This window comes from Schistocerca serialis, chromosome 6 (assembly GCF_023864345.2).
Source record: "Schistocerca serialis cubense isolate TAMUIC-IGC-003099 chromosome 6, iqSchSeri2.2, whole genome shotgun sequence".
Taxonomy (NCBI): domain Eukaryota; kingdom Metazoa; phylum Arthropoda; class Insecta; order Orthoptera; family Acrididae; genus Schistocerca; species Schistocerca serialis.
The window spans coordinates 232,680,023-232,752,111 of NC_064643.1; the positions used below are offsets into that span (position 1 = coordinate 232,680,023).

General features: G+C 43.6%; 1 protein-coding gene across 1 annotated transcript; it reads right to left on the reverse strand.

The window, feature by feature from the left end:
* Positions 1-2,647: 2,647 nt before the first annotated feature.
* LOC126484798 (trypsin alpha-3-like) lies at positions 2,648-15,049 on the reverse strand. The gene is made up of 2 exons (XM_050108394.1): positions 14,684-15,049; positions 2,648-3,064 (listed from the first exon to the last, which is right to left on the reverse strand). The coding sequence occupies exons 1-2, from the start codon at positions 15,047-15,049 to the stop codon at positions 2,648-2,650; spliced, it is 783 nt and encodes a 260-aa protein (XP_049964351.1).
* Positions 15,050-72,089: the final 57,040 nt, after the last annotated feature.

Consider the following 72,089-nt stretch of genomic DNA (forward strand, 5'->3'; position numbering starts at 1 on the left):
CACACATCCATCCCCGAGGCAGGATTCGAACCTGCTACCGGAGCGATGGCGTGGTTCCAGACTGAAGCGCCTAGAACCGCTCGGCCACCACGGCCGGCCTATTAGAGTCCTGATCTGGCACACATTTCCACTTGACACTATAGAATTTATTTCAATTCCGTATGGGAGTTGATAGAAATTTCTCTTTCCTCATAGAGTAGTGAAATTAGTGTTCTGCTGCTTCGTGGCTTTTCGCGTATTTGGGGGAGGGGAAACTTTGGTCAGATATCGATGTCCATTGGGGTGGAACTGCGCCTCTTGGCTGTTTGTTGTAATAAACACCACAGAGATTTAAGCATGCTAAAGCTTCATTTGCGTCGCTAGTGCACTGGTGTAACTGTTGGCTAACCTTAAACTATTTGATGAATTAATATGACGTCCGTCACTGTGTCAGTGTAGATAGCTGCAATGCAGAGAACACAGTTTCGACAACCAGTACAGCCAACAATTTTTACTTGGTGGGAGGACTGGGCTGGGATGCCCTCAGCCCCTTGATACCAACTGAGGAGCTACCAGATTAAGAGGTAGCGGCTCCAAGGTCTAAACGTTGCCGACAGCCGGGAGAGCGGTGTACTGACCCAAGAACCCTCCATGCTGCTTCGGCATTAAGAACGCATGGCAGAGTATGAAACTGCAGCCGGTAGACATTACGTCATCTTCAGGTCCTGCTTGGGGAGATTCATACTTACGTTTCTATTAACACTGAACCGGAGGTGTTTCACTGCACAAAACGTTTCTACATACACAGAGATGCGCTCGTAAATGGCCTGGTAATAGGTAGGCTTAGCAATAGTTCAAAAATGGTTCAAATGACTCTGAGTAATGTGGGACTTAACATCGGGGGCCATCAGGCACCTACAACTTAGAACTACTTAAACCTAAGCCACCTAAGGACATCACACACATCCATACCCGAGGCAAGATTTGAACCTGCGACTGTAGCGTTTGTGCGATTCCAGACTGAAGCGCCTAGAGCCGCTCGGCCACACCGGCCGGCCTTAACAGTAGTTATGGCAGCTTTGGTAGTGAAAGAAACATAACTGAACGTGTGAGACAAACTGGAAGCCGAGGCCTCCTTTTTGTTTTTTTATTTATCTGTTCGTTCATTGTGCATTTTATGTCCTTAGAAAATAAAGATAGCATATTATGAGTAATAAAAATTAGTTGATCGCTTAACTTCCTAGTCTATATGCATTTAAAGGAATTACTTTTGATGCAAGTGCAGTTTACATGCACAAATATAAAAAATATCTGTAATTATAGTTGCTGTGTTGTACTCAATAGTTGCTTATGAAAACAGTAGCATGCCTTATATAAGATCAAAGAAGAATTCAAGCAGTGATTGATATGTTTCTGCTTTGAGGTATTTTTTGCTCTACTTTTTTTTAAGAAATTGTGTTTTCTAGCGCTATGTCATAAATCTGCATTGTTATTTTATTTTTACTACAACATTTGTCTGCTTCACGTTGAAAATCTACGATTTTCGCACAAAATCCTGAATTAAACGTTCAAAATTACAGTTTGGCTATCAGTACTGTTTATTTGGAATATACAGCAGGATAACTATGTAGAACTAAAATGTTCCGATAGCTACACGGCCCTTTATATACCTTCGCCAGTTTCTATATGGTTCAACACTTGCAGTTCTTAAGGGAATTTACTAACTCACTGATCGAGTACGTAAACAAGTCTGTCGTAATGAAGTGACGGCCGATAGATACGCAACACACTTAACGCACATGTAATGCGATTACGATCTCACGTGATCAGTACTGCGAGGAACACTTTCGTAGTCTACGCTTGCTTAGGTCAGTGTACGGTAGCTTATGGCAGTTTTGCCACTCTATACACGGACACAAACAGTACACACGTAACACAGTTATTGAAAACATGCTAACTACTGCCCATATGCTAATTTGAATAAATAAATGCGACGTGTAACAGAAAATACAAATAATCAAACGGATATTAGATCGCCAAAGCAAACCGAAAATGGAAATATATTCAATTTCAGACAATTGAGGGTATTTTATGTCAAGAAAACGAAACACTTACAGTGATATAAATTTTTTTGGTAGTGGGACAGATGTTTCCAGAATGAGATTTTCACTCTGCAGCGGAGTGTGTGCTGATATGGAACTTCCTGGCAGAAGTATGGCTGTGACGACGGGGCGTGAGTCGTGCTTGGGTAGCTTAGTTGGTAAAACACTCTCCCGCGAAAGGCAAAGGTGTCGAGTTCCAGTCTCGGTCCGGCACACAGTTTTAATCTGTCAGGAAGTTTCATGGACAGATGTTATTTGAGTACCTATAATAGTAACTGAAAAGTGCCTACGGACACTATAAGCACATAAAGGAAGAAATTAATGAAGCTCTTTATCATATATACATTTTTTATAGATTCGTTGTGTTTTGTGTTGACAAGTGTTTCTTTCAGAAGCAACAGACGCTTTCATTTTTGTTTTCTGATTTCTTTAAGCTGAAGCATGTTCTTTCTCGATCGTTCAAGGCATCACTTAGCAGCATCAGAAGAACGAATCCTATGATTTCGAAAACAGAGTGAGTAACACAGCCGAGTTGTGAACGTGTTTGAGTATTTGTTATTAGGCAGCTAAACGTTGGTCTTGCTAGTAATCCAGGTCCGCAGGTTGCCGACGTTGGCGAACACTGTGCCGGAGCTCTCGCAGGCGGCGTACATGCCGAACGAGACGACGCCGACCTGCGTCCCGGCGCTCACCAGCGGACCCCCAGAGTCGCCCTGGCACGCTGCCCGCCCCGCCACGCCGGCGCACACCATGCGCTGCGTCACCTCGAGAGGCGGCAACGGCGTCGAGTCCATGTAGCTCTGGCACGCCTGCCGGTCCACGACGCTGAGGTCCACCTTCTGGAGGGTGTCCACCACGCCGCCGTTGAACTGCACCGAGCCCCAGCCGGTCAGCGTGGCAGCGAGGCCGCCAGGTGGGTCGTAATTCGCGGCGGCCAGACTCACAACCTGCACGTTAGCTCCCAGGGGGAAGGAGTCAGAGGTCTGAAACCGGATACGAAATATTCATCTCACTATCGAATTCACTCTCTCAGTCATACAAATTCCTGGGTGTAGCACGTTGTAAGGATATTAAATGGAACCATGACATTGACATAATTGTCGGTAAAATAGATCGGCAAAGTACAGTTCCTTGGTAACGAACTAGGAGAATACATCCATCTAATATGGAGGCAAAACAAGCGTACCACCCATCCTAGAATTACACTACTGGCCATTAAAATTGCTACACTATGAAGGTGATGTGCTACAGACGCGAAATTTAACCGACAGGAAGAAGATGCTGTGATATGCAAATGATTAGCTTTTCAGAGCATTCACACGAGGTTGGCTCCGGTGGCGACAACTACAACGTGCTGACATGAGGAAAGTTTCCAACCGATTTCTCATACACAAACAGCAGTTGACCGTCGTTGCCTGGTGAAACGTTGTTGTGATGCCTTGTGTATGGAGGAGAAATGCGTACCATCACATTTCCGACTTTGATAAAGGTCGGATTGTAGCCTATCGCGATTGCGGTTTATCGTATCGTGGAATTGCTGCTCGCGTTCGTCGAGTTCCAATGACTGTTAGCAGAATATGAAATAGGTGGGATCAGGAGGGTAATACGGAACGCCGTGCTGGATCCCAACGGCCTCGTATCACTAGCAGTCGAGATAACAGGCATCTTATTCGCATGGCTGTAACGGATCGTGCAGCCACGTCTCTATCCCTGAGTCAACAGATGGGGACGTTTGCAAGACAACAACCGTCTGCACGAACAGTTCGACGACGTTTGCAGCAGCATGGACTATCAGCTCGGAGACCATGGCTGTGGTTACCCTCGACGTTGCATCACAGACAGGAGCGCCTACGATGGTGTACTCAACGACGAACCTCGGTGCACGAATGGCTAAACGTCATTTTTTTCGGGTGAATCCAGGTTCTGTTTATAGCATCTCGATGTTCGCATCCGTGTTTGGCGCAATCGCGGTGAACGCACATTGGAAGCGTGTATTCGTTATCGCCATACTGGAGCATCACCCGGCGTGATGGTACGGGGTGCCATTGCTTACACACCTCAGTCACCTCTTGTTCGCATTGACGGCACTTTGAACAGTGGACGTTAAATTTCAGATGTGTTACGACCCGTGGCTCTACCCTTCGTTCGATCCCTGCGAAACCCTACATTTCCTCAGGATAATGCACGTCCGCATGTTGCAGGTCCTATACGGGCCTTTCTGGATACAGAAAATCTTCGACTGCTGCCCTGGCCAGCACATTCTCCACATTTCTCACCAATTGAAAACGTCTGGTCAATGGTGGCCGAGCAACTGGCTCGTCACAATACGCCAGTGACTACTCTTGATGAACTGTGGTATCGTATTGAAGCTGCATGGGCAGCTATACCAGTACACTCCATCCCAGCTCTGTTTGACTCAATGCCCAGGCGTATCAAGACCGTTATTTCGGCCAGAGCTGATTGTTCTGGGTATTGATTTCTCAGGATCTATGCACCCAAATTGCGTAAAAATTTAATCACATGTCAGCTCTAGTATAATATATTTGTCCAATGAATACCCTTTTATCATATGCATTTCTTCTTGGTGTAGCAATTTTAATGGCCAGTAGTGGATATGAGTGACTTCCCCAAAAGAACATACATCACTCATTTGTCTAATTGTCACACCTCGATGGGCTATGAATCCAAAACCGTCAGAGCGGCCGCACATTTACGTTCGACCTCCAGTGGGATTCTAAAATTATCGAGCATGGGCGACATGGACAGGGACTGCGGGTAAGTCGTGGTGCTAGGTGGGAAGAAGGTAGCGCCCAGGAGTGTGATTAACAGCCGTCCGCTGTGGCCGAGCGGTTCTAGGCGCTTCAGTCCGGAACCCTGCGACTACAACGGTCACAGGTTCGAATCCTGCCTCTGGCGTGGATGGGTGTGAGGTTCTAAAGTTTGTTAGGTTTAAGTATTTCTAAGCTCTAGGGGACTGACGACCTCAGATGTTAAGTCCCTTAGAGCTCAGAGCCATTTAAACTCTTTTGTGTTTAACAGTGTTCCGGCACGTGATGACGACCACCTACTTCTTGTATGGTAACAAATTTTATGAAATGATGGACGGTATGGCGATGGGCTCTCCGTTGTCTCCTTCACTGGCTAACTTTTTTAATGGAGAATTTTGAGGAACGTGCATTAAATTCGGCTCCCCTCCATCCATCCTTATTTTATCGTTATGTTGACGATGATTTGTCCACACGGCGCAGAAGCTCTGGAACAATTCATAGAACACATGAACAGCATACATTCGAACATCCAGTTCAGTGTCGAGATGGAGAAGGAAGGGAGACGGCCTTTCTTAAACGTTTTAGTACAATGACAGGCGGACGGGCGTCTTGGCCACTCTGTATACCGTAAGCCGACGCACATGGATTTATACCTGAGTGCACAGAGTTTCCATCATCCTGCTCAGAAGAGAGTCGTTTTGAACACGTTGGTATATAGAGCAAGAACTGTTTCTGACGACGACCACTTTAGGCTTGAGATTAACCATCTGAAGTACGTGTTCCGAAAGACTGGCTATGGTGCACGCGATATAAAGGCAGCATTCTCCAAAAAAAGGAAACTTGTAAATGCTGCACACCCACAGGATGAAACACCGATTGCGGTTCTTCCTTTTTGTGGCGCGATTTCCAGCAAAATAGGAAGATTCCTGAGTAGACGAGGTATAAGGCCGATTTTTCGTCCTCCTCAGAAAATTAAGGAGATGACGCACCCTGTTAAGGACAATCTCGGCCTCAGGGTCCCTGGAGTTTATAATATCGCCTGTGAGTGTGGAAGCAATTATATAGGTCAGACGATTCGTACCGTTTCCGACCGCTGTGCAGAAAACCAACGCCATATTAAAAATAGAGAACTGGAGAAATCGGCAATTGCGGAGCACAACCTCACGAACAAACACAAAATATTGTTTGATGAAACAAAAATTCCGTCCCATGCCTCCACGTACTGGTATTCTGTTATTAAGGAGGCTGTTGAAATAAGAATGAGCCAAAAGAACTTTAACCGCGATAGCGAATACCATCGGAGCTGTGCATGGAAACAAGCGCTTGATGAAGAGAGAATAAGAGACGTTCCTTCCAAGGTTTACGTTCCAACGGAAGCGGTGGCGCCACCGGCGAACACAGTGACATCGTCTGCGACAGCAGTACGCAATCGCCGACCAATCACAAGCCGACCAATCAGAAGCCGTCCACGGGCTATAAAAAAGGCAGTCAGCTCCTGACGATGACGATGGAGGTAATCGTCGAAAGTTCGAGATTTTATAAAGAACTGACGCGGCAAGAATACCGAGAATGTTTTACATATAACAGCGTATCCGGTGGCGCAGTGTTTAACAGAGTTGCCTAGTAAACAGTAAGTCCTAGGTTCAAGTCTAGGTCTGGCACACATTTTCAATCGTCGCTGCTTATTTCGCATAATGTCACCTTCAGTACTCATGCTATCTTAAAATCTTGGTCAAGGCTGTAGAACAAGTACAACAGAACTAACACGCAATAATAAATGTATACAAAGAAAAGCAGCTCGAGTGGTCACTGGTAAGTCCGATCCATGGGTGAGCGTTGCGGTGATGCTGAAAAAATGAACTGGAAGATACTTGAAGGTAGTGTCCAACTATCCCTTACAAAGATCTATATGAGGAATCTAGTACTGTACTACTGCCTCCCATTAAGGATCACGAAGGCAAGATAAGTCCAGATAGCCTCTTATTTTAAGCAATCAGTCTTCCCACTCTCCATACGTGAACGAAATTTCCAGAAGCCCCAGTGCGCTAGTAACTGACACTCTGGAAAGTACTGTGATGCACTTCACAGTGGTTTGCTGAGTATAAATGTAAACGTGGATGTAGGTACGATCGATTTCGTGGTCGTTGTAAGTTCCCCTTAAATTTTTGTACTTTAGGAACATCTCTCGTAAATATCAGGGCCGGTAATGAAAGTGGCGTTCATCAATGTGCTTAAATTTTGCTGCCACACGCACTGAGTAAGTTAATAGTACTCCGTATGAAACGTTTCTTGCTGTAACATAGCATCAACATCTAGAACTTCGCAATGTGGAACTTCTTTACTTGAACAACGGTTCGTCTAAGATCCCGCGTAGGAATTTTCTTTAAGGGGTGTACTGGAGCCACGGTATTCCTGCTCTGAGTAGCATCGAGAGTAATGTCTGCTACATGCTGTCGACTGTGAGTCATATAGTAGTAGAAATTCTAGCATTCCCAAGTGAGTCACTACTTATCTCTCGTAATACTTTACTGAATAAATTGAGTAAAGTAACGAAATGAAATAATTTCATTTAGAACAGATTTTACCGTCCACACAGATTCGCTGCATTTTTGGAAACGACCGATTTCGGTTTACCATCCTCATATATTGTTGTACCAGTGAAAAGAGACCAGCTAATCAGCACGATTTATGTGCTACGTAAGAAGATAATACCTTGTCATCCATACAATCAGATCTGAGGATGGTTTATGGGCAACAGAAATTGGTAATTCTATCAAATGAAAAATCCGTGACGAGAGAAATGTGTGGAAAAACGTGTATGTCAACAGGACACATCTAGAAGGATTCAGTGTACGAATGGAGACAGATGTGGGGAGGGGGCACGCAGTAGAAATTATAAAGAGACTTTAACATTTGATAATAGTAAGCAGGATGTAATACATTTAGGTTTGAGCATTTATACAGATTTGAAAAGACTTGCATAGGATAGACTAACTTGGAGAGTAGTTTCACCCAATCTTCGGACTGAAAACCACAGCAACAACATTGTTAAAAAAAGGATTTCTATAAACTGGTGATTATTTTTCTGGTGTCTTTCGGTGCCTTATGATACATGATTTCTATGCAACCCTTACGTATTCTTTAGTGAACATTCGGTAGCCCATGAGAATAGCTGCTTTGGCACCGAGTATCTCAAACTAAAAACTCATCTTAATTTTGTCGGGTTATATGACTACAGAACCAGAATTTGAAGATATACTTCACGTAACTATAATGAAATGTTCTCCGCGGGGCTTTGAACAACCAAAACAAATGTGGGTTATTAGTGCTCCGTTTTAGCTATTCTCCAGGTAATACTTTGACCGCAGAGTTCACGGACTTAAATTATACGTCTTTGGCTATAAATGACAATTTAAAAACCAGGGAAAAATTTCAATCTGAAACTGGATACAAGACCATGCTTCGCTGAACGCCTGAAAGCTGCAAACTACAACAGAGCAGAAACAGCGATCTACAAAAGGTATGGGGACTTTGCGGAAATTCTGCAGGGTCACGGCGGACTGTGAACAACACGGCGGACTGTGAACAACACGGTGCATCAAATATAGGGCACAATTAGAGCTACAGAGAGCCCTCCGTCTACCATTTGTAAGCCATATCCCACATTCTGCCACGCGGATATCTACTGCACTTGTTTCAGAGTACACGGTTCTTCAGAATCCACAGATACCAATAAATAAGGGAATTAGTGAAAACCTGGCAACCATTAATTTCAACCCAACAAGTGTTGGACTCTAAACAGTCCAACCGAAGATCGAAAAATGCCGTGTTAGTCAACTACACCAGTCAGTTCACGACTGCTACGTGAGACACGGTCAACTAGAAAAGCCCAACTACGGAAGATGTAAAACTTCATGGCATATTAAAACTGTCTGCATGACCGAGACTTGAACTGGAGACTTCTATTTTTTATGTGCAAGTGTTCTACCGTTTCATGAGTGGAACTGACAGTTCCCAGAAATTTTGGTTGTAATGCTGAAAGACAGACTGTCCCTCACATAAGATGATCATACATGAGAGATATCAGAATGATTTTCTGATGGTGGTACCAGATATCATTGACGATATTAGCATTTTAATATCCAGTTAAGAATTTTGTGTTATTTTCGTTATAATTATCAGTTGTTTACTACTATATGGGTTCAAACGGCTCTGAGCACTATGGGACTCAACTGCTGAGGTCATTAGTCCCCTAGAACTTAGAACTAGTTAAACCTAACTAACCTAAGGACATCACAAACATCCATGCCCGAGGCAGGATTCGAACCTGCGACCGTAGCGGTCTTGCGGTTCCAGACTGCAGCGCTTTAACCGTACGGCCACTTCGGCCGGCTTACTACTATATATTTATCTTTTGCACATTTGTTATAATGTCTTGTGTCTTTTCATTGTTCTTTATTTACATAACATAGTTTGCGAAGTATGCCTTACAAGAAATAAATATTACTGCAGTCCAACTAAAGCCCTCCAGTGCATTTTTTATTACAGAGAGGCTCTCCCATGAAGCTAAGTAAGCCTTCAGCAAGTATGCTTAAGAATTGAAGCTTCTCATCAGCACAGCGTATGCTCCGCCTAGACGAGACTCTACTATTCGCAGCTCAGTTCATCATACACACTGTAGACGAGCGAGAACAAGCACGAGACCGATGCCGTAATCCAGGCGTTCCCCGACAGCCGCTTGCTCAGCACTTACGCCACGCCAGCGGCAACTATTGCTGGTGAGATAATCGAAGCTTCGATACGATGTGGCCCATGGGAAGCCCTGCACGTGATGCCAGACCCCATCCCCAAGATCTGCCATGTCGTAAATAAAAAATGGTCATCAGGCCAGACTGGGTATGTTGGCACAGCCGGTCTTCGAAATGGCCTCCGCTATAATGGTGTCCACTTCTTCAGCTGAGTGGTCAGTAGGTCTGAATGCCATGCCCTGCCATAGATTTGTATGGCCAAGGGCCAACCAACGTTCTATCAGCGCCCAGCCACGACGTTCTGTTAGAACAAGCGGTTGCCCATCAGCCTCAAGTCCATGATTCCTCACCGAACAAGGCAGCAGCCAACCAGTGGGCTGGGCATTGGCTTATTCCCGCCACGGTTACGGGGCCTATGTTTACCGAGAGCGGGCGATCCCTGCCCTTTTGGGGTTACTGTACCTACTCCTGTCTCCTCTTCCTTCCATCAAGACCTTTCATTATAGTGACATGGTACACTGATTGAATGATTTTATGATGTTATAACCACACCAGATATGTAATAAATTTATCAGTGAGTTCTCATTTTGTATGTATGTAGTGTCACGTACTCAAGGGATGAATGTAGGGGAAGCAAACTCAGCAGTTCACTCATGGAAAGGTCTTAGTGGAGGTGGCTTGCCGTTGCTCTCCTCTGACCTGTTATGAAGTGTCCAGTATGTATGCCTGTCTTACGGGTGACCGTGATGAGTGTTTATATAGAGTAGTGTTAGGTTTACGTCATCATCAACGAAATAAATGGGGAGGGTGAATCCCAGTGCCGGCACATAGCCGAAAAACACCAAGAGGGCCGCCGAATGTAACGTCCCCATCCGACGGAAGGATCACCATCAACAGTGACACATACCATCACTTCATGAGACGCTTTGAATTTTATCCAGACGTTGGCGTTAGGAACGGCGAGGAGAATCTTTTCGCCACCACCACTCCTTCCCCGCTACTGGCCACATTATTAGCAGTCGAAATTTCGTCCGCCACCAAAATTCTAACTGGCTTACCTCGGAGTCGAAAGCCGCCCCACAGGTGTGCGTCAGTGACCTAGGCTACGGAGCCCTGTTAAGTTTTCAATTTTTTGTGTTCTCTCATTTATACTAACAAGCTTAAATACTTTAGGACAAGCTGCTTAATAGCGTGTTAGTCCACCTTTAACGCACAGTACAACAATACGGCGATTCTACGAGCCATGGGTTCAATAACATCTGATGCGATTCCGGAGATAAGTGCTATCTGATGGCCATGCACAGTCACATAAAACCCTCTGGAGATTTGTGGGCGTAGGGATAGTGCTAAGTAGTGTATCAGATGTGTTCCTTCGGGTTCAGCTGAAGAGCACTTGTTCACTAAGTCATCAATGTGAGTTAAGTGTCACGCTCCTCAAACCCCTGGAGCATTGTGACATTGACTGTCCGCCTACTTAGCTGGGTGCTAACGTGCCCACCTCCCATGCAAGTGTGCCCGGGTTCCGTTCCCGGCCGGGGACTGAGTGTTGTGTAGTCCTCATCTTCACTTCCTCCTCATCACCGGCGCACAGTTCGCCCAATGTGGCGTCGAATGAAATCAGATTTGCACTTGGCAGCCGAACGTCACCGAATAGGGGCCTTCTGACCAAAGATGCCATACGCTCATTTCCTTGTTTTGTGACATGGTCTGATATTTTGCTGAGTGATTCCTTCGCTGTTCGGGATGACAACAAACATGAAGGGATCCCGGAAGTCTGCAGTAACACTTATATAGTCAACAGCTGTCAGGTAATCTTCGACTGTTGTCACAGGAGAATACCCACAAGCATATATTGACCCCACCAACCCACAGCCGCAGACACTGTGCGATGCAGGTTTCAAGCATCTGTTCGTCAGTGGGATGGTGAATCCATACATGACAAGAAACGTGATTCGTCTGACCAGAAGATACATTTACATTCATCCATGGTCCAGTTTCGATAATCCTCGTCCCTCTGCAATCGTAACTCATCTTGTCAATGAATCAATACAAGAACATATAGGCGTCGTCAGCTCCAAGCTCTCATATTGAATGTGCGCTTAACGGTGTGCCGCGAAACATTGTACCTGCACCATCATTAAATTCTGTCGTCAGATATGCTACAGATCGCGGCTTATACTGCACTGGAGCTACAAGCCTCCAACGTCCATTTACCGTGATGAGGCACGGATGCCCCGTGCATTTCTCCTACTCGTGGGTTCATCGTCCTTCAATCATTTTTCATAGATACTCAAGACAGTAGCACAAACAGTCAATAACTTTCACTGCTAGCAGGATACGCTTTTCCAAGCAGCTGGCCACAACAACCTGCCCCTTGCCAAAGTAATTTCTATGAAGGGATTTCCCTACTTGCGGCCTATATTGTTGCTATAATGATTCCCCAATCATGTCTGTTCCACTTTTATACTCTCCGTAACGTGTGACATACCCGTAAGGCCACCATGCTGCAGTCAATCTCTCGCCGAGCGGTAGTCATAATATCTTTGCTCGTCAGTGTAGTTAACACACTCTAACACAACGAAAGATGCACACGATGGAGTTATCCGAATATGCCCGAAATCTATAGATGTGATCAACATGTACAGACAAAAAAATGCGTACAATTTCAGAAAAATTGCATGATTTATTCAAGAGAAAGAGTTTCACCATAATGCATTGGTTTCCTACGGCCCTTATGCGAGCGGTTATTCAGTTTGTGATTGATTTATATTTGTTTGATGTCCTTAGGGCTGTCGTGCCCAAGTCTATCCAATTGGTGCGCTAGATCGTGAAAATCGCGAGCTGTTTGGAGGGCCTGCTCACAGAGTTCCAAAAATTCTCAACTGGGAAGAGATTCGCCGACCTTTATGGCCAAAGCAGGGTTTGGCAACCGCGAAGACAGGCAGTAGAAACTCTCGCCGCGTATGAGCGGGCATTATTTTGAAGAAAGCAAGCATAGTGTGGCTTACCAGGTAGAGCAGCAAAACAGGGTCCAGAATATCGTCGACGTACCGTTGTGCTGAAGGGGGTTGCAGATGAAAACCAAAGGGCTTCAACAGCGAAAAGAAGTGACACCGCAGACCGTCACTCCTGGTTGTCGGACCGCATGCTAGATGACAGACAGGAGCTCAAGACATTTCCACTCCAATCAACGACATTCCAGGCCGCAGACTTATGGAGATATCCCAGGTAGCAACGGGACACCAACCTGGCTGTCGCCACTATATACCCGACCATCAGGAGTCATGGTCTCGGATGACCTTTCCATAGGAGAACTCCTTTGGTTGTCATCTGTAGCTCCCTTGCAGTGCAGCGGTATGTCGACAAAATTGTACGCCCCACCTTTCTACCCTTCATGGTAACATACTCTGCGCTTGGATTTCAGTAAAATTATGCCCGCCTACATAAGACGAGAGTTTCTACTGCTTACCTTCGTGCTTGCTGAACCCCATATTGACCAGCAAGGTAGCCGAATCTCTCCCCAAATTAGAACGTTTGCAAAGTTATCGGTAGGGCTTTTCAAACATCTCGGGGTGTTTGACGATCTCTGAAATCAGTTTGACAGATTGTGGCACGATATCTCTCAGGAGGGCACCCAAAAACTGTCATTCAGTCAGTTCCAAACCGAATAACTGTCTGCATAAGGCTCAGAGATGGACCAACATGTTATTAATTTGCTCAACTGGTGCAGCTCTTTCCCTCGAATTTTTCTGAAATTGTAATCATTTGTTTTCCTGCGCAGGTGCATCATATTTACCGATTTCCACCGCATTCAGATAATTCCCTCATGGTGCGTCGTTTTTTTGTGTCATGGCCTGGATGTACACTACTGGCCATTAAAATTGCTACACCAAGAAGAAATGCAGATGATACAGGGGTATTCATTGGACAAATATATTATACACGAACTGACATGTGATTACAGTTTCATGCAGTTTGGATGCATAGATCCTGAGAAATCAGTATCCAGAACAACCACCTGTGGCCGTAATAACGGCTTTGATACGCCTGGGCATTGATTCAAACAGAGCTTGAATGGCGTGTACAGGTACAGCTGCCCATGCAGCTTCAACACGATACCACAGTTCATCAAGAGTAATAACTGGCGAATTGTGACGAGCCAGTTGCTCGGTCACCATTGACCAGACGTTTTCAATTGGTGAGATATCTGGAGAATGTGCTGGCCAGGGCAGCAGTCGAACATTTTCTGTATCCAGAAAGGACCTGCAACATACGGTCTGCATTATCCTGCTGAAATGTAGGGATCGAATGAAGGGTAGAGCCACGGATCGTAACACATCTGAAATGTAACGTCCACTGTTCAAAGTGCCGCCATTGCGAACAAGAGGTGACGGGAACGTGTACTGTCTGTGATGCAGCGTCTAGGGTAACCGCAGCCATGGTCTCTAAGCTGATAGTCTATGCTGCTGCAAACGACGTCGAACTGTTCATGCAGGTGGTTGTTGTCTTGCAAACGTCGCCATCTGATGACTCAGGGATCGAGATGTAGCTGCACGATCCGTTACAGCCATGCGGATAAGATGCCTGTCATCTCGACTGCTAGTGATACGAGGCCGTTGAGATCCAGCACGGCGTTCCGTATTACCCTCCTGAACCCACCGATTCCATATTCTGCTAACAGTCATTGGATCTCGACCAACGGGAGCAGCAATGTCGCGATAGGATACAATCCGACCCTTATCAAAGTCGGAAACTTGATGGCACCTCCTCCCACGAGGCATCGCAACAACGTTTCATCAGGCAACGCCGTTCAGCTGATGTCTGAGTATGATAAATCGGTTGCAAAACTTTCATCAAGTCAGCACGTTGTAGGTGTCGCCACCGGCGCCAACCTTGTGTGAATGCTCTGAATAGCTAATCATTTGCATATTACAGCATCTTCTTCCTGTCGGTTAAATTTCGCGTCTGCAGCACGTCCTCTTTGTAGTGTAGCAATTTCAATGGCCTGTAGTGTATAAACCCTTTCCACCAACATATTCGTGTCGTTAGCAACAGCAAGAGAATAAACGCAACAGAAGAGACCCACCTGCACTACTGCGATGTCGTAGTCATTCGTGTAGAAATTGTAACTCTCGTGCCATGTAACAGAGGACGCGCTGTGAACACTGCCGCCGCTGTCACGCGTCGTCGTGCCTACGCGCATGCCCAGTCTGCTCGCGGACGTACCCAAGACGCAGTGGGCGGCAGTGAGAGTCCAGGTCCCGCTAATGATGGAAGCGCCGCAGAAATGGGAGCCATCTTGCAGCAGCGACGCCTGGTAAGGGTAGTCAGAGATGCTGACATCACTGCCTCCGATGACCCGACCCCGGCCAAAGAACACGGGCCGAGCCCTGGTGGGCAACGCCAAGCCCTGAGCTAACAGGCACACAGTTACAACGAGCGTACGGAGCATGGTGGACCACAAGCGTGCTACGTACACTCCTGTATTGCTCTTCTTATATTTCACGGCGGGACGGACTCATTAACGCTGATAAAAATCTCTTCCATAAATAGGTGTTCTACATTAAGAGTAGTCACGCGCCTTCCCTTAGATAATTCTGTATGATCACTGCACGACAATACTTCATGATGTTATCGTACTCGATATGAAAACTACTCAGATGTCAGTCGTCACAACTTAGATAGACAGAAAAATCATTATCAGATGGTAATGACCGCGTGTCAATAATAGACCTTTGATATTAACTTAATTAAATGAAATTAAAAACCAGGTAATCAACATTAATAGTAAATCGACAATTCTCCTCTTAAGTGCAGAGGAGATATAGGTCAAAGACCTCATTGAAGGCCTCTGTGATGGCGAGGAGTTTCTGACGACATGATTGATGAAGAAATGGCAATCGAATTGGAAGACATAGTTTAATAGGCCATTGGAAGAATTGCAATGAAACCAGGCAGAAGAAATGGATAACATTCATTCGGAATTTCCGAAATGGGGGACGAGATCAATGTCCCGTCAACAATGAGTTCCTTAGAGACGAAGCACATGCTCGGACTTAGGAAGTACGGAGAAAGAAAGTGGCGGTGTTCTTCCCAAGGACATTCGGGAGGACGACGGTTCAATCCCGCGTCCGGCCGTCCTGATTTAGGTTTTCCGTGATTTCCCTAAATCGCTCCAGGCAAATGCCGAGATGGTTCTTTCGAAAGGGCACGGCTGACTTCCTTCCCAGTCCTTCCCTAAACCGATGAGACCGATGACCTCGCAGTTTGGTCTCTTCCCCCAAACAACCCAAACCTCTTCCCAAGGAACCATCCCGACATTTGCCTTAACAGACTATGGGAAATCACGGAAAACCTAAATATGGATGGCCGAACGCGGGTTTGGACCGTCGTCTTCCGAATGCGAGTGTAGTGTGCTAACTATTGCGCTATCCGGCTCGGTAATTTCTGAAATCATTTGTGGGAAGGGGGAGGAGGGGGAAGGGGCAACCAAACGACTATTCAAGTTCGTTTCTGGCATCTAAAAGCCCGGAGAGATACCTTCAGGCTTTTGGACAAATGGCGACCACGTAATGTAGAAGACAAAAAGGTAAGTGCGACAATTACTGCATAAAAATTTCTTACAAGAATATTAAAAAGGAGAATGGAACAGAAAATTGAGTTTTCGTTAGGTAACAGTCAGTTTCACACCAGGGAGGCAGTTCTAAAGTTGTGTTGATTATGGAAGGAAATCTTAAGAAAAATGTAGAAACATTGATAGAGTTTCTCTACCAAAAATAGCGTTCCATAATGTAAAATGATGCTAGATGGTCTAAATTCTGCGGAAAATATAAGTAGACCATGGGCAAAGATGGATACTATACAATATGTACAAAAACCAAGAGATAAGAATTAGAATATAACGCCAAAAGCGTAGTGCTCGGATTAAAAAAGGCTTAAAAAGGGATACAGCCCTTCACCCATACCGTTCAACCTAAACAGGATGTGAAACAGGAAGTGGTCTCCATAGTATCCTTTTTCTAGGAGTAGATCGAATAAACGCATTGACCCTCAATTATCGGCGTCATTGTTATCGAGAACTAGCAAAAGTGATGAACTGTGATAATTCCACCATGGTGTTACATTTACAAGCAATGGAGAGGTTCAAAAATCAGGTGTGTGGGTACAGCATGCTTTAAGCTAAACACACAAAAAATCTGCAGGTGGTCACATGTGTATCTCACCTTGCTCGTCTTCTGTTGGCTAGTGCAACACTGACGATTCCTTTACTACATAGTTACTGGTGATGAGGAATTTGTCTTTATGGGTAATATAACGGAACGAAAGGAATGATTGAGTGCAAACAAATCAGCAACTCCCCGTACAAAGGCATGAGCTTATCCTCAAAAGATAGAGGTATGAAAATGTTACAACAGAGACTATGTGATTACTATGAATTCCTTCCGTGCGATGCATCCATCACTACTGACATTTACTGTCAACAATTGGGACATCTTGCAAACGAAATCCAAGAACAACGACCAGGAGATTTCATGAAGTGATGGCAAAATCACCTGGCAAGGACTGCTAGTCAGACACAGGCGTTGTGCATACAGTATCTGTGAATGTGCTGTCCATGTGTAGAATGGGGATGGAGTGCAATCCGTCTGAGTTTGAGTGAGGGCAGATAGTGATGACCTGGAGGCTCGTCACCAACATTTCGGAAACTGCACGACTTGTCGGGCGTCGGTGGAGTGCTGTCGTGAGTATCTTCAATACCCGGCGCAACCAGGATGAAACCACGTCCGGATGTCGTGGGATTGGGCGGCTATCACTCATTACAGATGTCGGACGGCGTAGGCTCGGCAGACTGGTAAAACAGGGCAGGTGGCGAACTGTGGCGGAACTAACATCAGACTTCAAAGTTGATCGCAGTACAAGTGTGTCTGAACACTCAGTGCCTCGAAACCCCCCTAACGATGGGTCTTTGCATGTGGCGATTTTAACACCACGAAATCGGCAACTACAACTGAAATGGGCACTTGACCGTCGCCACTGGACGCTGGCGCAGTGACAGAGCTTCGCATGGTCTGATGAATTCCGATACCTTCTTCATCATGCTGATAGGAGGACGCGAATCCATCTTCTTCCAGGGCAAAAGCTGCTTGACACTTTTACTGCTAGACGGAGACAAGCTGGCGACGGCTCCATTATGCTCTGGGGAACATTCACTTGGACGTTAGTGAGCCCAGTGGAGCTCGTGCAAGGCACCATGGCGGCCACGGTGTATCGTACACTGGTTTATGACGATAGTTTACAAAAAGATTGAGCAGTGTGTGGCCCGTGATCCTGCCATCATGTATTTTACACCCTGTTTTTAACGTACTTCCACCTCACTCACTGAGCTGCTGCTTTGCCTGACCGTGACCGGCGCTAGCAGCGTGTATCGATATATTCCCTCTCGTAGTATCTACAGTTCAAATGGCTCTGAGCACTATGGGACTTAACTTCTAGTATCTATGCTCGACTGCTATTACTTCCCGGTCATTGTCTGTCGTAAGGGAGTTCGGTTCGCGAGTCAGCTGGAACGTATCTGGAGCGCAGTCCGGACCTGCCAGTCGGTGAGTTGCATGCGGCATTAGGGCAGTCGGATTGGAGCAGTGAGGTCTGCGTCAACATGGCTCTCCCGACCAGTGGCGCCACGCATCACTTGAGCCTGGCCACGGTCTTGGTGGATCGTCAGTAGGTCGTCCTACCGGACGACGGGTTTTGGCTCGCCGACCGTTCATGAGTCGGCTGTGTGCATCGACTCCCTATTTGTCTTCGTACGTGCTTAGTTGCTGTTGTATCGTTCAGGTCTTCGTGCAAGTGTTTGTCAGGTTGTCGTTAGTGCCAATAACGAATATTTTAAATGTTGTCGGCCTACTGGCTCTGAGAGGTCGGTCGTCTCATCCGGCGACGTGTAACTGGTTCTCTGAGCGCTTCTGGGCCCCTTCAGTTACCATCTTGTGGAACTTGGGTCAGTCCTTTCCTGGTTCAGGGATGTCGTTTAGCCAGTGGGGGTGTTTCCTCTGCATCGTTGGGTCCGAGCCAGTATTTCCGCTGTGGTGTGTCTGGAAGTGAGTGGAAAACGCACCAGCAGCGCAGCAGTCGCGGACGGACCAGCGGGCAGTCGGTCTGTTGGTGCGGACCAGGGAGGATACCTCCGCACGGTGCAGTCGGCTGGTTCCACTGCCGGTCGCTGTGCAGTGTCGGAGCGTGTGTGGAGCTGTTCGATTGCTACGAGCTTCGTGGCTCACCGACCCAGTACGACGGAGTTGAGTGGTGTTTTAAGTACCCAAGCCACGTCCATTCATGTTGTGTGGTTCGTTTCGGTGGTTCGCTGTTGGGGAGCTTTTCCTGTGAGCAACAGTGAGTGTTTGTATTGCTGAAATTTAGCCAACATGCGGTTCAATTAACTATTTTGGTTGACTCAAATTTTCTACCTTGTGCCCGTTAGTGTTCCGGTTACCTGCCCTAGCCACTAACCGTATTTTAGGCTTCGTCCTTTCCTCACCTGTTGTCGCTGTCAACATGGTGTGTAGTTTTGACAGCTAATACATATTTCATTGTGGATAATCACGTTCGTAACCTTTGGAGTTTGAGCTTTCATGTTCTGATTGGTGGCAAGCAAGTCGTAATGTCGGTCACTCCGTGGCTGTCACCGTGTTGGGTTCCGACGGATCAAGTGTAGTTGAGCTCACCAACTGTCTCACCTAAGTGAACGATGGCAGACCGATCTCCCTGTAAGCTTCTGAGTGCCGTTTTCTTTATTGCTCTTCTCACCGGTGTTTAATTGCCTGTTTATAATGTATCATAGCCAATGATTTAAATATTCTTGTTTTTAATAGACTTTATGTATTTTGAGTTTTGAAAATCAATTGTGGCCCCTAAGCCACTTAAAACCTTATTCTTGAAATTACGCTTTAAGGAAATACATTGCGGCCTTCTTCTATGGTAACATATTCTATGGTCATATATTTTCAAACTTTCAAATTTAGTTGTGGCTCTCAAAAAAAAAAAAAGTGTTCAAATGTGTGTGAAATCTTATGGAACTTAAATGCTAAGGTCATCAGTCCTTGCCGAGCGGTGTGGCCGTGCGGTTCTGGGCGCTTCAGTCTGTAACCGTGTGACCGCTACGGTCGCAGGTGTTCGAATCCTGCCTCTGGCATGGCTGTGTGTGATGTCCTTAGGTTAGTTAGGTTTAAGTAGTTCTAAGTTCTAGGGGACTGATGACCACAGTTGTTAAGTCCCATAGTGCTCAGAGCCATTTGAACCATTTCAATCATCAGTCCTTAAGCTTACACACTACTTAACCTAAATTATCCTAAGGACAAACACACACACCCATGCCCGAGGGAGGACTCGAACCACCGCCGGGACCAGCCGCATAGTCCGTGACTGCAGCGCGCTAAACCGCTCGGCTAAATCCGCGTGGCAGTTGTGGCTGTCAGCCGCTTGTATTTCACCTTGAATATGTTTTTCTGTCTAATTTTGCCTTCAGGCTTTCCAGCCTAGCTGTGATACCGTGCGTATTGTAATTATTTTATTTGCTACTTTAACTGCATGTTTTTTTTTATTTTGTTGATTTTTAAGATTTATTGATTGGAGGCCCTCAGCCGAGGAATAATTGCCTTTTTGAAACTCATAGTTCTAAAGGTTCGGCTATGTGCCGTTTTGGTTTAAAGGTATATTAAATTACAAATTTTAGTGAATCTGACCGACACCTTATTTGGCCCTTTCCACATTCCTAATCACCTCTTCTGCCCTTCGGGTTTAGCGGACGTTTCAGATAATGCACCACGTCACAAAGGCACTAGTGAGATGGAGTGCTTTGAGAAACACAGTGTCGAATTCCAGTTGATTTGCTGGCCCCGCAACTCACCAGATCTGAACCAGATGCAGGTTCGAATCCTGCCTCGGGCATGGGTGTGTGTGATGTCCTTAGGTTAGTTAGGTTTAAGTAGTTCTAAGTTCTAGGGGACTTATGACCTAAGATGTTGAGTACCATAGTGCTCAGAGCCAACCACACCGATCAGACATGTTTAGGTGGTGTCAGCAACATTCATACGGCGTTAGGAGCATACCGCGACGTAATTGCTTTGACGGCGGCCTGCAAAATACGAGGCGCCTTTGTCGCCGTGGATTTTGACAACGCATTCGACCGCGTCGCCCACGGCTTCTTACGCGTAGTTTTGCAACACATGGGCCTCTCTCCAGAGTCTGCACATGTGGTCCTTCGACTGGTCCACGGAGTGCGCTCCCGCATGATGGTCAACGGTTATCAGTCTGGCCACATTGTTGTTGGACGGTCAGTGCGACAAGGGTGCCCCCTGTCGGGTCTATTATTTGCTGCAGCGCTTGAACCAGCTTTACATGGTCTACGGCAGCGATTAACTGGTATCTCCTTGCGGGACGTGACCTTTCGTTGTGGTGCATTCGCCGATGACGTGGTGTTCCTCGCCAGATCAGAGGATGAAATGCATATGGCGCTTCAGTGGCTACGCCAGTACGGGGCGGTCGCTGGGAGCGTCATCAACGTGAAGAAAACGATATACATGGATGTCGGAGGGGGGATTTCCCACACAACGGCAGTGCCCTTTGACAAGGTGCCCGTACTCAAGTGTTTAGGAGTGCAATTGTATAGCAATGTCCGCCGCACGGCGGCGGCTACGTACCGCCGGTTCCTACACCAGACACGTGCTCTGCTGCAGGACGACAAACTGCGTCGCTTGGATATGTTCCTCAGAACACGTTATGTCAACACCTATCTTGTCTCAAAACTGAACTATTTTGCGCATATCCTTCCCTTGACGGCTACGATGGCCGACGGATTTCAAGCAGCATATGGACATTACGTAAGCACCGGTCCGGTTTTTAAAGTCCGATACGCCACCCTTATACTGCCGCAGCGGGCGGGCGGTATCGGTTTAATTCATGTATATAACCGTGCGCGATCGCTTTATCTCAACACTATGCGTCGCACATGGACCTCTGCCCATGCCACTCTGACAGGCTCCATGATAGCGGAAGTGGCACCGCACTCTATGCATCCCCCGATTTCTGTAGGGCACATTTCACCGGCACTCACCCACATCAGAGAGTTCTTGATTGACTTCAGCTACTTACGGTCAGAACTTCCGACTACACGGAAGCCCAGCACAAAACACTATTATCGCCTCTACCAACAACAGCAACCTGTAAATACGATCGCCCACAGACATCCTGAAGTTGCCTGGAACACGGTGTGGCGAGCGGTACACACGCCTTTTCTACCTACGACGGTGCGTTCATTGTGGTACGTGGTTGTGAATGGGAAGTTCGCTACTCGTCAGAGGCTACAGTCCATACATCTGACGGACGACCCCTTGTGTCCGACATGCTCAGTCGCTGACTCGGATGCACACCGTCTGACGTGCGCCGCGACCAGCGAGTCCTGGCTACTGACGCAGCGCATGCTGGCGTTAATCTTGCAACGATTGTCTATCTCCCCTCATGATGTATTGCGCCCCGACGGCGTATACTTTCCATCAACCAGAAAGAACGCCGTTAACTGGCTAAAAGGCATGGCCGTTTACTACATATTTTGCGATGCTCCCAAAGGCACACTCGACTTTTGGTCCCTATTGATGAGGACACATGCAGCTCTCAGCCGCCACCCGAAGTACAGAACTCGTTTCGCAAATTATTTAGGCTCATTATTTGCAGATCCTCCTGCTCACTGGCGCGTTCCGGGTATGAGACGCTGAAAATGAAGAAGAATCCTGGAGCACATTGATCCTCTACGGACGGAATAGGGGGGAACCCCACCCAACAGACGAGAAGACGACTCGGACGCTCGGCTACGGCAGTTGTAGGATCTTTCTTTGTAATGAAACAAAAATAAATCTATAAATACAATACAAAAAAGTTAAAAATGTTCACAAAAATTAAAGAAATAAATAAATAGAAAAACATCGACAAACCCAGTACTTCCTCTTCCTGATCCTTCGATCCTGGAACTCAAACACGTAGCTTGGGCGTGGCGGCGGGATGGCCAGGCTTCGGGTGTCGACCCCTGCCCTACCCGTCGTCCTGCTCCTTAGCGGTTCATTTAAAAAAAATATTAAAAAAACAGGTAGTGTCTTTGATTAATAATCAAAACGTCTTCGGTCCCGGGTTCGATCCCCACCACTGCCTAAATTTTGATAAATAATCAGCATTGGCGGCCGAAGACTTCCGGCATAAGAAGTCAGCCTCATTCTGCCAATGGCCTTGTCAAAGAGGGCGGAGGAGCGGATAGAGGGTCAGGGCACTCTCTTGTCCTAGGGGTGGGAAATTGCCCCTAAAGGCGGAAGAATAAGCAATGATCAACGACATGAGGATGCAGAAGGCAATGGAAACCACTGCAGTAAAGACACGTAACGTGTACCCGCAGGACATGTGGCCTGTTATTGAAGAAGTGTCATGATGATCTCTCCATTGGCAAAAGATTCCGGAGTAGTCCCCCATTCGGATCTCCGGGAGGGACTGCCAAGGGGGAGGTTACCATGGGAAAAGGATTGAATAATCAACGAAAGGATAACGTTCTACGAGTCGGGGCGTGGAATGTCAGAAGCTTGAACGTGGTAGGGAAACTAGAAAATCTGAAAAGGGAAATGCAAAGGCTCAATCTAGATATAGTAGGGGTCAGTGAAGTGAAGCGGAAGGAAGACAAGTGTTTCTGGTCAGATGAGTATCGGGTAATATCAACAGCAGCAGAAAATGGTATAACAGGTGTAGGATTCGTTATGAATAGAAAGGTAGGGCAGAGGGTGTGTTACTGTGAACAGTTCAGTGACCGGGTTGTTCTAATCACAATCGACAGCAAACCACCACCGACAACGATAGTTCAGGTATACATGCCGACGTCGCAAGCTGAAGATGAACAGATAGAGAAAGTGTATGAGGATATTGAAAGGGTAATACAGTATGTAAAGAGGGACGAAAATCTAATAGTCATGGGCGACTGGAATGCAGTTGTAGGGGAAGGAGTAGAGGAAAAGGTTACAGGATAATATGGGCTTGGGACGAGGAATGAAAGAGGAGAAAGACTAATAGAGTTCTGTAACAAGTTTCAGCTAGTAATAGCGAATACCCTATTCAAGAATCACAAGAGGAGGAGGTATACTTGGAAAAGGCCGGGAGATACGGAGAGATTTCAGTTAGATGACATCATGGTCAGACAGAGATTCCGAAATCAGATACTGGATTGCAAGGCGTACCCAGGAGCAGATATAGACTCAGATCACAATATAGTAGTGATGAAGAGTAGGCTGAAGTTCAAGACACTAATCAGGAAGAATCAACACGCAAAGAAGTGGGATACGGAAGTACTAAGGAATGACGAGATACGTTTGAAGTTCTCTACCGCTATAGATACAGCAATAAGGAATAGTGCAGTAGGCAGTACCGTCGAAGAGGAATTGACATCTCTAAAAAGGGCCATCACAGAATTTAGGAAGGAAAACATAGGTACAAAGAAGGTAGCTGCGAAGAAACCATGGGTAACAGAAGAAATACTTCACTTGATTGATGAAAGGGAAAATCAGGCATACAGAAACACAAGTCGCTGAGGAATGAAATAAATAGGAAGTGCAGGGAAGCTAAGACGAAATGGCTGCAGCAAAAATATGAAAACATCGAAAAAGATATGATTGTCGGAAGGACAGACTCAGCATTCAGGAAAGTCAAAACAACCTTTGGTGACATTAAAAGCAACGGTGGTAACATTAAGAGTGCAACGGGAATTCACTGTTAAATGCAGAGGAAAGAGCAGATATGTGGAAAAAATACATTGAAAGCCACTATGAGGGTGAAGATTTGTCTGATGTGATAGAAGATGAAACAGGAGTCGATTTAGAAGAGATAGGGGATCCAGTATTAGAATCGGAATTTAAAAGAGCTTTGGAGGACTTACGGTCAAATAAGGCCGAAGGAATAGATAACATTCCATTAGAATTTCTAAAACCATTGGGGGAAGTGGCAACGAAACGACTATTCACGTTTGTGTGTAGAATATATGAGTCTGGCGACATACCATCTGACATTCGGAAAAGCATCATCCAGACAATTCCGAAGACGGCAAGAGCCGACACGTGCGAAAATTATCGCACAATCAGCTTAACAACTCATGAATCGAAGCTGCTTACAAGAATAATATACAGAAGAATGGAAAAGAAAATTGAGAATGCGCTAGGTGACGATCAGTTTGGCTTTAGGAAAAGTAAAGGGACGAGAGAGGCAATTCTGACGTTATGGCTAATAATGGAAGCAAGGCTAAAGAAAAATCAAGACACTTTCATACGATTTGTCGTCCTGGAAAAAGCGTTCGACAATATGAAGTGGTGCAAGCTGTTCGAGATTCTGAAAAAAGTAGGGGTAAGCTATAGGGGGAGACGGGTCATATACAATATGTACAACAACCAAGAGGGAATAATAAGAGTGGACGATCAAGAACGAAGTGCTCGTATTAAGAAGGGTGTAAGACAAGGCTGTAGACTTTCGCCCCTACTCTTCAATCTGTACATCGAGGAAGCAATAATGGAAATAAAAGAAAGGTTCAGGAGTGTAATTAAAATACAAGGTGAAAGGATATCAATGATACGATTCGCTGTGACATTGCTATCCTGAGTGAAAGTGAAGAAGAATTAAATGATCTGCTGAACGGAATGAACAGTCTAATGAGTACACAGTATGGTTTGAGAGTAAATCGGAGAAAGACGAAGGTGATGAGAAGTAGCAGAAATGAGAACAGCGAGAAACTTAACATCAGGATTGATGGTCACGAAGTCAATGAAGTTAAGGAATTCTGCTACCTAGGCAGTAAAATAACCAATGATGTACGGAGCAAGGAGGACGTCAAAAGCAGACTCGCTATGGCAAAAAAGGCATTTCTGGCCAAGAGAAGTCTACTAATATCAAATACCGGCCTTAATTTGCGGAAGAAATTTCTAAGGATATACGTCTGGAGTACAGCATTGTATGGTAGTGAAACATGGACTGTGGGAAAACCGGAACAGAAGAGAATCGAAGCATTTGAGATGTGGTGCTATAGACGAAGTTGAAAATTAGGTGGACTGATAATGTAAGGAATGACGAGGTTCTACGCAGAATCGTAGAGGAAAGGAATATGTGGAAAACACTGATACGGAAAATGGACAGGATGATAGGACATCTGCTAAGACATGAGGGAGTGACTTCCATGGTACTAGAGGGAGCTGTAGAGGGCAAAAACTGTAGAGGAAGACAGAGACTGGAATACATCAAGCAAATAATGGAGGACGTAGGTTGCAAGTGCTACTCTGAAATGAAGATGTTAGCACAGGAAAGGAATTCGTGGCGGGCCGCATCAAACCAGTCAGTAGACTGATAACCAAAAAAAAAAAAAAAAAAAATGAAGCATATAACCTTATTTAAGGTAGCTAAATTCAACCCAGCTGCCTACCATGCGCTCATTAACACTGCCGTGAACTCAAAATTTGGCTTTGACAGCTAGCATTGTGTTGATGGAAGTTTTTCTGGATGGACATTTCGATAGAGAGGAGGAAGTTATCTTGCGAACACTCTGTGATACTCTGGTTGGGATGGAGGGGGGAATCTGAATCGCTATTAGATGCTGAAGAAACCTACACTTACTTGGAAATGGAAATGAATAAGAAAACGAACACTCTGGGCAAAAAAGAATTTAAATTGTGAATGCACATTTACATTCAGAATATGAAAAACCCCAAATAAAATGAGGAATATCGTATATTTGCATTTACTGTAAATACTAAGAGAAAGTGGTCGTACATCGGTATGAAAAAGATGGAATTAGCGATGTTTACTGCAGTAGGGAATATCTGAAAGATCTGTTTATAGATCTCCATTCCTATCTGGATCTGTTCCAAAACGGCTGATATATTGTGCCACCTTGGGTTGGACATCGAATGCGGTTTGTTCTCTTGCGTCGGAGCGAATGTCCGTAAAACTGACATAATTTCAACACATACCTCGAGAACGCAGAGCAAATAATTTCTTTTACTGATAGATCAGCACAGCTCCAAAATCGTCTGAGCAAAAGAAAATGTGGTCCCATAGCTCACAACAAATTAAGTCGACAATCTGAGATATTTTCCTGTCTCTCTGTTTCAATTGGTTCAAATGGCTCTGACCTCTACGGGACTTAACATCGGAGGTCATCAGTCCCCTAGAACGTAGAACTACTTAAACCTAACTAACCTAAGGACATCACACACATCCATGCCCGATGCAGGATTCAAACCTGCGACCGTAGCAGTCACGCGGTTCCAGACTGAAGCGCCTTGAACCGCTCGGCCACCGCAGCCGGCCTCTCTTTTTCCCTCTCACTCTTTGTGTGTGTGTGTGTGTGTGTGTGTGTGTGTGTGTGTGTGTGCGGGCGGGCGTTTTATGCATCTAAAACGCTGAGCAGTGAGATTATCAGCACCCTCGGTAAAACAGTCCGAGACGGCTGTAATTAAACCAGTTAATACAATAACGGCCTAAAATATTACATCATTAAAAATTGCAATCACACTCTCCATTTTTCACTCAAATTCTTCAGGTCATACATAGACTTGGCTAATGTAAATTTGTCTTCTTCTCAGTGTTAAAGGATGCCATTAAAAACCTAACGGAACTGTAGCGTAAAGGTTTAAAGAAAGCTCAGGAAAGTGTCGCTGGCTGATGATTTCGCCCTCATGAAAAACGAGTATCTCTTGACGGTACACGTTTGTGGAAATATATGAAGAGACAGGCCAAAGAGAAATAAAGAATATACCATTGAAAGAAACACATATTGATGTCCATGTGATAAGGTAACATTTGTTAATTGCGTACCCTATTTACATTACATGTTACGAACACTGCTCAATATTCCAGAATAAAATTTTCACTCTACAGACGAGTGTCCGCTGATATATGAAACTTCCCACAAGATTAAAATTGTGTGCCGGACCGAGATTCGGTCTCGCGACCTTTGCCTTTCATGGACAAGTGCTCTTCCATCTCTTTTCTTTCTTTTCGTGAAGAGTAGAGTGATCAGTTATGAGCTGGTGGAGACAGGGCAGGCAGGGGTCGAAACCCGAGGCTTGGCCACTGTGTCCCCTGCACCACTACCGACAAGAAGCGCCCGAAAGAAGGGTAGAAGTCAAAGAGAAGGGAACAATAGAGTTGGTGGAATAACCAGTGTCCTCTGGTATAGTGCATAAAAGAAAGGAGGCCCTTATAAATGCACCTGCTCCACTGTGAGTTACGATATAGAGTCTGAGAAGTCAGCAGGGTGGGGGGGGGGGGGGGAGTGTCGTCCGCGTGTGGCACCATCCAGCTGAGCGGGGGTGATATAAAAAACATCGCGTGTAGGTAATTGCCAAAGAAGGCGCGGTAGCCCAGTCGGTGCTCGACTTCACTGTGGGCAATTTGTAAGTATTGCCAGAAGTCAATGCGTGATTTGTCGCTATCATTGTACGTGTAGGTGTTCGTCCACCTCTTGACCCATACAATCGCATGATTTTGGTGGCGGAGGAATAAGTATCCTCAGGATGGATGTAACAGGCAACGAACTGTCGTCCAAGTTTGCAGACGTCAATGATGGGAGAACAAGTCATTTGGTGGACATCGTCATTCATGAGGTGGCAAATTGAACAAAGCTGAGACTCCGTTAGTCCGATGGCGTGAAGACGATGATTTGTAGCGAATTTTCGACATGCGACGTGCTACCATATTGCCCGGACATTGGAGGGAAGAAAAAGCTGGTGGCTATGACGCCAAACCGTGGGCCACCGCGTGATGGATGTCTGAGTTCGATGACGTTGCTGGATATGCAACGAAGCAGTGGGGTATAAAAATCTTTAGGTCGAGGAGAACGCGTGTTCCCTAAGTGTGTGTGAGCATATCTGAAGTCGACGATGAAATCAGAAATGTGCGTCAATTGGCGCGTGACATGTCCGACTGGTACAGGTGGCGTTATGGTCGCGGGCATAAGAATTTGCAGCAAGCTGCACATGAGGGAGGGGCCCCCGTTCCACTGTGTGTGCATGGTGGACATGTACAGGCACGCCGCTAGGTGTCGCATATTGACAAGGCCGAGGCCTCACGCTCGCGGGGAGAGCGTGAACGTTTCGTAACGGACATTAAAGAGCATACCGGTCGTAAGAAAGTATCCGAATGCAGCCTGGAGGCTGCGTCCTATAGTTGATGGCAGCGGCTGGATCTGTGCGTTGGTGGACCATTCTGGACGCCACATGCTGATTGAGGTATTGGACACTTTGTAAAGAATCGAGTCGGCGGAGGAGATTTTGTCGCACAGCCTTGCGGATAAGTTGGAGTGCACACCGAATACTGATGGCAGCGGAGCGGCGCACGGTGGAGGTGAAAATTAAACCAAGGATCGTAGTTTCTGTACACACGGAAGAGATGCTTAGTCGTCGTGTGAGAAACCGCCTCCAATGGACATCGCCTTGGATTTATCCACATTCACGTTATTGACCGCTGCAGCTCCGTACGTTGAAATCAAATCAAGCACCGTTTGTGTTTCGTTCCGTGAGCGGATCAAGAGGAGGAGCTCGTCCGCATACGCACTACACAGAAAACTGTGCTGTCGCGAAGTGAGACCTAAAAGGTGGCTCGTCGGACTCCCGATGAGCGGCTCCAGGTTTATGGCAAGGAGTTGGGTCGAAAATGGGCATCCTCGCCTTATGGAATGTCGGATCGTCACTCGTCCCGTCACACGGCCATTTACCTGAATCAACGATTCGGCGGCGCCGTACAGGCGCCGTACGACATCGATAAAGGCGAGTGTAAAACCAGTTTGGCTCATTAATGAGAACAGAAAAAGATCCTGCACCTTGTAGAATGCGCTGTCAAAATCAATGGGAATTACCGCGGCGCGGAGTCTGCACGCCACTGCCAGTGCAGTTAAATCTCGGCATTCTCCTCTGGCAGTCTGTATATTAACTGAGCCACCCGGAGTTGTGTGTTCCGGGGGTAGAATGCTAGGCAGGATCTTGCAGCATCGCGTCGCCAGGAGTCATGTAAATTTTTCATAGTCTGCGTTAAGCTGTCAGGGAACGGTAACGTGCGGTCGTCACTGCCGGTGACAGTTTATGGATCTACATCTACATCTATATTTAACTCCGCAAGCCACCCAACGGTGTGTGGCGGAGGGCACTTTACGTGCCACTGTCATTACCTCCATTTTCTGTTCCAGTCGCGTATGGTTCGCGGGAAGAACGACTGTCTGAAAGCCTCCGTGCACGCTCGAATCTCTCTAATTTTGCATTCGTGATCTCCTCGGGAGGTATAAGTACGGGGAAGCAATATATTCGATACCTCATCCAGAAACACAGCCTCTCGAAACCTGGCGAGCAAGCTACACCGCGATGTAGAGCGCCTCTCTTGCAGAGTCTGCCACTTGAGTTTGCTAAACTTCTCCGTAACGTTATCACGGTTACCAAATAACCTTGTGACGAAACGCGCCGCTCTTCTTTGGATCTTCTCTATCTCCACCGTCAACCCGATCTGGCACGGATCCCACACTGATGAGCAATACTCAAGTATAGGTCGAACGAGTGTTCTGTAAGCCACCTCCTGTGTTGATGGACTACATTTTCTAAGGACTCTCCCAGTGAATCTCAACCTGGTATCCGCCTTACCAACAATTAATTTTATATGATCTTTCCACTTCAAATTGTTTCGCACGCATAGTCCCAGATATTTTACAGAAGTAACTGCTACCAGTGTTTGTTCCGCTATTATATAATAATACAATAAAGGATCCTTCTTTCTATGTATTCGCAATACATTACATTTGTCTATGTTAAGGGTCAGTTGCCACTCCCTGCACCAAGTGTCTATCCGCTGCAGATCTTCCTGCATTTTGCTACAATTTTCTAATGCTGCAACTTCTCTGTATACTACAGCATCATCCGCGAAAAGCCGCATGTAACTTCCGACACTATCTATTAGGTCATTTATATATATTGTGAAAAGCAATGGTCCATAACACTCCCCTGTGGCACGCCATAGGTTACTTTAACGTGTGTAGACGTCTCTCCATTGATAACAACATGCTGTGTTCTGTCTGCTAAAAACTCTTCAATCCAGTCACACAGCTGGTCTGATATTCCGTAGGCTCTTACTTTGTTTATCAGGCGACAGTGCGGAACTGTATCGAACGCCTTCCGGAAGTCAAGGAAAATAGCATCTACCTGGGAGCCTTTATCTGTTTTCTGGGTCTCATGAACAAATAAAGCGAGTTGGGTCTCACACGATCGCTGTTTCCGGAACCCATGTTGATTCCTACAGAGTAGATTCTGGGTTTTCAAAAACGACATGATACTCGAGCAAAAAACATGTTCTAAAATTCTACAACATATCGACGTCAGAGATAGGCCTATAGTTTTGCGCATCTGCTCGACGACCCTTCTTGAAGACTGGGACTACCTGTGCTCTATTCCAATCATTTGGAACCTTCCGTTCCTCTAGAGACTTGCGGTACACGGCTGTTAGATGGGGTGGAAGTTCTTTCGCGTACTCTGTGTAGAATCGAATTGGTATCCCGTCAGGTCCAGTGGACTTTCCTCTTTTGAGTGATTCCAGTTGCTTTTCTATTCCTTGGACACTTATTTCGATGTCAGCCATTTTTTCGTTTGTGCGAGGATTTAGAGAAGGAACTGAAGTGCGGTCTTCCTCTGTGAAACAGCTTTGGAAAAAGCTGTTTAGTATTTCAGCTTTACGCGTGTCATCCTCTGTCTCAATGCCATCATCATCCCGGAGTGTCTGGATATGCTGTTTCGAGCCACATACTGATTTAACGTAAGACCAGAACTTCCTAGGATTTTCTGTCAGGTCGGTTCATAGAATTTTATTTTCGAATTCACTGAACGCATCACGCATAGCCGTCCTTACGCCAACTATGACATCGTTTAGCTTCTGTTTGTCTGAGAGGTTTTGGCTGCGTTTACACTTGGAGTGAAGCTCTCTTTGCTTTCGCAGTAGTTTCCTAACTTTGTTATTGAACCACGGTGGATTTTTCCCGTCCCTCACAGTTTTACTTGGGACGTACCTGTCTAAAACGCATTTTACGATTGCCTTGAACTTTTTCCATAAACAATCAACATTGTCAGTGTCGGAACAGAAATTTTTGTTTTGATGTGTTAGGTAGTCTGATATCTGCCTTCTATTACTCTTGCCAAACAGATAAACCTTCCTCCCTTTTTTTATATTCCTATTAACTTCCATATTCAGGGATGCTGCAACGGCCTTATGATAACTGATTCCCTGTTCTGCACTTACAGAGTCGAAAAGTTCGGGTCTGTTTGTTATCAGTAGGTCCAAGATGTTATCTCCACGAGTCGGTTCTTTGTTTAATTGTTCGAGGTAATTTTCGGATAGTGCACTCAGTATAATGTCTCTCGATGGTCTGTCCCTACCACCCGTCCTAAAACTCTGAGGATCCCAGTCTATATCTGGTAAATTGAAATCTCCACCTAAGACTATAACATGCTGAGAAAATTTATGCGAAATGTATTCGAAATTTTCTCTCAGTTGTTCTGCCACTAATGCTGCTGAGTCGGGAGGTCGGTAAAAGGAGCCAACTATTAACCTAGCTCGGTTGTTGAGTGTAACCTCCAACCATAATAATTCACAGGAACTATCCACTTCTGTTTCGCTACAGGATAAACTACTACTAACAGCGAAAACACGCCACCACCGGTTGCCTGCAATCTACCCTTTCTAAACCCCGTCTGTGCCTTTGTAAAAATTTCGGCAGAATTTATCTCTGGCTTCAATCAGCTTTCTGTACCTATAACGAATGCAGCTTCGGTGCTTTCTATCAGCGCATGAAGTTCCGGTACTTTACCAATGCAGCTTCGACAGTTTACAATTACAATACCGATTGCTGCTTGGCCCCCGCATGTCCTGACTTTGCCCCGCACCCTTTGAGACTGTTGCCCTTTCTGTACTTGCCCGACGCCATCTAACCTAAAAAACCGCCCAGTCCACGCCACACAACCCCTGCTACCCGTGTAGCCGCTTGTCGCGTGTAGTGGACTCCTGACTTATCCAGCAGAACCCGAAATCGCACTACCCTATGGCGCAAGTCGAGGAATCTGCAGCCCACACGGTCGCAGAACCGTCTCAGCCTCTGATTCAGACCCTCCACTCGGCTCTGTACCAAAGGTCCGCAGTCAGTCCTGTCGACGATGCTGCAGATGGTGAACTCTGCTTTCATCCCGCTAGCGAGACTGGCAGTCTTCACCAAATCAGATAGCCGCCGAAAGCCAGAGAGGATTTACTCCGATCCATAGCGACACACATCATTGGTGCCAACATGAGCGACCACCTGCAGATGGGTGCACCCTGTATCCTTCATGGCATCTGGAAGGACCCTTTCCACATCTGGAGTTACTCCCCCCGGCATGCACACGGAGTGCACATTGGTTTTCTTCCCCTCTCTTGCTGCCATATCCCTAAGGGGCCCCATTACGCGTCTGACGTTGGAGCTCCCAACTACCAGTAAGCCATTCCTCTGCGACGCCCGGATCTTGCAGATTGAGGGGCAACCTCTGGAACAGGACAAGCAGCCATGTCCGGCCGAAGATCAGTATCAGCCTGAGACAGAGCCTGAAACCGGTTCGTCAGACGAACTGAAGAAGCCTTCCGTTCAGCCCTCCGGAATGTCTTTCGCCCCCTGCCACACCTCGAGACGACCTCCCACTCTACCACAGGTGAGGGATCAGCCTCAATGTGGGCAGTATCCCGTACAGCCACAGTCGTAGTCCGACCGGGGGATGCGTGGGACGAGCTGGCCGTCCCCGACAAACCCCCATCCGGACCCCCACAGTGATGCCCATTGGCAACAGCCTCAAGCTGTGTGACCGAAGCCAACACTGCCTGAAGCTGGGAGCGAAGGGATGCCAACTCAGCCTGCATCCGAACACAGCAGTTGCAGTCCCTATCCATGGTAAAAACTGTTGTGCAAACAACGTCTGAATTAATCTACAGAGAGCACAAACAATTCGACACAAAATTGAAACGGTTATTAAAATACAAGATTGCCTAGTAAATGCAGTAATGCTGCTACTTGCGCACTGCTGACACACTGCTCGACGGCGGAAGGAGACTACGCAATTTTACACTATTCAGGTACTAACATGCGATGCTACAACTCTCAAATACTATAATACGCTCGAAATCCATGAATTAAACAATGCAATTACCAAAAACATGCAAAGAAATTAAGAATTAAACTATGTAACAAGTAAGTGAGCTAAGAGTATACGACTTGCTGCTGCAGTTGCTTATCCATCGGCGGCAGGGGTATAATAATTCCTCTGACAAAGGACGACGGTACGGTGTTCCCCATCGTCATCACCGGTCGTTATGGCCGTGCGGTTCTAGGCGCTTTAGTCCGGAACCGCGCTGCTGCTACGGTCGCAGTTTCGAATCCTGCCTCGGGCATGGATGTGTAATGTCCTTAGGTTAGTTAGGTTTAAATAGTTCTAAGTCTAGGGGACTGACGACGTAAGATGTTAAGTCCCATAGTCCTCAAGGCCATTTGAACCCCTCGTCATCAGTTCATGAAACATCGTTGTCCACTGTCATGCCATTAGCGCAAGGAAAACGCGATGAAAGTCTATCGGCAATCCGTCGACGTGGACACTGTCTCGCGTAACTGTCTCCATCAGCTCGTCCGCTTCGTCGCTGGCGAAGGTGAGAGTTACTTGTGGTAACATAAACTCCCCAGCAAGGTTTTTGATAGTCTCCTCCTGGTACAATGTGAGGTAGTGGTCTACAAAGGCATTGACGATTTCGGCCTGGCAAGGGACTTGCTGGGCACGACAGATGTAGATCTCGGTGATAAGTCGTTTTCGTCGGTGTTTCCTATCGGAGATGATATGATGCATGACAGGATGTTCTTGTTCCGCCGAATCTCGATGTCGGGTCCGCACCATCGCCCCAGCATTCTACAGAATGTCAACGTTACAATTTGTCCCTTAATCCTTCTGCGTTCCCTCTGGGTTTAAGGGGTGGGCGGTTGGGCGTCCAGGCCGCGGAGAACGGCGTAGAAGTAGTCGGTAGTGTACCGGCGCCACGCAGCTACTTCCTTGCCATACTGAATCAAGGTACGTCGAATGGCAGGTTTGGCACATTCCAGCCACCAAGTCAGGGTTGTGCAGTACTTAGGTAGACGACGTTCACAGGTGGCCCATGTGTCGGTAACACGTTGAAGACATGTGGGATCATCAAGATGGGAAGTGTTTAGCTTCCACGGTGAACGTCTGCACCAGACCTCTTGTTGCGGAAGGAAAATGTTCTAGATATAGGCACAGTGGTCCGGAAAGGCCAAGGGCCAAAGTTCTGCACCTTGGACTGCAGGTGTGAGATCCCGAGAGACGTAAATCCTATCAAGGCGGCTCGCGGAGAGACTCGTCTGGTAAGTCTGTCCAGGCGCGTCGCCGTGCCGAACTTCCCAAGTGTTGCGGAGCAACAGATCACGGATGACGAGGCGCACTTCTTGGCAGGTGCTGTAGTGGGGCATTTGATCTATGGGGTGCAGGACACAAAATCACCCCCAAGTAAGTAATGGTCACAGCGTCCAACAAGCAAGGGGCGATTTCCTCCTAATAGAAGTGTGCCCCGTCGCGTCTGCGGGTGAAGCCGGACGGAGCGTAAATATTGACAATACGCGTCCCCATGACGGTGACGGGCGTGTGTATGGGGGATGGAAGGTATGTGATACCAGCCACCGAATGCCTTCTTGGACGTAGATGGCTACGCCACGTCCCAGTTGGTCAACAGGAGAATGACAAGTGTTATATACCACGACGTCTGGAAGTGTGTCCTAGTGTACTTCCTGTACTAGTGCGATGTCGACGTCCGACATCATCTCTCGCAGCAGTTGAATTTTTACGGGCAGCTAATGGTATTAGTGTTGAACGTCGCTACTCTGGAGTTGTACCGCGCCGTGGAGGGGATCTTCATCAGTGGAGGGTGAAGAGATGCGAGGCAACGGCGAGTCATACCGTTCGCCACCTAACGGTGTTATCGGCGGCGTAACTAGGCTTTCGTCTAACTCCGTTCCCTGCGTGTGGTCCCGGCCTTCGTCCCGTCGTGACTCTACGGCATTGAAGGCGCTGTCGTTGTGATGTTCTTACGTTCCACTTCGTTCATAGGAGCGCAGGACGCCTCGGCGGTGGTATCAACGGAGTAGTCCAATTGGTTCAGGTTCCACTGCGCGAGCCAGTAGTGTAGGGGCCAGCACAGCCATAGCCACAGCGGGCGTCATGTTGTCGTCATTCGTGTCGTCGTGCAGGTCCTTCAAGGCTTCGTCGAGCCGGACGGCCTCTGAAGCCTCAGGGGGATGTGTTGTGTCTCGTTCCGAGACGGTATGGCGCCTGCTCTTGCACCCTTTAGGTGAACGTTGTTTGCGTGTTCGTCCCTCTGCGTCGGAAGACGGTCTGGGAGGAAGGCCGTCGCGGGAACGATAAGGGGCGTCCATGTCATCAGTCGGGCAGGGATCGGAAGTGGTCGCTGCTGGTAGAGGCACCGGAGTAGCGCCAGGTTGTGAGCGAGACGCGTCCACCCCGGTGGTATCCGTAGCAGCAGGAAGGGTCACCGGTACATGGTCCGACGGACGGCAGCCTGTGGGAGGATAAGAGAGTGCCTTTGCGTAGGTGATCGGCAAAACCGTTGTCGGAGTGGGAGGCGCCACGGTATGGGCTGGCATTGGGTGATTCTTCGATGAAGACACTCAAACCTCGGGTGGCTTTCTTTACCACAACCGGAACAAGACTTGGATTGGCCGTCGTATATAATTACCGCACGGCACCCGCTGATTTGCAGATAAGATGGCACCTGGCGATGGAGGTCGATAGTAATCTGTCGTACACCATTAAGAACAGGATAAGTTTGGCAGTGTGGCCATATACAGTGCAATAAGGGCGGAAAGCCGCGGTGTCTTCGGCAGGGAACTCGAAAGGAAATTCGAAAACTCGTATGGTGCGCAATCCCAAGCCTGCGTGGTCGACAGTGACCGCACCGACATTTCCGTCGGCGTGGCAAAAGCGTACTCCGTGTTTGCTGTCACGAAGTATTCTTTCGCACACCGCGTCATTGACGGCTTTGGAGTACACCGTACTGCCCAAGGTGTCGGAAGCTGGTATCTTAGCAACGTCGCGCAGGAAGCGTTCCGCCTCCAAGGCCTTTGGTCGTGTGTAGTCGTGGCAGAAGCTGAATCGTAGTGTTTTCTAAAACGGTTGGCCATGGTTCTACCACACGTAAGCGACACGTAACTGACGGCCGCATAAAAGTAAACAACAGCGAGCGCGCGGAAACAACAGCACATCCGCACTCCAGGGCTGCGAATGCCGGACTGACCATCTGAGCTACCCAAGCACGATTCACGGCCCGTCCCCACAGCTGGTGGAATTCAAGCTGCGAGGACGGGTCATAAGTCGTGCTTGTGCAGCTCAGGTCGTAGAGCAGTTGCCCACGAACGGCAAAGGTCCCGAGTTCCAGTCTCGATTCGGCACACAATCTGCCAGGATGTTTCACTGTTCAATGTGACAACCATCTGTATTCACAACAGCTTGAAACTGCACTAGGGACACTGTTTCATGATCCTGAGATGCGTGTTTGTAATGGTGGAGCTTGGAATGTTCAGGTGTAGTGACACGCCCGGTGCGCTGCTTGAAGATCGCACGTTGTGCCCAGAATTCTCAGACAAAGCGACAGCACCTTCCTCAACAATTTGTGGCGCTATTGGCCGTCGGCGGCTCCAAGGAGCAGTTCCAAAATTGACAGTAATTCGAAGTCCAGAATCTTGTTCTCAAACCACGGCGTGGGAAGAGGACTTTTCCGCATTCCTTTAATGCATCGAGACTCATGATGAGCAGCAGCACTATTGCTGTGGTTTTGATAAAACATCTATACGAGTAAGTGCTGCTCACCTTGCTAGATCCAAGTTGACTGTCAATAAGTGCAATGCACACTGATACTTGTTTTCCAATCCTGCGTCACCGTACCAATAGCGGCTCCTAAAGATAAGTCAACGCACTAACGCTACTAACAATGCAAATCCGGCAGCTCACAGTCTGAAAAGCAATCCTGTCAAATTTGCACCTATACGATGAGTCTACACGTGAGTCTACACCGGATGAAGTGCCGATGTTTAATTACAACCACCTACTATGGTTCAAATGGCTCTGAGCACTATGGGACTTAACTACTGTGGTCATCAGTCCCCTAGAACTTAGAACTACTTAAACCTAACTAACCTAAGGACATCACACACATCTATGCCCGAGGCAGGATTCGAACCTGCGACCGTAGCAGTCGCGCGGTTCAACCACCTACTATACTGCACAGGTAATGTAGGGTGACCGTTACTAGAATGTTCAAAGGCATGGAAAGGTAAGAGTACTTCAGAAAAGAGTGAGGCAGAGTTGTAGACTATTCCTCCCGCTATCCATCTGTACTACAAACTGCAAACTAAACCAAGCAGCAACTGGGGAAAGGAACTGAAGTTCAAGGTGCATAAAAAAAATACACATGTAATGGTGTTCCATCTTTCGGACATGTCCGGAAGGACAGACGCCGTTTGTTTCATTTAGTAGCCTTATGTGAACACGAATCGAAGGAAAGGGAGACAACTTTCCACACTAATTTATTTCAGTTCCCACTACAAGTCGTTGTCTCTATCCTTCGATTCATCGTAATTCCATCAGAGACTGAAAAGTCTTTAATGATTAACTGAGCGGGATAGATAGTGTCTCCAAATGAGAGTGAAAGATAAACAGCAAAAAAATTGTTGGGGAGGGGGGGGGGGTTACTGGAGGTAGTAAATTTAATTCAGGCACTCTTCTGAGGGAATTAGATCAGGCTTTGACACACGAAGTTGTTTGGCAAACAAAATCACTTTATATGGTCGATGTAGAGAGTATGTAAAATGCTTTTGTGAAAAAGAAAACTTTTGGTTTGTTGGTTGGTTGATTTGGTGCAGGGAACCAAACACCGAGGTCATCGGTCCCACCGGATTAGGGAAGAATGTGGTAGGAAATCGGCCGTGCCCTTTCAAAGCAAGCGTCTCGGAATTTTCCTGAATTTAAGGAAATCATGGAAAACCTAAATCAGGATGGCCGGACGCGTGTTGGAATCCTAGTCGTCACGATTGCAAGTGCAGTGTGCCAACCACTACGCCACCTCGCTCCGTAGATAATTTTGAGAACCTTGGTTTTATGACGTCTTTTTTGACGTCTTTTTTGTCTGGAGTGTAACCTTGTACAGAACTGAAAGATTAACGGTGAACATTTCAAAGAAAAGAAGCTATGCATTTTAAATATGGTGCTAGAGAAGAAAGCTAAAGACTCGCTGAGTACATCGGGTTACTAATGAGGGGGTACTGAATCGAATTACCGGAAAAGAATTGTATACCACGACATAACTAAATGGAGGGATCGGTTTCTAGAGCACACTTTGTGGCTTCTAGATGTCCTCAGTGTAGCATGGACGGAAGTATGCGGTTGAAAACTGCTGAAGGAAACTGAGCCCTGACTACAGTAACCAGATTCAAATATATACAGGTCATTGTAGTTAAATAGAGATTAAAAGCTCTGTACAGGGTAGAATGGCATGGAGAGCTGATTCAGAACAGTCTTCGGACTGAAGATCACAACAATATATTTTTATACATGTTAATATATAATTTGGAGCAGTATGATGTATAAGGTTCTCATATGTTTCCTGCTACCGTAAATCATTCACATTTACTCTACTGGAACAAACACGAATGAGCGCATACATGAGAAGTGAGTAATATCCGTGACTCATGTCTGTGGTCGACTTGCTAATGTGCGCCGCTGGGTCATTCGTATTTGAAACATAGTAGTGAGCAGTTGAGTTTTTCAAAGAATGAGATCTGTTTCCTGCGAATCTGGGAGGAGCCGTCTAGAATACTTTATTATGGAGATGAAAATTCATTTAGAATACTTTTTGGGTCTTTACACTGACGGAGAAGATTTTTGAAGAATTTCTAGGCAACTGAACCGTCACGGCTGATATTCTGCGTTTCCTCCTTGTCTGTAGCGCGTTCCTTTTGAAATTCCCGCTTCGGGCTATGTTGTTTCCTTACCCTAGTCAGAGGGCGCTGTGGCGTTGCTGCGGCCGGCTGCCTGTTGTGTTTGCGAGAGAGCCTCGGTCTGGAGGAGGAACTGTAATTGCCGACGTCTGGGAGCGTACAGGAGGCCACGCCATTTTGTTGATGTTTGGCGTGACTTGTGAGGTGTGATGCAACATTAAACCAATGTTACTGTCTTGGTCGGAGATGGATCAAAGGGGATGAGACCTGGTTGTCCATTGTAACTCCTATCCTACGGATGTCGTCGGACTTAAAGTAGGACGTTTTGACCATTATTTTGCGTTATTTGGAAGCAACTGTGCATTCCTGGGTCTACAGTAATTCGGCCAAGATTATTTGCTTCGTGGGTGTGTAAATGACTGAACAAGGAGCAGTTTATTTAATGTTCACCTTATACTCGTGTTCAGCGTGTGCTGTTTGCGAGTGTAAACTTGACTCTAACCTTGTCTGTTGATTTAGAGTGCATCGTCAAATACTGGATCCAAGTAGTGATTTCCAGTTAATTAGCTGCATTCTTCCATTTCCTCGTCACGACGCGTGTTAAATAGCAAAGTAGAATTGTAGACCTTAACTTGCGACCTCATTGGCGTGGCTTTAATAGCAGAGCCTAACCTGTTAATTAATTAACGCTTGTGGTAAACAAAGGTATTTAAGTATGTTGTTTTAAAATATCATCTGGAATGTGTCAATGGTTTATGTTGCGCTAGTTGATTCTGGTGTGTGAACGGATGTGTTGGTACGTCTGCAGTGTAAGGCAATCCTGCTGGTTTTGATTACCTTCTGACCATGGTCCTTGCTCGACGCTTGTCTTTCAATACGCCCCTGACCTGGTTAGCGTATGTTGTGGCTATTTTAATCACTGCTCAATAGCCCAACATAGTTTGTCGGCTGTTAGATGCCATGTATGTGTTATTTATTCCTTTATTCTAGTCAAACTATAAGCATGCTATTCTTAATTTGAAACTCTAGGTAGCCATTAAGTTGCCGTTTTTGGGGTATTTAGATAGAGTGCGGCTGCTTTGAGTATAGATTTTTCAGTTCCCAATTTATTGCTTTTCCACCAGCCTTAATTCTGCTTATGCACATATATATATATATATATGGGTGGAATCTATTTTTTTATTACTATTGAGCTGTACTTAACGTCATATTGTGAAGAAAGGAACTTATTGGAGGTTAACTGTTGCTGTAAGGTGTTGCTGACGGTGCACTTTCCTGTTATTGATTTGAATGTTCTAGTCAATGTGTAAACTTGCTAATAATTTTCTCTTTACATGGAGAGTGCCTGTCTCGATGTTATAGGCGACTGTTTCATAACCAGTTCTTTAACGTACCTAAGTGCATATTTATATTTTTGGGAGAACTTAAAGTGTGTTCTCGTGTTGAACTTTCTCGAAAGTGCAGAAAACTGAATCAGGTGTTTATTATTGTTCTAGTGCTATTATCTGTCAAGTGTAAGACGCGACATTTTCTTGGTAAGATATCAAGTGTTACAATAAATGCAAATTGCAGTGAAGCGATGCGCTATTTTAGTTGTTCCCGTTATTTGCTATCTCCGCATTGGTTAACCTAAACTCATAATATTTAATTGTTTAAATATTGGAGAGAGGTGCGTGTGTCCTAGGTAACGTAGGAATGTGTAAGGAAGTTTATTTGTCAGAACCACTAACTAAAGGACATCTTTGTCTTCCAGATAAATATTGTGTCCCACAAGCAGAAAATTGCTTACATTATTTATCTCTAGTTACTGTATCTGCTGATTTGCAGTTGCTTTCGAGAACTCAATACTCCAGACACAAAAACTGCATGCAAGAGGTAAGTCATATTTCAGAGCGGAACTCACCATGCATTCTTGAGCAACACTCAAGGACGTAGTCGAAGGGTTCGTGGAGAAAGGGGGGGGGGGGGGGGGGGGAGGCGATCAGGGCGTCAGGACACCCCCTACGACTTTAATAAAACTACACACGACCAAGGTGCCATGTAATGAAATTGAAAGGTATTTGTAACGATAAAAAAGTTTCCGGTTGAGGGCTTTGCTGCAGTGTATACGCAACGTAGCGAGACTCCGATGACGGTAGACAGACATGTAAGGGAGGCATCAGTCTGGCATTCGTGTCTTTCCGACGTGCGTGCGGTAAATGTGGAACCGTGAAGTGTGGCGACGTCATTACCAAATGCATTCAAGCGCGGCCAACGTACTGCCTTTTCTTGTCTGCCAAAGACACGAACTGGTAGACAACCATCTGAGAACGGAGAATGTGTATGGGGCAGTGTGTCTGTCGAAAAGAACCGTTGTGGAATGTTGCGACAAGAAGTGCTGCTGCTTCACATTAACGCGCGTCACCATATGGCAGATGTAACGAAGAAGTTGCACCAATTCAAATGGAAGGCATTCGAGCACCTGCCCCAGAGTCCTGATCCCGCTTCATGCTTTTATTACACCTTCGGTGCCTCACAAAAGGCCTTAAAAGGCCGAAGAGGATGAGCAGTGTTTCACGAAACGAGTATGTTCAACCTGGTGTGTCGATGGGATGATTGCCTCAACGCCCACTGCGATTTTACATTAGTGGCGTACCGATTCTCGTCTATACGGCCACGGAACGGAAACTTCTTGTTGGCCCCTTATGTTCTGTTTTTCACCCATACGACGCAAAACGAATGCACACTATCGACAAGCCATAGGCCTAATGAAATATTTAAACTATCGATATTTCGACTGCATTAACGGGTTTTGCCTGTCCCTACTGTAGCCAGAACCAACCAGTGTACATTGTTGGCCTTGCTTGAGTTCAGTTTTTGTTCTGTCAGTCAGCTCGGTTCTTATTTAGAGTTTAATGTAATATAAGGGCTGCCGTTTGATATTTTTGTGCTGTAGGATGTTCTCATAGTTTCTAATTACGTATAAGTTTGAACAAGGAAGAAGGAAACCGATTTTTATTCGTCCTCTAGCGTTATGATAAAAAAAAATGGCTCTGAGCACTATGGGACTTAACTGCCGAGGTCATCAGTCCCCTAGAACGTAGAACTACTTAAACCTAACTAACCTAAGGACTTCACTCACATCCACGCCCGAGGCAGGATTTGAATCTATGACCGTAGCAGTCGCGCGGTTCCAGAGTGAAGCGCCTAGAACCGCTCGGCCACACCGGCCGGCCGTTATGATAAGTTAAAAGTACAGGATGTTACAAACTTCTGGGACTTTTAGAGAGAAGTGAGTACACAATATTTTGAATAGAAACCCATGCGCGGAAACGTAGCGTTTCCGTTTTATGACGGTTTCTATTCAGATGTGTAGCGTGTCCATCTCTGCTGCACTAGGAATTGAAGAGACTCCGGATAGAATGGAGAGTGTGTACTGGTACAGAGTCTGTTACAACTTTGGTGGTCGCCACATGGAGCCGTTGTTGTAACGCGCCAGTAGGGTTCAGTTCTTACAGTGTGCTGGATTCTTTTTTGTTTTACAATAATGTAAACACGTAATGTTTAAGTGTTAATATAAACAACTGCGCTTAAGTAATAAATGGATGTTTCGTTACCTTTCCTTTCGACTTGTTGCCTAATAATTGTAATGCATCGCGCCTAATTCAATTCCTCAATCAGAAATGGATGTGTTAAACATCTGAACTGAAACCGTTGTAGAACGACAACGGTACGTCACCGGACATGGGTTCCTGTTCGACGTATTATGTACTCACTCCCCTGTGCAAGTCCTAGAAGCCCGTGACGGTAATTTCCGAACTCATTGTATGTACGCACTACTACAATAGCCGAGTTACACACAGCTTTAGCAGTTTAATGCTAGCAGTGGGGTTGTAATTGGGAGACTGAGAGAACTTAGCGGTTGAAATACTTCAGTATTCACAAAGCAGCAGAGCGGTAAAAATCAACGCAGATAACAGTAAACTGAGATCAAAGCATAACACTACACGTGGATTTGACTGTGTTGTCCACAAATCCAGATGATCAACAGAAATATCACCCAAACGGCGATGGTTGCCTTTCTTTAAAAAACTTGCTCAAAGTTCTGTCATTATTAGACCAAATACGGTCATAGGACGGTACTCAATTATGAAAACCTGTTCCAATACCAGGCAATGTCGAGGGATTTGTGGAGAGCAGGAAGATGTGACAACAGCACAATGTATAGTTCGTTCGTTTCTAAAAGCGGGCTGCTTGAATTCGTCCATGCCGACTGCGACCTGCTTACTCCTCCTACCAGAGTCTATTTATGCTACTGTATGATTATAATAACTAAAGACACAATTTACTTGCACAATTATATCTTAAATTATTTGTATTCAAGCTCTATCAAATGACGAGAACTGTACAGTCAAGGAAAAAATGTGCAATTATCAGAATTCCAACTTTTGTTGTGAAGCAGTGTACTTTTTTCAAAAACAGTGTACAACAACCAGTTTTCTTCACACACTCCACCGACAGGGGTAGCTCTGCGACTTTCAGAGCTGAGCTAGGAATCATTGGAATCAGGAGGCAAGGTTGTTCGAATCCATCAGCCAGAAACCATGGATGTGGTTTTCCGTGGTTTCCCATTTTTAATTTAAGCACATAACGGGGTTGGTCCTTTACTGTAGGCCATAGCCAACTCCTTCCGAATTGGCTTCTGCCAGACAGATCTTAACTCCGTGAAATATACAACCCTTCTGCTTAAATGAAAAGAGCTGCATCAAAGACGAGCTAAACATCTCTTCGGAGACTCCTGGTACTAAAAGCCATATTTATATTCGAAGGCGGTTAGTGATCGTCATTTTATTCTATGTTTATTTACATAATGATGGGTTACTTGAGGAAGGGCGATGTATCATGCTTTTAAGTTTTAGTACAAAAATATTTTCTATTGTGAAATGTTTTATTCGTAATATCCTAGGAACAGTAAGTCCAACGGTAACAACACTAACGTAATTGTAAATAAGCATGATATGATTAACAACGTATGTTGTACGTCGTAAAGCAGCTATTTGCATTGAAGATTATGTAACGGTATTATAATGGATAGTTATAAACACATTCTTGAGGTAGCATACATTAGAAATCGAGTTGAAATTAATGTGCGTATCAATGTTAAGTTCTCAAATTGTACCTCACAGTACCTATTCATTCTGTTTTGTGTAATAAATAAATTTGGTTATTATAGTTTCAAGTTGACTGTTGAAATAATAATTTTAAAAAGTTCTTGATGATTTAAGGACATTGAAGAATTTTAATGGAATGATAGATACTTTGATATAGTTTTAGAATGAATTGAGTAACGTGGGATGCTTTGATGTGCTGAAGAAATTCTTACTTGGTTTCAGGCAAGTCGTAAATTTTACTAGTTTGTTGGAGAAAAACGTCTACTGAAAAAGAAATATGTTTCTAGTCTTTCATAGTGAAGATATTACAAGATTGAGCTGCATTTTGTTAGCTGTGAGGCAATACATTGTATTCGAATTTCAGTTCTTTTGGCAAAAGAGTGAAGTTACCATACTGCCAAATAACTGGTTTTCATACGATGTTCTGAGGTTTTACCCGTGAGTGTAGTACTTTTACGAAATAAAAACATCAGCCGTCATTGACAATCGTCATTTTTTATTTCAGTGCACGACGCATTTGGAGCTTTGGTGTCGCAATTTCAGGTGCATTAACAGTCTGCATCAGTTTACTTTCTAGTCTCAGATATAGATTAATTCTGGTCCAGTTAAGATTACAAAGGTGAATTACAACACGGTGCACTGTGAACGTAAGTTTAGAAAACTAAGTCAAATAGACAGCATATTACTCCTTCCAATAGCTGTTTTGAAGCACAACATGAGTAAACATTGTAACACCCACCCGTCACTTATCTGGTTCTGGTGTGTGTTAACCCCAGGTAATTGACTTACAGATCAACAGAGAGTGCAAAACTGCTGCAATGTCGTATAACGCAAAGAAAGTAATAAGGCCCTGTGACTCCTGATTGAACTGCGGTGGCAGTGTTGGCATTAATTGATTCAGAATTGATCCCTTTTAATTAAAAGGGGTACACATTGATGTTATATTCAGCTATTGAACACCAGATGCAAATGTTGAACATACAATTAATTAAGAAAGTGACTTGGGATTTCTACTACTTGATTGAAAACAGGTGCAGTCGATTAGTACAGATTTATTTTAACTCACGACCTTCAATCATCACATTACATGACTCTCCTATGAGGCAGTGGTAATAAATTGCATTTATGTGGACTAAAGCGCGAAAAATCAAAATTAATTCCTATCGACTGACCTAGGCATAATGCGAAGTGCGAGAAGAATTCCCCAATACACGGCCCATGAAATCCTTGTGGAAACTTTGGCAACGTGATCCAACAAATTAATGTGACCCAATTCTAGCCAGAGCGGGTGCAATATCACCGAATTCAGTGTGGCAGGGCGGGGTCGTTGTGAGGACGTCGGCCGGCCTCGTGGTGCTGCAAGGCTGCACTCGTCTATTCACTCCTAGCTATCTTGCTCAGTACATAGCTGAACCAAAACTTTCTACCTCCATGCTCAATCGTTCCATTTGCTAAGTTAAACTGCAGAGATGCTCACTCTCTCTCAGGCAAGCTGAGTAAAGAACGCCACGTTCGAACTCTAGGCAAGCTGGAAATGGAAGACCACCATGGGGACTTCTCCCAGTCCGCTCTTCGCCTCGGTTTCCCCTCCAGCAAAATCACTTACGCCAATTGCAGCGCAAGTCGCGTTAATTATGCGTCGCTTCCCAGCGCAAACGAATGCCTGCTCTGGGAAGTGAACAAATTCCCACCAAATTTCCCTTCCTCTCAACTTCTGCTCTTTGGCTCCTCCCAGGCCACCCATCAAGGTTAGGGTCTGCACAAAACACCAATTTTTCCGGAATTCTGACTCCCAGGAGAGTACCTCAAATTCCTCGGTCCTATGTTCCCATCAGAGGCTGGTGTATTTCATTCTGTCGCTCTTCACCTGATTCACTTCAGACTCTGTGGACCGTGAATTTAGCGTGAAGTTGCTATAGTCATGAACACGCATATTCTGGCCTCTGTTGACCATTCCACCGTAGCTTTGCGCGGCTTACTCACATGTTACGCAGAAAACCGGGCGCCGGACATTTATCAACAGGAGTACAAGTTCTTCGTCTGCTTCCCTGTACACCAGCATGGGGTTAACCACCCACCCACTGTCACTCATCTTAAGGCAGCTGAAGGCCGTGCCCCGTTACCACTTTCTCAGAGCTTGAGCCGCCCTAAGCTGCCTATTGTCACTTCCCTTTGCCGCTCCCCAGCCGGCCACAGTCGTCAACTCGAATAGTTCCCTGGGATAAACTAGCCTCCAGTAAATCGACGCGTTTCCACAAAGTTTTCATGTTGTGTAAATTACTTTAAAACCATCACCCAACATTAATTATTCCAATACGTCCATACTAACCCTGTACAAGATGCATTGTGCCTTGTCAGTCATATTTGTTCAGCCCTACTGGTCGCTCAACGTGAGTTAGGTGATCTTTAATGACTTCATGTAAGGGGCATAGTTCTTGCCATCTTACAACATATTTATGTTCATACACGCACATTTGCACTACTGGAAACAGTAGGTTAACTTTGAATTTTTCTTAATTTTTTAAACTTATATTTAAAATGTGCTATTTTGTAATATGCTATTATTTTACCAGGATCTGAATTAACCAAAACGTGAGAAAAAAGATGCAGACAGTTAAAGCACCTGAAGGTGAGTCTCCAGGACATGAAAGGCATTGTGCATTGAAATAGAATCGCGACTATGGTTGTAGGCAGTAGTTTATTTTACGAAAGAAATACTCGTATTTAACTATGCAGTTGAGTATTTCTTATTATATGCAATTTGTGTTTAAGTAAAGCTTTTCTTGCTTAAGTTTATAGACCAAGTGCTATAGGTATTAAGTTTTCCCAAAAGCAAATGACATCCATTTATTAATTAACAAATAAATGAGTTTTCAGAATAGAATTAAAAACATTTTTAAGGCCCTCATTAGCACTCGGACTCCTTCTCCTCCCCCTTCTCTTATAGAGAATTCTGGCTGCATCCTTGAAACAAAGTGTAGCAGGGTTGTGAGGTGTCGTGCTACCAAGCAGATTTATTTTCATTAAACAGAACTGGTAATTCTATACACTTATCTTCTACAGAGTAGAGTAGTAATTTATTTTTGTCGACATTCCAATTCAAACATTGTACTGCATATCACACGTTCATAATGTACTTCGGCACTGAGCTCTAGTTACACAGCTTTAATTGAGCACACAATTAATTTCCTTTGACATTTAGTTAGATTAATTTTCTTTATTTCAATTTGTGCATTACATCAGTTTTAAGCTGTATTTCATGACACTATTCCAGCGTGCAATACAGGGCCAACAAGCCTCGTATGGAGCGTAAAGTTCCAAGGTGTATGTAACAAGGTGAGATAAATAGAGCGTTTATTTTGGCACATTTGTAAATCAGACCATCAGCAACGCATGGCCGTTTACGTGGTAGAGGGAACCATGCGATGAGCAGGAAGTTCGGCATCCTGGTTGCGGTGATGTTCTGAGTTAGTAGTGTGTACAATGTTAAATGGTGCAAAGTGTTCAAAACCTTGAGAAAAATACAGTATGTACAAGAACCAAGACGGAGTAATAAGAGCGGAAAGCAAAGAACGAAATATTGGGAATAAAAAGGGTACAAGGGAGGGAAGTAGTCGTTTGCCCCCACTGTACAATCTGCACATCGAAAAATGTATTACAGATATAAATGAAAAATTGAAAGACTGGAATTAAAATTCAAGGTGAAAGGTTATTATTGATTAGAGCCGCTGATGGCATTGCTACCCTCAGTGAAATTGAAGTAGGATCTGCTGCATGAAATGAATAGCCTAATGAGAACGGATTACGGATTGTGAGTAAACAGAAGAAAGAGGAAAGAAATGAGGAACAGCAGAGGTGAGAACATCGAGAAACATAACATCAGAATTTGTGATTACGGAGTAGATGAAGTTAACAACAGGATGGCAGGATATATGTTAAGACATCACGGAATAACTTTCATAGTACTAGAGGGAGCTGTAAAGGGTAAAACCTGTAGAGGACGACAGGATTAGCGTCATCCGATTATTGTTATTTTGGGGCTGAATTTCACGACAAAATCAGAAGCTTCGGACTTGCGCTTGCAGATAAGCGAGCTTACTTTCAAAATAGATACCAGTTATAGATTGTTAAAGCTGCTGAATAGTTTATGTAGAAATTGTATATATCATTTCTCTCGGTATATACTATGTGATCAAAAGTATCCGGGCCGGCCGCGGTGGTCTAGCGGTTCTAGGCGCGCAGTCCGGACCCGCGCGAATGCTACGGTCGCAGGTTCGAATCCTGCCTCGGGCATGGATGTGTGATGTCCTTAGGTTAGTTAGGTTTAAGTAGTTCTAAGTTCTAGGGGACTGATGACCACAGGTGTTAAGTCCCATAGTACTCAGAGCCATTTGAACATTTGAAAAGTATCCGGGAACCGCAAAAACATAGTTTTTCTTATTAGGTGCGTTGTGCTGCCACATACTGCCAGGTACTCCGTATCGGCAACCTCACTAGTCATTATACATTGTGAGAGAGCAGGAAGGGGCGCTCCGCGTAACTCACTGACTTCGAACGTGGTCAGGCGATTGGGTATCACTTGTGTCATACGTCTGTACGCGAGATTTCCGCCCTCCTTAACCTGCCTAGGTCCACTGTTTTCGATGTGATAGTGGACACATGAAGCGACACTTACAGCACAAAAGCGTACAAGCTGACACTCGTCTGTTCACTGACAGAGACGGCCGACAGTTGAATAGTATCGTAATGTGTACTAGACAGACATCTATGCAAACCATCACATAGGAATTCCAGACAGCATCAGGATCCACTACAAGTACTACGAAGTCAGGCGGGAGGCGAGAAAACTTCGATTTAATGACTGGGCGGCTACTCATAAGACACATATCATGCCGGTAAATGCCAAACGACGCCTCGCTTGGAGTAAGTAGCGTAAATATTGGACGATTGAACAGTGGAAAAACGTTTTAGGGAGAGACGAACCACGGTATATAATGTGGCGATCATATGGCAGTGTGTTGGTATAGCGAATGCCCGGTGAACGTCTTCTACCAGTGTGTGTAGTGCCAACAGTGAAATTCGGAGACGGCGGTGTTATGGTGTGGTCGTGTTTTTCATTGAGGGAGCTTGCAACCCCAGTTTTGCGAGGCATTAACATAGCACAGGCCTAAATTGATGTTTTAAGCACCTTCTTGAAGAGCAATTCGGGTATGACGATTGCATCTTTCAACACGAGCAAGCACTGGTTCATAACGCGCGGCCTTTGGCGGCGTGGTTACATGAAAACAACATCCCTGTGATGGACTGGACGGCACAGAGACCTGTCTTGAATCCTGTAAAACATCTTTGTGGTGTTCTGGAACGCCGACGTCGCGCCAGGCCTCACATGTACCTCTCCTCAGTGCAGCAATCCGTGAAGAATGGGCTGCCATTCCCCAAGAAACGTTCCAGCACCTGTTTGAACGTATGCCTGCAAGAGTGGAAGCTGTTATCAAGGACAAGGGTGGGCTAACGCTATATTGAATTCCAGCATTACCGATAGATGGCGCCACGTACTTGTAAGTCATTTTGAGCCAGGTATCCGGATACTTTTGATCACATAGTGTACTTTATACATGGTACGTTTTGAACAGTTACTGACACAGAAAGCGAAATACCTAGAAAAAGAGGACGAAATAAATTGAAACTTGATGGTTTGAGAGGGTATGTCATCTGTCATTGTTTCATTGATTACAAATTCTAGTCAAATTTACTAAGAAGTGTGAGTCCAGTTATCACTAAGACACTGCACGACCTTTGGCCAGCATTTGTGCACTGATTCAGTTGGGGAGGATGTGTCTAAAGCTATTGTCTCCTCTCTTGACGCTAGCTGACCCACAACTGCTGAAACTGGTTCATGACATTCATGATACTGCCAGTGGGACAGAGTTGACATTCAGTCTGGTCACAGGATGCTGGCTGTCTATGACGTATCTTCGAGTCATCAGAGATCCCGGGGCCTGAAATCATACCCAATGGCTACGAAAACCACAAATCGGTAAATAACATATCTGTGCGCCTCCAAAACATTGCTAAATGGGATCTCTCCTCCTCTGCCAATGGTCACTGAGCACGTAAATACAATGTTCAAAAAGGGATCTGAGTCTTTCCAGTCTCTTTCCATTTTTCCCCTTCGGTCATTAGGCATCTGACTGCTTTGATGCGGCTCTCTTCTCGTTTGAGAATCTTTTCACCGTCGAGTAGCACTTGCAACCATCGCCCTCTATTATCTGCTGGATTTATTTTGGTCTCTGTCTTCCTTTACTATGTTTACCCTCTGTAGCTCACTCTAGTACCATGGAAGTTATTCTATGATGCCTTAACAGATGTCCTACCATCCTGTCCCTTCTTCCGTCAGTGTTTCTCATTTATTCTCTTCCTCGGCGATCATGCGGAGAACCTCCTCATTTCTTACTTTAACAGTTCATCTAATTCTCAATATTATTCCATAGCACCGCATCCCAAATGCTTCGCCGGCCGCGGTGGCCGAGCGGTTCTAGGCGCTACAGTCTTGATCCGCGGGACCACTACGGTCGCAGGTTCGAATCCTGCCTCAGATATGGATGTGTGTGATGTCTTTAGGTTAGTTAGGTTTAAGTAGTTCTAAGTTCTATGGGACTGATGACCTCAGAATTTGAGTCCCAAAGTGCTCAGAGCCATTTTGAACCCAAATGCCTCGATTCTCTTTTGTTCCGATTTTGCCACAGTCCGTATTTCAGTACCTTACAATGCACATTCTCAGAATTTTCTATCTGAAATTACGGCCTGTGTTGTATATTAGTAGACTTCCGTTGGCCAGGACTGCTCTATTTGTCCACTGCTAATCTACTCCACCCGTCATGGGTTATTTTGCTGCCTAGGTAGCAGAATTCATATACTTAATAATCACCAGTCATGGTGCTAAGTTTCTCGGTGTTTTCATTTCTGCTACTTCTCACTATTTTCGTCTTTCTTCTGTTTCGTCTCAATCCATATTTTATACTAAATGGACGGTTCATTCCATTCACCACATCCTGTCATTCTTCTTCACCTTCATTGAGAAAATGTTGTCAGTGATATTCTTGTACCTTGAATTTAATTCCACTCTTGACTCTTCTCATTATTTCGGTCATTGCTTCTTCGAAGTATGGGTTGAACAGTTGGGGTGAAGGACTACTTCCCTGTCTTACACCCTTTTCAATGCGATCACTTTGTTCTTAGTCTTCCACTCTTATTGTTCCCTCTTGACTCTTTTACATATTGTGTATTATCTTTCTTACCCTATAGCTTACCCTACGTTTCTCAGAATTTCCAATATCTTGCAACATTTGACACTATCGAAAGCTTTTTCCAGGTCTACAACTCCTATAAAGTGTCTTGATTTTTCTTTACTCTTGTTCCCATTATAAACCGAAACGTCAGAACTGCCCCACTGGTGCCTTGACATTTCCTACAGCCAAACTCATCGGGAGCTAACACATCCTCAGTTTTCTTTTCCAACTGCTATGGTGATCGTGTGATATCTCTCGCAATTTTCAATTCTATCTTCGGAATTGCATGGGTGATGTTTCTCCAAAGTCGACAGTGTCATACATTCTACACACCAGCGTGTATAGTCGTTTTGTTATCACTTTCCCCTATGGTTTGAGAAATTCTATCCCTTCAACTTTATTCGAACTTAATTCTTCCAAAGCTCTTTAAATTCGGATTATAATCGTGGATTCCCTATGTCTTCTATAGCTACTCCTCTTCCTTCTTCTCTCACGTCATCAGACAAGTCTTCACCATCACCGATGCCTTCAGTGTATTCTTTCTATCTGTCTCCCCTTTTCGTTGCATTTAACAGTTGAAATCCTACTGCACTCTCAATCTTATCACCCTTACTTTTAATTTCATCTAGGTTGTTTTGACTTTCCTATATGCTAAGTCAGTACTTCCGACAATCATTTTTTTTTTTCCATTTCTTTCATACAACCATTTCGTTTTAGTTTCCCTTCAATTCCGATATATTTCATAACTAAATGATTGTATTCCTGAATTACCCTGAACATTTTTGAACTTCCTTCTTTGGTCAATCAATTGAAGTATTTCTCCTGTTGTAAATAATTTCTTTGCATTTGCATTTCTTGTACTTACGCTATGCTCTTTTTAGAGATGTCAGTCATCTAAACTACGATCTGAGTACGCCTTACAGTACAATATTGGCTACCTGAAAATGATGTAATGTAACTGGAATCAGCCTATATCATCCAGCCTTTTTCAAGTATACCCAGTCCTCTTGTGACTTTTGAACAGAGTATTCGCTGTTATATTGTACTGTATGGAACTAGGAACCTAGAAACGACGGAGAGGCTTCGTCCCCGCCACAGCTCTCAGTGGCAAACAACCTCACAACAGGCTACAGCAGTCCACCCACCCTACCGCTGGCCAACACCGAACCCAGGGTTATTGTGCGGTTCGGTCCCCAGTCGACCCCCCTGGGAACCTCTCACAGCAGACGAGTGTAACCCCAATGCTTGCGTGTTAGAGTAATTATGGTGTACGAGTTCGTGGAGAAAGTGTTTGTACAGCAATCGCCGACAGAGTGTAAATGAGGTGGAATAAGGGGAACCAGCCCGCATTCGCGCAGGCAGATGGAAAACCGCCTGAAAAACCATCCAAAACTGGCCTGCACACCGGACCTCGACAATAATACCATAGATATCTGAAGTATCGCATTCGCTGTCGGTTTTCTGTCGATACTGATAAAAACAGCCGTATCAGTGAACCGTTCACAGTAGCTCACTCACAGTCCTACATCACTATTCATAACGAATCTTACTCCCGTTATTCCAATATCCACTGCTATTGATATTACCCACTTCACTTCACTGATGCCTACTACTTCTGGTTTGGGTCTTAGCATTTTCCTTTTCATAGTTTCTACCGCGTTCAAACTTCTTCCACGCATTGTCTCATACAACTTTATCCTTTCATTGGTTATTTGATCTTTTCTCTCGATCATAACCCCAATGGCAGTCTCCTCCCGGAGATGGGGGACTAGTCTGGAATTTTTTGTCTATGGTGAAATCATCATGACACTTTCCGGTTGCAGACCACCTGTCCTGTGGATACACGTGAAGTGCCTTTCATGGTGGTGGTTGCCATTGCCTTGCTGATTCTTCCACCTTTAGTGGCGGTTTCACACACCCAGGGCTAGAAAATGCCTGAATCTCTGTCCGTACACGCAACCTATTTGACAAGGTAACTGGCAGAATGAGGGTGACTTCTTATGCTAGAAGCCTTCGGCCGCCGTTTCTGCTGAATTGTATTCAAAGTTTAGGCTGGAGAGCGTTTGGAACCCGGGAACAACTGCGTTTTGATTGTTAATCAAAGACTTTATCTCTGCTGTACGGGAGAATGGGTTATGACGTGCTTAGCCCACAATACAGAAATCCTCCTTTATGTGGTCAGACATGGTCGACCAGAAACTTCACGAGTATCGATGCCCTCGCATTACCATGCAGTCCATCTCTGGGTCACTGTCACTAGCAATTGCCTTTGAAATCTGGATATTGCTCGATTTGGCCAGCCATCCGAATACAGACTCATTGTGAGGCTCCTTTCAAATTCTGACAGGTGCTGACAATGCTGTCTCTTACGAATATGTACTCCCCTTTGTGTCCCTCACATCGACCACTCAACATATAACACTGTTCACGGCGCATAATATCCAACTAGAGGAACAGCGTGAATACGAACAAACCCATTGCGCTCTGATGGCTGCTCTAGCTGTCACAATGACTGTAATTGTAAATATTTACAAATCCACCAATGTTGTGTACATGCACGAAGTTGCACTGACAACCGGCCATGTCTTCTCGTTGCTTCACCTTTTCTGTCAGGCAACATATATTTTATTGCGTCGTGTAAAGATATTCTGTGGAAACATAATCGATAATATGTAGAACCTATCTTACTAAATATCTCTTGCAGCGATGTTATAAAAGTGTTCAGGAGCACTAAGTGAAAATATAGCGTAAAACTGAGATTATCCTCTGGTGTATCACCCACATTCAGAGAGGACTCAGCAGCTACGATATCGAGCCATGACAAAGAAAGCATTCTTAACTATACTAATAATGATACTTCCTATGACGGCTTCAGACACGAGGCAAAATTACTAACCCAACGACAGCATCATGGAGCATTTGCATGTTAATGTTTCCAAAAAGTTAATAAGATGATTTATAGTAACATATGAATTAGTTTTCCTCAGTTTTCTGGGCTCTCTGATGAGCTACTTAGATACAGGCTAATCGGAGTGTGGGGGTAAACTAATTATAATTTGCACCAAATATATATTTTAAGAAAGTCACAAGATGACACAAATCGTTAAATAAGCGGTAGCGTTGAAATTGGAGAAGAAGATACGATATCGTGGAGGGAGATGGCATTTTCTTACTTTCTTTCTTCACCCTCCTCGTGCCACCACAGACTGACCTTAATCACAGGGTGTCTTCTCACACGTCTCTGTCCAAAGAGCCCAGTGAATCGTCAATGCCCTTTCCCCCCACCCCCTCCACCGCTAAGTTTCTTGTGGACGTTCTTGACGGCACCCATTCGGACTTACTTACGTAAAGATAATGTTAAATCTTTGTGAATACAGTAATTAGTTCGATAGTCGCTGCTATCTAACATACACTGGCCCCCATTACCTTCGAGTCAGTAGTGTGCAGAATTGCCGTCAGGAAGCAGAGGACCTTCAGGTAAGTTAGTTTTTATCTATAAACTGACTACCGATAAAAGATATCACTGCTACTTTAGTCTTTCATTATCTTCGATATGACTGTGGCTGAAACACTGTAAACAAGTTAACACCTAAATTTCACGATTTCTTAAAATAACTAATTATAATTTTTGTAAGTTATAGTGAAACACATTCTTAAGGTGTGTAGGTGTCTATAACGTGAATAAATGATGTACGGATGAGATGTAACTTGTCATCTATCAAACACAGATGAAAGGAATGCCTTGGACCAGTGTAAGTTTGTGGCTTTAGAGCGCAAATATCGAGATTACTAATAGCATTCGTAACCTCTCTGAAAATCACACTCTCTCAGTTTTACCCGTGTTTATCTATACAATCACCAACAATAATACTGAATGTAAAATTGTCAGATTTATATATCTTAAACATCCACTTCCCAGATACAGAAATTGTTGTAACTCTAAACAATCTGTTTCGCACATTCATTCAATATCGTTTTTGGTTATCACTACTTCTTAATTTTTCCTTCATTATTGGTACGAATTCATGTTGCGTTAAATGACATTGTCTAAATTCACGTGGTGGTACAATTTTATTCAGGAAGACGAGCGGTGTGGACTCACACTTGTTACGAAGAAATTCCACCAACCGTTTCGAAAAGTGTTGTTCGAATTTCACTCGTCACGTTTAACACTTAAAAAAATGGTTCAAATGGCTCTGAGCACTATGGGACTTAACTTCTGAGGTCATCAGTCCCCTAGAACTTAGAACTACTTAAACCTAACTAACCTAAGGACATCACACACATCCATGCCCACGGCAGGATTCGAACTTGCGACCGTAGCGGTCGCGCGGTTCCAGACTGTAGCGCCTAGAACCGCTCGGCCACTCAGGCCGGCTTTAACACTTAGTTTTCCGTCTCTTTGGAAGTCAATGACCAGAACCGGAAATCTTTGTATTGTCGTTCTAAGATTACTTCAGTTGACGTTTAAGTTAACAGACGACTGATGTCTCCGGAAATCGTTTTCACTTTCTTTTCTGCTTGCTGTAGCCATTACTTTCCATTCCTCAAATCCAATTCTATTTCATTACTCCATTTTCCAGACTTCAACTTGTTAATTTCAGTTCCTTAAAATGATTCGTTATGTAGCTATTACCACAGAAAAACTGAAGAACCGTTAAAAACAATGTCTCATCTCCAGCCAGTACCACCGATTATACAATTTATGTTTTCACATTATTAGGGAATTTAACAGTTTCTCTTTTACTGCTATGCATGGTGTTTCAAAGAGAATATGCGTATTTCGAATGCATATACTTATTAAAATTTAAGACGCAAGAATATGAAACTTTACACTCATATTTACGAAGCTCTCAAGTTCAGATTACAGATGTTCAATATCTCCTCCATCAGCGACAGGAACAATATCACATTTATACTCAAATTTCTCCCATACTAGGGCAAGCACGTCCTTCGTCACTGATGTGGCAGTACGGATCCGGTTCTTCAACTCTTCCGGGTTCTGTGGGAGTGGTGGTACATAAACGTTTTCTTTTACGAGACCCTACAGAAAGAAGTCAGCGGATGTCAAATCCGGTGACCGTGGAGCCCAACTGGGACATGCTAAGTCGCCAGCTCCTTGAAGACCAATCCAACCGTTCGGTAGAGTTTCATTCGGATTTACAAGCACTTGGCGACTCCAGTGAGTTCGTGCCCCGTCTTGCTGAGTAATGAAGTTGTCGTCGTGCAGCCTCGAAAACAACCAGAAACAACCAGTTTTGTAACACAGCGAGATACTGCTGACCGCTAACTGTGTTTCCATCAAAGAAGAATGGGCCGTAAACACATGATCGAGATATCGCAAAAAAAAGCAAAAAATTGACTTTGGGCGAATCTCGTACATGTGCGTTCTGTAGGCCCCAAATTCTAACATCGCGTTTGTTTACCTGGCCACTAACATGGGAAGTCGCTTCATCACTGAACACGATGCGTTGTGCAAAAGTGTTATCATTGTCATTAGTATCAAGAATCTCATTATAAACTGCCACACGTTTGCGTTTGTCATCACGAAGCAGAGTTTGTAAAAGGTGTAACTTGTACGGCTTCATAACCAACCGACGTCTCAAAACACGAAAAATGGTTGTTGTAGGTAACTGTGACACCCGACTGTCACGACGATTTGATTTGGAAAGCAGTTTGGACTCGTGTAACATTTTCTTCAGGAACTCGAGGGCGGCCAGAATTCTTTCCTTTACATACACATCCTATATCTAAAAACTGTCATACCATCTACGAATGTTCCACCCATTCGTAGTATCAATTTGGTACCTCAACCTGAAACGCCTTTGTACTGTGCATGGGGGCTTATTTATATAATGAAAATATAATTTTAGTAGCAGTGTGTCCGGTTACGAAGTCTCGTAACCGGTTGGCCCTGAGCAGTGTTAGTACGCAATCTGACTGCATAAAATAACAATAAAGAATGAAGGGAAATTTCCGTTAACACAGTTGATTAATCAAGTCCCCTGAAACTACAAAAACTACGAAACAATAATGCACAAGTGTAACTGTTCTGTGTGTGGTAGTGTGACTCAACGTACATATACCTGGCACGGTTCGTCCTCAATACGTCAAGAAGTTTTAAACACTATTTACAATGAAGTAATTAAAAAACCCAGAAATACTTTAATTGCACATAGAAATCAGAATTACAAGTCTAATACATGAACACGAGCCAGATGCTTTGTTGACTGAACCTGTGACCAAGAGGCATTGTTATTTACGAAATTTTAAAGAAAAAATGTTTTTGTTACCTCCATATATATTGACGAAAAATACACTGTGATCATTGCAACATTTTCCATATATACATTACACCAACCAAACAGCATCAACTCTCTCGGCCAGCAGAAGAACAACTGCACACGACATGCTCTCAACTAGTACAGCTCTCGACATCCTCTCAACAAGCACTGCCCACAGCAACCTCTGAACTACAACCGTCCTCGACATTCTCTGAACAACTACTGCGCCAGTGGAGGCGGCGGAATAATACTCTTTGGCACAATCTCTGGCGCTGTGACTCAGTGTAGCCACCTTTCATATGCCCCTCCTCCACGGGCTAGAATTTGATCGTATTTTTGCCAGCATTGGTGGTGAAAATACCACCAAATTCGTCCAAAAAAATACAGACAAAAATAAAAGATGATATTAATAAGTAAATATCACATAACTAAATAAATTTTGGCTTTACACTGACCCTTCAATAACCTAATGTATAAAATACAGTAAGGAATACAAATTCTTGCATACATGTGATTTTACATAATAGTTTACGCAAGTATTCAATCAATGGCACCAGCAATGACGAATAGGTGCAGGTAAGAGTCTCATAACATCTCATAAACAGTAAATACACAAAAAATCAGTTTATACAAATATTCACATAAAATCTTTTCAGTAGTTCAATAAACAGGTAGCACTCCTCAAAGTAGTTGCTAGTTCCAACAGTAGCACCCAGCAATGGCCAACAGGTGCCAATAGCAATCTCATAACATTTCATCAACAGTATTTAAACAGCTCCAACAGTGGCACCCAGCAATGGCGAGCAGGCGCAGACACCAATAAGTGACATCATCTCAGTAGGAGCAGTTCCATCAGTGGCACCCAGCAATGTTGAGCAGGTGCAGACACCAACAAGTGACATCATTTCAGTAGAAGCAGTTCCATCAGTGGCACACAGCAATGTTGAACAGGTGCAGACGCCAATAAGTGTCATCATTTCAGTAGAAGCAGTTCCAACAGTGGCACCCAGCAATGTTGAACAAGTGCAAGTAACAGTCCATAATATTCACTATCACTAATGAAACAGTTCATCAGAGTTCATCAGCAGTAATTAAACATTTCCAAGTGGCACCCATCAACGTTGAACAAGAGCAGGTACCAGTCCATAATATTCACTATCACTAATTAAACAGTTCATCAGAGTTCATCAGCAGTAATTAAACATTTCCGAGCTGCACCTATCAATGTTGAACAAGTGCAGGTAACAGTCCATAATATTCACTATCACTAATTAAACAGTTCATCAGAGTTCATCAGCAGAAATTAAACATTTCCAAGTGGCACCTGTCAATGTTGAACAAGTGCAAGCACGAAAAACAGTTTATTCAAACTTGTAATTGCTTTTACAAAATTATTATCAATGCTCTTACACTAAACATACAAATTATAATAAACACACAAATGGTATCAGATAATTGTCATATTAACTATTACAAATACACAAATATCAGTAAACCTATAATATTTATGGGTGTCAGTGCAAGCTACAACAAACAAGAAAAATAATATTTAGGAGATAGGTCGGTAACAATTATTTGGGATTAGGAAAGGAAAGCACACAAAACACATTCATCCATCTTTCATCCACATTTAAGTACTACTGTGTAATTGAATAGTGTTAACTGTGTAAATGCAATTCTATCAAAATTTGATGTTCAACATGTGTATCAAGTAGTAGTGGCAACAGTGTATAACAGTCAATAATAGTTAGTCATCGTCATAGTCATCATGTCAAGACCAATGTTTGCCAAGCCAAATCAAAATGTACAGTTGCTGAACAACTGTCAGTGTGCTATGATACGCAAGTAGTTCCTCTCTCCAAAAAAAGTATATACAGCTTATTGATTTCACAAAGTGCGTGTGTAGACAATCTTCCTTCCACTTGAGTGTTCTAGTCTGCCATCTTCATCCTCGTTGTTCCATATAAACCAACAAAAAAAAAAAAAGCTCCACACTTACTACTTTACCTCTTATCCATCAAAACTCCAGTAATCATCAGCATCACATAAATTTAATACTTCAATAGTACCTCTTACGTCGATACATATAAACCTTATCATCAATATCATTTACCTTACCTCTTGTCCACCAAAACTCCAATAACCATCAACTTCACACAATCTCAATACCTCAATAATACCTCTTCAATATGTCGATACATATAAACCTTATCGCCAATATCATTTCACTTCCATAACAACTCTTTCCTCTAGTCAGTCTTCTCGAACAAGTACAGATAAAATCCTAGTGCAAACTTCAATTCATCATCCCATACAATCCGAAGACACAATGTCCACACACAACCTCGGTGTAATCCATCTGACCCAAATCTTCTACTCATTATGAATCATAAAATACATTTTGGTTACCGTGTCCATCATTAAATAAAAGAAATGCATACATGACCTCTAACAGCCTTTAGTTCGAATAACTTTCAGTAAGTAAGTACGAGTATGGAGTGTGAATGATCATAATATTTCACAGTGTGTACACCACTTCAAGAATCATGACAAAACAGAAGCAAACATATGGAGTATTTTTTTTGTGTCAAGTGTCACTTGCTATTTCAATTGCTCACGAAGGATGCAGTGTAATAACCGTCAATGGTCTAAACCTAGTGTTTGTATATCATGTCGTTAGCTTCCTTTCTATTAGCATAAATTTATACAGCTTCCATACAACCTCCAGCTCATGTGACTTCAATGAAGTTTCTTGTACCAATGTCGTTCGTAGAATTATGGTAGTTCATTTTCTTATCTTAAAATATAAAGCATTGAGCGTAAGCAAAACATGCAATAGCGAGTAAATATACCAGTAGAGAACACAATATCAACAAGTGGATGTAGCACAATCCCTACAACGAGGCTCTGCCAAGCGAACAATCTACGATTATTACCATAGTGTGACCTTAACTCAATGTTCGTACACAGAATATCAGCTTTTCTGTATACCAAATTAAAGAGTAGTTATGACAACTAAACAAAAATGTGTAAATATGCAATCCATACGCAAAGTGACAAGTATATATCTTACATAATAAACAGGTCATTAGCATCATATCAGCATAAGCAAATAAATGTTCATATGTAATCTTAATAAGTAGACATGAAGGCGCAAGCAGATAGATCACAAAGTATAACTTACATACATAACCATATCAGCACGACTAATCAGGAGAGAAGAGCTGTCTGTGGCACAATTTGACAAGAAGAAGGGACCGGTTGGTAGGACATGTTCTGAGCCATCAAGGGATCACAAATTTAGCATAGGAGGGCAGCGTGGAAGGAAAAAATCGTAGAGGGAGACCAAGAGATGAATACACTAAACAGATTCAGAAGGATGTAGGTTGCAGTAAGTACTGGGAGATGAACAAGCTTGCACAGGATAGAGTAGCATGGAGAGCCATCAAACCAGTCTCAGGACTGAAGACCACAACAACAACAACAATCAGGTGACAATTATAATTTAAGCAAATAAGCACTGCAGACACATAATAAAAAAATATGACATCGGTGAAAAAGCAGAGCAGCCAAGCGATGCATAATATACATAAGTAACAACCCTGTTCCTTAATCAATCATTGTCAAAATCAGTTAACACAAAGTATAATCACGTAATCGCGAGCAGTAAATTACGTCTAAAGTACGTACCTAAGTGGAAATATGTTACCTGAAAAATAAACTCAATTAATAGTTACCTTTTTAGTTTATTACTTTCTTCTTAGAAATTACATTCTTCCTGAAATTTTATCGATAGCAAGTCGTCTTAACGTCGGACACACAGAATTTACCTGAAGTTCTTAAATATTTCATACAACTGTATCTTGAAAAAAACTGAACGTTTAAAACATTATTTATCAAGTCACTATATCTTTATACTGAGTTTATTCGGAGAATTGAGACTGTGCGTTTGTTTACGGCTGTCAGTGCATTCGCACTGAGCGCTCGATCAGCAGTAGGTACGCGTGACGTAGGAAGTAATTGTTTGCGGTCAACGACTGCCTTGTGCGGCACGCAGACTTGACTGTTGCTTTGAGTATGGGCCGCCGCCAGAACACGGCGCGGTATCCTTACATTCTCTGCATGTTTACGTACAACTGTTAGTTTCCCGAAAGTGTCTCATTCCACAAAGATTTTAACGTTCGATTTATGATGTATTCCCTTAGAGCGCCGAGATTTAAGAGTTTCTACTTCGACAGTGTTATCATGAATAATTTTTCGAACTCTATATGGACCGTTATAAAGCAGAAAAATTTTGCGACACAAGCCTTTTCCTTTGTGAGACAAACGATGAGTCTTAACACCTTTAGACTAACTGACAAGTTTTTTAAAGGACGAGGACGTTTAGCTGATTTCTCTCTTCTAGCAGCCGCAGATGAAATATTTTGTAGAGCCAGGTTGACAACTTCATAATGCCGCAGTTTCCGTGAAGGCGGAAAAGGTACGATTTCAGAAATGCGATTTGTCGGTGCTTTATTTTTTAATATCAGTATAGGCGGTAAAGAAGTTGAATCATTAGGGAGTTCATTCAGAATGTTTTGAAAAATATGAAGATTCTGATCCCACGTTCCGTGATTCTGATGACAATAAAGATGACACAATTTATTGATTTCCTTCATCCATCTCTCTGAAGCGTTAGATTGAGGGTGAAAAAGTGAAATGACAATTGGTTTAATTTTACGACGCCGTAGAGTACGAAGCCAAATTTTAGAGTGAAACTGTGATCCATTATCTGATATAACCTTATCAACATGACCCACTTCTTTAATAAAATGTGTGATGAAAGCATTACATATTGAACGAGCTGTTGCTTTGCGTAAAGGTGTAAAACACACATATTTTGATGTCAATTCTACTGCTACCAAAATGTATGCAAAACCATTAGTAGAACGAACCACTGGACCGAACAAATCGACTGCAGCCATCTCCTTAAATTTCGCTGGAATGATAGGAAACAACGGTTCTCTGTGAGAAATAGTTCGGCTTAGCTTTTTGACGCAATTTGCATTTGGCAAGAACAAATCAAATACATTTTTCCATATCACTGAAGTAGAAATTTTCTCATAATTTATGATAGCATTTTCTGGGACCGAAGTGTGCATAACTGAAATGTGTATACCAAATCAATTTATTAACCCACTCATCAGGAATTCAAACTAACCAAACAGAGTTGTAAACCGACTTTCGTTTCAAAAAGTATATCATTGCGAACTAAACAATACTCTCTAATCGCTACGCTTTCCTGTCTCCTCCACTTCTCCTTAATGTCCTTCCAGATTGGATCCTTGTTTTGCTCCATAGCGATGTCCTGGAGCGAAAACGAAATAAAATTTTCAAACGCAACACCTTGATTATACATCAAACAATAATTGCTTTCTTTGCAGTCCTCCTCAGCACTTTGTTTCAAACCCATAGGAGCACGTGATAAAGCATCAGCAATAATATTTGAAGAACCCTGTATGTAAACAACACTAAAGTCAAATTCCTGTAGATACAGCGCCCATCGTGACAATCTTCCATGTGTTAATTTTGTTGACATAAGAAATTCCAGAGCTCGATGATCGGTGTAAACCTTAGTATGTCTGCCATACAAAAATATGCGAAATTTTGTGAAAGCCCACAGAACAGCCAAAGCTTCAAGTTCCGTAATCGAATTATTCTTTTCTGATTTAGAAAGAACACGACTTCCAAATGCAATAGTTTTCTGTACTACAACGTCGTTTTCTTCTATCTCTTGAAATAAGTGTGCATCTAGGCCTTTGTATGATGAGTCCGTCGCCAAACAAAAATCTTTAGATAAATCCGGATGTGAAAGAAGTGGAGCATCAACTAAAACATCACGAAGTTGTTCAAATTCTGATTGAGCTTTCTCGTCCCAACACCAATTAGAATTCTTTCCATATAGTTCGCATAAACGAGGTGTGGGCAAATTGTCCAATCTAACAAAGCGTCTAAGAAAATTACAGACACCAAGGAAACTACGAACATCACGTTTTGTAGTAGGAACAGCATAATTACGAATAGCGTCTAGTTTCTCTGGATCAGGAAGAATACCTTCAGTAGAAATAATATGAGAAAGAAATTTCACATGAGAACGACCAAATTCAGATTTATCCAAGTTCACTGTAATGCCAACTCTTGCAAAAATACGTAATAATGATTCCAAAATTTTGTTATGCTCACTCCAAGAACGTTTAGCAATAAGAATATCGTCAACATTTGAAGTAATATTGTTACGAAGACAGACAGGTAAAATTTGTTTTAAACTACGAATGAATACTGCAGACGATATAGTAAGTCCAAACGGTAATTTCCGAGATTACCTTTGGGTAAAATAGTCATATCCGGTTATTCTTTGCTGACTCCTTTTCTAGATAGAATAATAGTTGAAGAGTTGTTTTGATAGATACCAAGAATAGTAAAAGAGTAGGCAGTAGTGCAGAAAACTGAAACGGAAATAGCACTACTACAGCTCGGTGCCCTGTGCACGCTATGGCACATATTCACTTAGTGTAGTGAATCCCCTGAGGACCTAAATACCCACACATAAACTCCAGTTTGTGACTTAGTGGCCAATTTGGTGGAAGTGCGTACATAAATTTATCTAACCATGAACATGGATTTATGTCATTCTTAGAATTGCGAAAGATCTTAAATTTCCGAACAGTTAAAAAGTGTTTCTAATCGAAGTTTTCGCCTCGTGGCGACAAAGACCTACCGCGTCTGTCCCAGTCCGAATGTCGATCATTGTCAAGTTTGCGCGCCTGGCGCTCTCTTGTTGCATCTCGTAAATGAAATGAATTTTTTTCTTCAAAACCCGCTGCTATCGGTGATTCGAAATTTCTTCTACAGTCTTTTCCTGCGATTTCGCTTTCAATTTGTTTAACTTGCTTTCGTAACGCCTCAAATTGCCTTTTAACGCGTTCATTACATTTTTCCTGATTTTCTACATGTTTATTTACATTCTGGTACTCTTCTGTTTCTACAAATGGCAATGGAGCTGTATCATCTGAATCTCTGTCCCCATTTAAACTAAGATTTGTCAATTTATCTGAAATCTCCTCAACTCTTTCCGATAAGTCACCTATTTGTTCTTTCTGTTTATTTGCGTCTCCGTAAGTGTCGCGACTCGGGTTTCAGTATTGACACAGTTAGTAGTTAACTGTTCATATCAAAACGATATCTAACTAAGAACGTTTTATGGAATAGTGACAGACACATACGCTTAGATAATCTAAGCGCAATTGAAAATGGTGTTTGGAAAGCTATTGCTCAACATTACTTAATAGGTAAGCGTTTATCTAGATGCTGTCCTAGAATTGAAAGTGTATGACGGAGGCACAATACACAGGCAGCTATTTGTGATGTGTGAGCCTCGGGTAGGCGTTGGTCGTGTGACATTTGTCAATATAATGAAAACGTTTCATGCCATGCTGCAATAATTTTAATTTCTGAATGTCGATGTTCCGCTGCAGGCAATACCTTCTGTTGCTGAAGTTGGATACTCTCTTTGCGTTCTCCTAATAGCTCCATGCTTTGCAGATCTGGATGTTCCCTCAGATACTTAATCACTGACCCTCAGTTTCCACCAATAATTAAACCAATACTTTCCTGAATCATTAAGATCAGAATGCTAGTTCAAAATATACATTCCACCTCACATTTTAATTACAAGACCCCATGTAACTAACACGGCAATGCACTTGGCAGTACAGGCAGAAAGCAACGATCGTTCTCATCAACAGCCGTCTATGTATCATGCCGAACCTGAAATAACCGTTATTTGTGGTGGCTCGCAATTTCAATGCGTAAGAAGGTCAATTAGCTGACTGTGCTGTCACCAATGTTTACTGGTGTCATTACGATTCTAGCTGTGCTCAATATGGCATGGAGCCACCGTACAGTTGCTTTAAATAAATGTAACAAACCAAGTAGCTTGGATGGAATCAAATAATGAAAAGAGAATGCTACGAACTTGTATGTATATATACCGTATCAGACAGCAGGATTGGTTCAAAAAAGTCATATTGATTCAAAGACAGGCTTTTAATATGCTAATTCCAGTAAGGCAATAACTCACTTGCAGTTCAGGGAGTGGTGATAAGTATTAATCTACAACACTGCTGATTGACAACAGCTTCGTTAAGCAGATTCCATTTAACAAGGAAATGAGCAATTTATGCTATTGCATTTACTCAGGCAGAGGCAAATCCACGTAAGTAGCCACATATTTATTTTATTTTACTTCAGCAACTTTTGAATACAGCTCTGAAACAACTTGTACGTTCGCCTGAGAGTCACCGCAACAAGTAACTGTAAAGATCTCATCTGTTCACGACTGTAGAAATTTCTAACTAATTCAGGCCAACAACAGACGAAGCTTACGTCCCACCTAATTTAAGAGGGCACTACTCGACGAAAAACAGCATCAGACTTTCAAGAAGAAATGTAACTGGAAACAGAAAGGGGACTGAGCATTCAAACAAAGAAATCTTCGTGGTTATAAAGTCCGGAAGGTTTTTCATTGGCTGGTAGCCAAAGCCGACCTCCAGAGATGCAAAATGCCTCAGTGTACATGTAAAGAGACAGCTGCGCCAGAAACTGAGTGTATCCTGAACACAGTCTTTAGCTCAATGAGTGCTCCTTGGGTACGAAAATTTAATGCTTATTCTATCACCCCGGATCATATAAAACGATAGATTACTCCCTTGAAGTAAACATCGGCAAGTGCTGAGCTGTGGACCCATAGAAGGTTTAATAATAGGCAGAATTCTCACCCGTAGCGTTATTGGTCCCCCGTTCTGCTACTAATATTATTGGACTCTCCTACGGCTGGCATTCCGCCCTATAGTTCAAGTACTGGTACAATCAGCGCCGAAAGCTTTGCGCGGCTGTTTGTGTGGACCACTGTCTCAGTTTTTCTTTTGAGTGATGGCTGGGTCTTCGTGAGTATGAAAAGGCTTCCCCTTGTAGCCCATCCAATGCGAAGAGAGTTCACATCGCCCCACAGACAGATACATTAAGGAGAATAGCGAAGTCGGAAATGTTAATTTAAGTACAGCGAGAGGGGTTGTCTACATCGATACAAGATACTCCCTACGCACTCATGTAATCAGTGTGCAGTACAAGTGATATGTCAGCAAATAAAAATCAAATCAGAAAGGAAATGAAGTTAGAAGAACTTCGTATACGTGTCAACTATGGAAGTATTATAAAAATGTGGGGACCACTCCTGAAACAGGCTGCCACTTCACATCATTTACCGATTCAAAATTGTTGACAGTAGAAGTCTCAAGATGAAATGTGGTGGGACCTTTCCCGAACAGTTTCTCTCGTCCGGACAACCTATGACAAAAACGAGAAAAATATAAGGAAAAGTAAGAAAAGTAGAGAGAGCATCTGTTTTGTCTCCTTGAAGCCTATCGTTCATTCTAATACATGAATTCATCACCCAGTGTATCTAAAGTTTCACGTGGAACTGATATAAGGAAAACGTAAAAATTGTTTCATATTGCAGCACAGTGATCCAAATGGTTATTATCTAAAACATGGATGTTCATTTAACATAAAAACTTCCTCACATGAAGATGAACGAACAACAAGAATGAAATATACAGGTATAAACAAAAATCTTTGAACACATCAATGGTGTCACTGTGTGGGGTGGCATTTACTAATAAAATATATATATTGTGGAAATCAAAATATGAATGAATTGCTGCGCTCATCCATTGGTGTGCATATGAAATCAAATGAATTTGCAAAACAAAAACTATAGGTAAGTAGAAAAATAGCGAGGCACGCAAATCTTAGCAGATTTCAAGTTAGCAAAGGTGAACTCTTGGATTTTCATATGTCGCTGTAAGTGATGCTGGCTTGTGAACAATTGTAACAGATATGTGACAGCAAAAAAGTAAACGTAATTATGCGCTTCGGTACATCTGATCGTAGGTATAGAATATGAGGAACAATGTGTGGAATAAAAATACTATCAATAATACAAACTATTTCATGTGTTTGTTTAGCTGTTCATTAGTGTCAACTAAGTGTAATAAAAACGTAAAACAACAATAAACAAAAATACAAAAATTGCAGAAGTACAGGGATTAAAATGCAAAAGTTGCATTTAAAGTACAAGTGTCAGGATGGATTTGTAATCAGTCCACTGAAATCACAAAAACAATGTAAAGAAAAAAACCTTTACTGCCTCTTTGAGAGGCCCAGAATATGCCAGCATTTCCATTGACAAACTACTATACAAATAAAACTACGGGAAATATTACAAATGAAAAAGTAAAATTACTACCCATTATCATGCTCAAGAAATACGTTGCAGATTACCGGAGATAATAAACTTTTTATGTAAGACTCCCCAGAATATTTTCCCTTCGTAGTCATTACCTTCGTAGTCATTTAATGTACTAAAAGGCTGTGAACTGTTTTACTAATAGACTAGTACGTTACTTAGATTGATATAAGTGAACCATAGTCCAAGTTACAGTTTGTAGTGTATTGCGAAGTATATAAACAAGTAGGATAAATGTACCAGGTAACAGAACATCTATTTGAATCTGTAGTCTGTACAGTAACAACTTTACATCCCTCTGAATTGATTTAGGTAACATAAAACAAGACGGCATACGAGGCAGTTCAGTTACGACTGTTCGTGATATGATATCGTTACCTTAATCACTGACACTTTTCAGAGTTTTATTAATGTACCTTGCCAGTCACAAATAATTACTTGTCGTTGCTTGTTAGTACGAGCTTCGAAGAGAGTGCAAACTTGCGAATTACTAAAATTCATTACTTTATTCCCTTTGGCGAATTTCTTTCTGGCTATACAATTTATGATTATATTTATGTTATTTACATTTTCGGGAAAGTGCAGTTAAGGGTCTGTCCCATAACGTTGTAATGATCGTAACCAGGAATTAAGAAATTATTCTAACGATCCAAAACCAAAACCTAGTTTCCTAATCAATCTAGTTACAGTTTTAAGAAAAGTATTCTCTATAAACGAAGACGCCAATGGCTATAACTTCTCCTGTGTAATGAAGAATTCTCGTAAATCAGTGTTAACCACTGTGGTAACACTCTAATAAAAGTACCCTCTTGAGCTGTCTCATATCATTGTATTATTGTTGGTTAAAAAAGACAGTCACATGTAGGCTAAATTTTAAAAAAATTGGAATATGCATGTTATGGATAACTCTCATGTTCATTCTACAGACCGGTATACACAGAAAATTCTCAGCTATTACTATTTTTCCTCGACATCACCAGTTCCCATGTGCTGTGAAAATGACTATTATTATCTGTCAGCTCTGAAGAATCAAAATTCCTTATCTTCCTACTGCACACCAGGACGTCTCTCAATTGGACTTCAGACCACCTTCAGTACCGTGTCAGATGACAGTGGTTGCGGCCCAACGTTATCCACTCTAGTAGCCAAATGCTTGGTCATGCGATACTCTCATTAAGACATTAAACAGGTGATTTCCAAGTGACTCATATGTGATTGCGATATCTCGCACAGCTGTTACTCAGTTGACTTTTGATATCATTTCATTAGAAACATAATCAAGAAGAAGGCTCTTTTTGGAGACACTAAATAAACAATAATATCTTTCCCGTTTTCAAATGAAGTGCCTACATACCTTGTACATATTTGGCAGAACGCGACACGAGTCACTGTATTCTTCAAGTATTCTTTACAATTTTCACGTAAACCTCGAGTCAAGTGCACAAAAATATAGAACACCAAATCTCTAGTTAAGCTTGTAAGCAGGCTACTCTACCGATAGGAAATAACTTGTTTACTTATATTCCTAAACAAAGATTTATTTATGTACTCGTGTCCAGAACATAACGTACATACACAGCCGATAGACAGCAATTTACAAATAATATAAATACATGTTAAAATTCCACATTACATGGCCTTCTTCTACATGAAGTATAGCTGTGACAGTTTCTATATTGTCTAACTGTCTAGTGTACCCCCTAGTCCTCATTTGCTAGAAGCTCTGATGCAATAGCCTATGCATATGTCACGCTGTGCGCAGAAACTCTCACACCCTCATTACTAGTAATGCCGAATGTGTATGAGAAATTGGTGACCGACTCTCACAAGCTGCAGTTAAGTTTATAGATTTAGGACAAGGGCTCGGAGACCCCGTCGCCGCACTCTGCCTTTTGCCTGTGAAGTGTTAGCCAGTCTTCAATTCTTTCGTTTTGAGTTGGCGAAGTGGTACCAGGCTATTTGTGGTGCTGTGCCTGTACTGCGTGTCCATTGCCATATTGTACTTTAGTTTGGGCCAACTGGAACAGATAATGAGTACGGTGTTGTTCTCCGTCCAAAGTAAAGTTTTGTGGATTCAATAATGACATATAAAGGCGTCTGCTAATCTTGACTTAACAGTTGTTGAGGAGGCAACAACGCTACCAGTTTGAAAATGGTAAGCACCGACCAGTTTACATGTGAATGATTTCTTTCCTTCGCTGTCAGATAACTGGCTGAAAGTGATGTTCTCCCTTAACATCGTCAGTGTTAGGTTTTAATTCTAGCGAGATATTATGAATTTGTTTCATGCAGTGGTATGGTACCTTGTTATGCTGCTTGTACTGCGTCACTGGTTTTGAAAAAAAAAAAGATTGTTCCTTCTGAAATTGTAAAGTAGTAGTGCCTAGCCATAGGCAGCTTTATTTGTCTGTTATTAATTTGAAGCATATTACAGAGCCTTTAATTGACAGCTGTGCCTGGTCGTAAATTTTTTTTTCAGAAGAGGGTAGCTAACAGTTAGTCTAGTTATTAAAAATTTTAGATGTGAGCCTTTAATATTCATTGATGTGCTCCCCCATCTGGCTTAAAATCTCTTTGCTTTATAGATACTTTTTGATGCTCGTGCTGATCTCTGCACGTTTGTCGTACGCGGTTTATCACGTTTAAGTGATGTTAACTGCTTCCACATTTTTGTTGCTTAAAGGTCACAGATACAGTCCTGAGCTTGGATGAGTTTTGTTTAACGATGTCTTATGTTAACACACTCATTTATTGAAGTATTTCGTGTGTGTTAATTATTTTATTTTATGTTTGTTCTAGAAATTCCTGTCCATACCGTTGGAAAGTTTAGTGCAAGGCAGATTTCAGGTGTCGTTTAGAGGTTTGGTAACCAGATCCGTATGTTGAATCTAGTGTGTAATGATTTAATTTTTTGCGTTTCCAATTTTAGCTAATTTTGTAAATGTCATAATTTTTTTGAATTTAAATGGTTGAAATGGCTCTGAGCATTATGGGACTAAACTTCTCAGGTCATCAGTCCCCTAGAACTAAGAACTACTTAAACCTAACTAAACTAAGGACATTACACACATCCATGCCCGAGGCAGCATTCGAACCTGCGGCCGTAGCGGTCGCGTGGTTCCAGACTGAAGTCCCTAGAACCGCTCGGCCACCTCTGCCGGCCTTGAATTTAAAATTTAGGCTGCTTCCACTACCGAGTCTGAGCGTTTATTTCTGTGGCCTTTTTCTAATTAATTCTGTTTTCTTTTTTATTTTTAAGTTTTCTCTATGCCTTAAGTAACTTCGTTGTGTTGAATTGGAGTCAGA

Bases quoted from the DNA above. Each gene is read 5' to 3' on its own strand.
- LOC126484798 (XM_050108394.1), bottom strand. From the start codon at position 15,049: ATGCTCCGTACGCTCGTTGTAACTGTGTGCCTGTTAGCTCAGGGCTTG. The intron at 3,065-14,683 runs GTGGGTCTCTTC...ATCCGGTTTCAG, and splicing joins ACGACATCGCAGTAGTGCAG to ACCTCTGACTCCTTCCCCCT.